The following is a 71553-nucleotide window of genomic DNA, read 5'->3' on the forward strand; positions in this document are numbered from 1 at the left end:
AGCAACACAACAACACTGCGCCACAGCCACTTCAAGCTCGGCATAAGGGGTTAAAGAAAACTCCGCCAGGCAAGCGAGGGCCACTTTCCACAGGACCCAAATGTTGCTGCGCCTCCACAACCGTAAACACTGGTTTGGTGTAATTGGTGCCGCGAGCGCGAGTGCGCGTCTGAAGTGTGAGGCAAACCACACTTATTAAAGACTAAACACGCCCTGGGGGCCATTTTCCTCACAGCGAGCAGTCAGTCACACACACACACACACACACACACACGCACACACGCAAACACGCACACACACGCACACACACAGGCAGGCGTCAGACAAAATGCAAACAAGTACACACACGTCACCCAGCGCACAACAATTTTTTTTTTTTAACAGCAACTTGGTTGACCTTGAAACACCGATGGCAGTCGTGTGAGTTCTGCCCCCTAGCGACACAACACGCTTCCTCCACCGTCTGAAACGCTCCTCGCTCCCGAGAGGCGAAGCCTTCCTGGCGAGGCAGAAATGTTTGGTGTTTCCAGTATGTATTGATCCCGAAGGTATTGAACCCGTGCGTGTGCGTGCGTGTGTGTGCGTGCGTGCGTGTGTGCGTGTGTACTGAACCCCACACAGCCCCTGGTCTCGGTGGACGGAGCCGGTCTGCCGAGTCCCCTGACGGACGGGTTGCGGGTTTTCATTCCTGGGACGTCAGGATGTCTCCTGTGAGTGTTCCTCCACCGGGGTCCAGTTTAGACCCCCCCCCTCGCCCCCACGCCCCACCCCACCCCCGCTTAATGAGTTTCTGTTCAACGTTTCTGCCCCCTCCTCCCTACTTACCGCTGAATCGGCCCCTGAAGTGGCTGCGGCTCAGGCTGTGTGTGTGTGTTGGGGGGCGGGGGGTGCGGGTGCGGCGCGCGGCCAGCCATCAGAACATCCTCCAGCTCGCGCGGACAGAAAGGATGAATGCCCTGCACGTGTTCAAGGCCAGCGAGAGCGCGGGCAGAAATCTGTTGATTTGCTAATGGAAAAGACATGGCGGAGAATACGCTACACCACTTATGCGAGCGCTCAGTCGCTGATCCCCCCCCTCCCCCTCCCCTCATCACCGCTGCAGCCCCCCCCCCTCCCTCAACGCCTGGCCTGCGTAACCTCCCTTCTTCTTAATTTGCCCCCCCTCCCCCTCCCCCTCCCCGTCCTTCATTGTGCTTGCATACGTAAATATTCCAGTCAGTTTGGGTTTTATGGTGATATTTTTGTCAAGGCTTCAGCTTTCACTTCTCCCCCCCCCCCCGCTGCTGCTGATGGACACGTGCAGGGACACGCAGCACGAGGAGCGACGGCACCTCGCCTTTTGACGACCCCCCCCCCATACAAATACATATTCACATACAAACACACCTTACCACGCTCTCTCTCTCTCTCTCTCCCCCTCTCTCTCTCTCTCACACACACACACACACACACACACACACACGGGGACATGCAGTTTCAAAAGCTTGCAAATTCCATCACATTGTACAACTCCACACAAAGATTTGGGTTAATTTAGTAAACACGGGGTCAGGGCTGCCATGACAGCAAGTGTGCAGTGTGTGTGTGCGCGCGCGTGTCCATGTTTGTCCACATGCGTGTGTGTGCGTGTGTGTGTGTGTGTGTGTGTGCGCGAGCGCGTTCAACGTTTGTCCACTTATGTGTGTGTTTGTGTGTGCGCGCGCGTGTCCATGTTTGTCCACATGCGCGTGTGCGTGAGCGCGTTCAATGTTTGTCCACTTACGCGTGTGTGCGTGCGTGTGCAGTGCGTGTGACATGCACACGTGCATCTCAATGCATGTGTGTATTTATGCTCGGCACGAGCACGTGGCTGTGGGTTCTATGTATGTATGTGTTCATATATGTATATGTGTGTGTGTGTGTGCGCGTTCGTGCGCGTGTGTGAGAGAGCGAGAGAGAGAGCGCGCGCGCGAGAGCGAGAGAAACGCTGACTGTGTGAAGCGGAGAGTCCTGGCGGCGGCAGCAGCAGCAGCAGCAGCAGCAGTCTAAACCCAGCCAGCCTCTCCAGAGATAGCGCTTCTTTCTCATTTGCTCTGGCCCTATTTTAATAATAGCTGTGCATAAGTAATTTCTAGAAGGCCGGGCGGGCGGGCGGGCAGGCACGCGGGCGCGGGTGGGGGGGAAATTAAACTCATTTTATCTGTGAGCAGGTGGATTCCTATTTATCATTAACATGCATAGAATTTGCACAATGTTATTTCTCGCCGCTGCTACAGATGGAGCGTCATCCAAATAATGTTGGAGGAGGGTCTGCCTTCCCCCCCCCCCCCTGCTTGTGCCGGAGTGAAATTCATAGATAAAAGTACTAGGGTTTTTTTTTCTCTCTCTCTCACAATTTTCTGCAAACGAAAACTAATTCTGGGAAGCTTCTTATTACAGTGCGGGCTCATTTGGTTTGCATTAAAAGGGAACAGGGGCGACATTAGGATTTCTGCCAGATTTCCAGGAGATGCTCCAACATTCCCTCTTATATCATTAGTAACGCCCCACCCCCCCCTACTCACAGCGACCCCTTTCCCTTTTTAACTGGCATTAAACAATCTCTGCTCATTACTGGCCCAATAATAAAACTGGAATATATTTGACTTCCTGATTTAGATCATATCAAAATATTGGAATAGAAACGTGCCATTTTTAATGCATCATATTAAGGTTAATAATCGCTGGATATTCCGTATGTTATTTTAGCATAATTCAGCGGTGGGATTATTTTCAAGGGTTTTTTTTAATTAGAATTGTACATTTTAATATATTATGGATTGCCAGGCATTCCTTGTTTCATTTAACTTCATTTATCTTGGAGGGCTTTTTGCGTTGACTAATTTGTAGCTGCTCAAATCAAATAAGAATTAAAATTCTAAATGCAACTAAATTGCAATTGTAATTCCACGAGACACCTCTCCCTTCTGGTCTGCCATCTCTCTTGTCACTGTAACGTGTGTGTGTGTGTGTGTGTGTGCGTGCAAATGTGTGAGCAGCCATGTTTGTGTATGTGTGCGCACGCATGTGTGTGTGTGCACGGTATGTGTGTGTGTCTGTGCATGCATGTGTGTGCATGCATGTTTGTTTGTGTGTGCGCATGCACGTATGTGTGTGTGCATGTACATGCACACGCCTGTGTGTGTGCATGCATTTTTGTTTGTGTGTGTGTGTGTGTGTGTGCACGGTATGTGTATGTGTGCATGCATGTGTGTGCATGCATGTTTGTTTGTGTGTGCGCATGCACGTATGTGTGCGTGCATGTACATGCACACGCCTGTGGGTGTGTGCATGCATGTGTGTTTGTGTGTGTGTGTGTGTGTGTGTGCACGTATGTGTGTGTGCATGTGCATGCACACGCCCGTGTGTGTGTGTGTGTGTGTGTTTGTGCATATCGAGGGGGCCATGTTGTTGTCATGCAGTGGAACAGCATCACATGCCATGCTTCCAGAGGAGGGGATCATGGGAGATAGGGCTGTGGGAGATTAGACTCTGTGTGACCAGTCATTCACACCAGTGTTTACGGCGATGAGGAGAGATGATGATGATGTGTGTCTCTGTCTCCTTTTCTCTCCGCTGACAAATAACAGCATCACAGCGGCGGCCCGCAGCTCTGACAGCCAGCCAAGCAGGCAGGCAGGCAGGCAGTCAGCCATTGTTTTGTAATGTGTTTCACTCTGCCAGCACTGATCCTTGCTAAGGTACTTACCACGCCATTGTTGTCTAAGTATGCTATTTTCTGGCTGGGCACCTCCACTATAGAATAGAGAGGGGGGTTTTTTTTCTCTTTTTTTTTTTTTTTCAAAAGAGAGGTTTGTTACAGTCAATGTCATGCTAATCCTGGTGTGTGATATGTATACGTGTCAACACAGACAGAGAGAGAGAGAGAGAGAGAGAGAGAGAGGGCGAGAGAAAGTGAAGAGTCTTAGGCGAGCTAACCTAACAGAGAATGGTATGAATGGCAGACCCACGGATAGACAGGCAGCTCCTATTCATCCCTCGCCGTCCTCCATGACACCACATTACTGTTTATCAAAATAAGACCGGCGATAACAGTGACGCTGCGTTAGGGGTGCGCCGTCTTAATACCACGCGGGTGTGTCGCCGGATGTGAGGTTCCCGTAAGGCCCCGCCGTGAGGCCTGCACAGAACACGCGGCCGCCCCGTGGGATTAACAGGACGGCACGGCGGCAGAACTTTTCACGGGGGGCGATAATTGATAATTAATTCAAGGGCCGGAAAACAGTGAGGCCAAGGGAAGGCCTTTCGTGTAACTGACTCGTCGCGGATGTAATGTGGGGGTTTCAAAGTTTGTCATCTTTTTCTCCCGTACAGCCACGGCGGCTCAGTACACAGTCTTCTGCGTCATTGCCCCGGTTTTAATTGCTGGTTGCACCGAGGCCTTTGTTTATCCACGCCCGTGACGGAGCGCGGCCGGTCCGCTCGCTCGTCCCGGAGGCCGGAACAGTTGCTTCGAAATCTGCGGCAGCATTAATAAGCCTAATATAGAAACATATTTGAACCCTGGTCCCCCCCCCCCAGTAAGTAGATTATAAACATTTGTTATAGCATGTTATCATAATATCCTGCACAGCATATTGCAAAAACTTCTGTGGGCCGTTTTTTTTCACCCCCCCCCCACCTCCCCTTCTTCTCCTGGTGCAGTGGAAGATCATAGTTAATTCAGCAGAGTTATGGTAATGTAGAGGCTCCTATCGGTCCTGGCATCACACATACTAACAAGCTTAGGATAAGCCCAGCCTGGAATGGTATGAGGTTTGAATTTCTGGAACCGGCACAGTCTCCGCAGCCAAATCTCGCTTCAGCAGAAACCAGCAGGGTGATTCCTCCGCTTAAAAATTAGTGCTAGTGCATATATATTTTTTTTTTTTTGCAAGGGAAGGGGGTTTGGCACCTTGTGAGGGAAAAAAAAATGCAGCGTATGTAGAAAAAAAATTATATATATATATATATATATATATATCTATATAAATATATATTTATTTTAAGGGGAGGCAGAAATCGTCTTGAGGAGGGCTAATCAGCCGGCGAACTCTGAAAAGCTGGTAATGTGCATTAAGAGATTTAGACGCGGCGCGGCGGCAAAAGCCTCGTGACATTGTTGACTCATTTCAAGATGGCAGCATCCTCAACTTTGTGCACTGTTAACAAATGCACACGTGTTCAGTTGGTGTACTCTGCACTTCTCCCGTCTAAATCGCGGTGTATCTGCCATAAGCATGTTAGGCCTTAAGGCTCGTCGGGCCAATGTGATCCCGGGCAGGGCTGCCGCTGTGTGACAACATGCTAAATCCTGTTTGTGAGTCTCGGCGGCTCTCGGCTCGCCGACTAATCTAGGCATCCTCGGCCCCGCGCGTAGGAAATAGTGCATCTGTTGATCGGAGAGGAGAGGAGGAAGAGGATGAAGAGGATGAACCTGGCTTCACAGTGCCGTGTCAGGTCATATGGGTAGATTTACATACAGGCCATTGCAGGAAGTGCTCCCCTCCACCCTGCACAGGCCGTCTAGTTCGCCCCGAAATGTGGTGAAGGAGTCTTGATGCGTGCTCAGTAATCCAGGTGAGGAGATCAGAGAAGGTGGAATCAGCTCATCTGGATACAATGTTTACTGACAGATACATTTCAGCCAAGTGACCTCTTCAGTCTAAACTGACCGCAGGTGTCCCCCACCCCGTATAAACAACACAGCACAATACAGGGCCTGACGACCGAAACCAGCCACCACTCTCATATGTGCCCATGTGTGCTATTCACAGAGGGTTGGGGAATAGCTGCAACCACAGCATTGTAAGACGGCGACACATGTACTCTTACCCCGCCCCCCCCCATATGCAAATATGGGTGTGCCCATATTTGCATATGGGGGGGTTTGGTCGTTAGGCAGCTATATTGCTTATAAGGGGTGGGGGATACCCGCAGTCAGTTTAGACTGAAGAGGTCACTTAGCTGAGTGATGAGACGTGTCAGTCAGTAAACATTGTATCCAGACGAACCGATTCCACCTTCTGTGACGTCATGAAGGAGTTCAAACGAAAACATACTTGGATTTTTTTTTTTTCTCAAAAATGTTCTCAACTCCAACCTGACTGGAAATGAACCCCGCATGTGTGTTCACCCCGCATGTGTGTTCACCCTGCATGTGTGTTCACCCTGCATGTGTGTTAACTCTGCATGTTTGTTCACCCTGCATGTGTGTTCCCCCTGCATGTGTGTTCACCCCTGCATGTGTGTTCACCCCGCATGTGTGTCCACCCTGCATGTGTGTCAACCCCGCATGTGTGTTCACCCTGCATGTGTGTCCACCCTGCATGTGTGTTAACCCTACATGTGTGTCCACCCTGCATGTGTGTTCACCCTGCATGTGTGTTCACCCCGCATGTGTGTTCACCCTGCATGTGTGTTCACCCCGCATGTGTGTTAACCCTGCATGTGTGTTCACCCTGCATGTGTGTCCACCCTGCATGTGTGTTAACCCTGCATGTGTGTCCACCCTGCATGTGTGTTCACCCCACATGTGTGTCAACCCTGCATGTGTGTTCACCCTGCATGTGTGTCCACCCTGCATGTGTGTTCACCCTGCATGTGTGTTCACCCCGCATGTGTGTTCACCCTGCATGTGTGTTCACCCCGCATGTGTGTTCACCCCGCATGTGTGTCAACCCTGCATGTGTGTTCACCCTGCATGTGTGTCCACCCTGCATGTGTGTTCACCCTGCATGTGTGTTCACCCCGCATGTGTGTCCACCCTGCATGTGTGTCCACCCCGCATGTGTGTCCACCCCGCATGTGTGTTCACCCCGCATGTGTGTTCACCCTGCATGTGTGTTCACCCTGCATGTGTGTTCACCCTGCATGTGTGTCAACCCTGCATGTGTGTTCACCCTGCATGTGTGTCCACCCTGCATGTGTGTTCACCCTGCATGTGTGTTCACCCCGCATGTGTGTCCACCCTGCATGTGTGTTCACCCTGCATGTGTGTTCACCCTGCATGTGTGTCCACCCTGCATGTGTGTTCACCCTGCATGTGTGTCCACCCTGCATGTGTGTTCACCCCGCATGTGTGTTCACCCCGCATGTGTGTCCACCCTGCATGTGTGTCCACCCTGCATGTGTGTCAACCCTGCATGTGTGTTCACCCCGCATGTGTGTTCACCCTGCATGTGTGTTCACCCCGCATGTGTGCTCACCCTGCATGTGTGTCCACCCTGCATGTGTGTTCACCCTGCATGTGTGTTCACCCTGCATGTGTGTCCACCCTGCATGTGTGTTCACCCTGCATGTGTGTCCACCCTGCATGTGTGTTCACCCCGCATGTGTGTTCACCCCGCATGTGTGTCCACCCTGCATGTGTGTCCACCCCGCATGTGTGTCCACCCCGCATGTGTGTTCACCCTGCATGTGTGTTCACCCTGCATGTGTGTTCACCCTGCATGTGTGTTCACCCCGCATGTGTGTCCACCCTGCATGTGTGTCCACCCTGCATGTGTGTTCCCCCTGCATGTGTGTTCACCCCGCATGTGTGTTCACCCCGCATGTGTGTTCACCCTGCATGTGTGTTCACCCTGCATGTGTGTTCACCCTGCATGTGTGTCAACCCTGCATGTGTGTTCACCCTGCATGTGTGTCAACCCTGCATGTGTGTTCACCCCGCATGTGTGTTCACCCTGCATGTGTGTTCACCCCGCATGTGTGTTCCCCCCGCATGTGTGTTCCCCCTGCATGTGTGTTCACCCTGCATGTGTGTCAACCCTGCATGTGTGTTCACCCTGCATGTGTGTCCACCCTGCATGTGTGTTCACCCTGCATGTGTGTTCACCCTGCATGTGTGTTCACCCTGCATGTGTGTCCACCCCGCATGTGTGTCCACCCTGCATGTGTGTCCACCCTGCATGTGTGTTAACCCTGCATGTGTGTTCACCCTGCATGTGTGTTCACCCTGCATGTGTGTTCACCCTGCATGTGTGTCCACCCCGCATGTGTGTCCACCCTGCATGTGTGTCCACCCTGCATGTGTGTTCACCCTGCATGTGTGTTCACCCTGCATGTGTGTTCACCCCGCATGTGTGTCCACCCTGCATGTGTGTCCACCCCGCATGTGTGTCCACCCCGCATGTGTGTTCACCCCGCATGTGTGTTCACCCTGCATGTGTGTTCACCCTGCATGTGTGTTCACCCTGCATGTGTGTCAACCCTGCATGTGTGTTCACCCTGCATGTGTGTTCACCCTGCATGTGTGTTCACCCCGCATGTGTGTCCACCCTGCATGTGTGTCCACCCTGCATGTGTGTTCCCCCTGCATGTGTGTTCACCCCGCATGTGTGTTCACCCTGCATGTGTGTCCACCCCGCTTGTGTGTTCACCCCGCATGTGTGTTCACCCCGCATGTGTGTTAACTCTGCATGTTTGTTCACCCCACATGTGTGTTCACCCTGCATGTGTGTCCACACTGCATGTGTGTTCACCCTGCATGTGTGTTCACCCTGCATGTGTGTCCACCCTGCATGTGTGTCAACCCCGCATGTGTGTTCACCCTGCATGTGTGTTCACCCCGCATGTGTGTTAACCCCGCATGTGTGTTGACCCCGCATGTGTGTTCACCCCGCATGTGTGTCCACCCCGCATGTGTGTTCACCCCGCATGTGTGTTCACCCTGCATGTGTGTTCACCCCGCATGTGTGTTAACCCCGCATGTGTGTTCACCCCGCATGTGTGTTCACCCTGCATGTGTGTTCACCCTGCATGTGTGTCCACCCTGCATGTGTGTTCACCCTGCATGTGTGTCAACCCAGCATGTGTGTTCCCCCTGCATGTGTGTTAACCCAGCATGTGTGTTCACCCCGCATGTGTGTCCACCCCGCATGTGTGTTCACCCCGCATGTGTGTTAACCCCGCATGTGTGTTCACCCCGCATGTGTGTTCACCCTGCATGTGTTTTCACCCTGCATGTGTGTTAACCCCGCATGTGTGTTCACCCCGCATGTGTGTTCACCCCGCATGTGTGTTCACCCTGCATGTGTGTTCACCCCGCATGTGTGTTCCCCCTGCATGAAACGAGAAAAAAGGCTCACAAAGTGACGAGTGGAAGAAGGGAGAGTTGCTGTTTTGTTTGTGTTGACATGAAGAGATTAGTGATGAGAAGTGACGGAAAGCATTCCGCCGTGTGATACGATGATGAGTCACGTGTCCCGATGCATCTTTGATGAAGGTTTAAGGGCCAGGTGCAAAAAAAAAAGAACATCATCCTTTTGCTTTGATGTTTTCATCCCACAATTCAATGCACCCGGTGTATTAAGATGCAGGGAGCGTGTTGCACCGTGAAATAAACCCGCACGACAGAACCACGTCAGTCCTTTCTTATACACCTGCTCTATTTTGTGGAGATGGGATTTGAATCGATGCAATTAATAGTAAAGGGGCAGAGCTGAAAACAGCCCGTACACCTTGTGGTCTAATACCAGTAAAATTATGTGTCTAATGGTCAGTTACAAGCCAACCCCCACCCGGCCCGACAGAGGACCTGGACCACCCTGCATGTGGGAGTGTGTAGTTGGAAGAGATGCATCACTTGCCGGTTGCTTTATGGACAAGATCCTCAGAAGACCGCTGGGGACGGGTTTGCATGGCTGCACTCTTTGTTTGGGAATGTTTGTGTGCAAGTCCCAGTTTTCCAAAACATCATCTCTTGAGGAACGATGTTTGGTGCCGTTTGAGGGTTGAGTGCCCGTTTGCTGTTTACGGGGAAGGAGTTTCAAGGAAAAGAGGACAAAGTAAATGAAGCGATCAGAATTCTTGTTTTTTGTACATCTGAAAATATCCATAATACACAACTCTGTCCCCCGTGCTCTTTTCTCATGGTGTCTGGCTATGTCTGTCTGTCTGTCTGTCTGTCTGTCTTTCTACCTGTCTGTCTGTCTACCCATTTCTCTGTCTGTCTGTCTGTCTGTCCATCTGTCATGCTGTCTATTTGTCTGTCTGTCTGTCTATTTGTCTCTTTGCCTGTCTGTCTGTCTGTCTGTGTGTCTGGCTGTCTATCCATTTCGTTGTCTGTCTTTCTGTCTGTCCATCTGTCACTTTGTCTATTTGTCTGTCTGTCCGTCTGTCCGTCTGTCCGTCTGTCCGTCTGTCTGTCTGTCTGTCTGTCTGTCTGTCTGTCTGTCTGTCTGTCTGTCTTTCTACCCATTTCTCTGTCTGTCTGTCTGTCTGTCTGTCTGTCTGTCTGTCTGTCTGTCTGTCTGTCTGTCTGTCTGTCTGTCTGTCTGTCTGTCCATCTGTCATGCTGTCTATTTGTCTGTCTGTCTGTCTATTTGTCTCTTTGCCTGTCTGTCTGTCTGTGTGTGTGTCTGTCTGTCTATCCATTTCTCTGTCTGTCTCTCTGTCTGAATGTCTGTCCATCTGTCATGCTGTCTATTTGTCTGTCTGTCTGTCTATTTGTCTCTTTGCCTGTCTGTCTGTCTGTGTGTGTGTCTGTCTGTCTATCCATTTCTCTGTCTGTCTCTCTGTCTGAATGTCTGTCCATCTGTCATGCTGTCTATTTGTCTGTCTGTCTGTCTTTCTGTCTGTCTGTCTATTTGTCTCTGTCTGTCTGTCTGTCCGTCTGTCATGCTGTCTATGTGTCTGTCTGTCTGTCTGTCTGTCTGTCTGTCTGTGTGTGTGTGTGTCTGTCTGTCTATTTGTCTCTCTGTCTGTCTGTGTGTCTGTGTGTCTATTTGTCTGTGTGTCCATCTGTCACTCTATTTGTCTGTCTGTCTGTCTGTCTGTCTGTCTGTCTGTCTGTCTGTCTGTCTGTCTGTCTATTTGTTTGTCTGCCTGCCTGTCTGCCTGCCTGCCTGCCTGCCTGCCTGTCTGCCTGCCTGCCTGCCTGTCTGTCTTTCTGTCTGTCTGGCTGTCTGTCATTATGTCTGTCTCTCTGTCTGTCTGTCTGTCTGTCTGTCTGTCTGTCTGTCTGCCCGCCTGTCTGCCTGTCTGTCATTATGTCTGTCTGTCATTATGTCTGTCTCTCTGTCTCTCTACCTGCCTGCCTGCCTGCCTGCTTGCCTGCCTGCCTGTCTGTCTGCCTGTCTGCCTGCCTGCCTGCCTGCCTGTCTTTCTGTCTGTCTGGCTGTCTGTCATGTCTGTCTCTCTGCCTGCCTGTCTGCCTGTCTGTCTGTCTGTCTGTCTGTCCTTATGTCTGTCTCCCATCTCTCTAAATGTTAATTTAGAACATCACAGATTCGGTGCTTGCAGGTCTTTTAGAAAAAATAATTAATTCAAACCCCAAGTACTTTCAAAATGATACATTTGGAGTGCATGCATACTGAAAGAAAGAGAGAGAAGGAGAATGGGGGGAGAGAGAGAGAGAGAGAGAGAGAGAGAGAGAGAGAGAGAGAGAGAGAGAGAGAGAGAGAGAGAGAGAGAGAGAGAGAGAGAGAGAGAGAGAGAGAGAGAGAGAGAGAGAGCGAGCGAGCGAGCGACGAGGATGTTCTGGTCTCATTAAGAGAGCAAGCAGAGTGGAATTAGTTTGAATATAATGACAGGCCGCACTATTTCATGTAAAAACAGCCCTGCTTTCCCCCTCTCATTCATTGGCACTAGTAATTAGTTTTGGCCCTAAAACTGCCACCCTTTACTCTAGAAAAGGCAGATGTGATTAGAGGTGCAATCTAATCTTGCTTTAATGAAGAACTAATGGACGTATTGCAAATTACCCCACCACACACACACACACACACACACACACACAGAGAGACACACACCGCAGCACACCGACCCCTTCGGTGACAGAACAGGGTCTGGGGGGGGGCGGGGGGGGGAAATCTATTTCCTGCTTTTGAAAAGATCAAGAGTACCTTTGATAATGGCGAGAGCAGCTCCACCGCATCGAGCCAACAAGCTCTTTTACCCGACTCACAATTCAGTGGAGAGGAGGCCACAATTAGTGACAAAGCAGGCAGGGCGCCGCGGGGCCCGGGCCGGCAGCAAACCTCTCAGCGCTGCAGCCTCCTTGTTAGGAACGGGCCCTGGAGATGTCACACGGCAACAAAGAGGCCTGATAAATTACCCCCGGCAAAAAAGATGTACTACTAATTTTCAATTATACCTAAAATGCATTCCTGATTGGAGGGAGAAATTGGACATGTGGGGAGAGGAATAAACAGCCATGGATTTAATGCACCTCTCTCTCCCCCTCTCTCTCCCTCTCTCTCTCTCCCTCTCTCTCGCTCTCTTTGTGAAACAAGAGCTCACTAAGAGCCTTTGATATCCGAGTGTATTAGCAATAAATGATGTTTAATATAGCAGCCCGCTGGTGAGTTCAATGCTGGAGGGGGGGGGGTGAACGGAGACGCTGTGCCGTCGTCACGTTCGAGTTGTTGTCGGAGGATAATCGCCGCTGAAAGACCCAAATAGCGTATTTATCTAATTTAGCCTATTTACAAAGGCGATGTTGTGGCGCGCACGGGAGAACGCCTCCGTTTCGGAGGGAGGTGGAGGTGAGAGACTGGAAGGGAAACAGAGGGAAAGTGAACTGTGCTTGAAGTGTGTGCGTGCGTGCATGCACGTGCGCGCATACATACGTGCATAAACGTGCACGCATATGTGCATGCATACATACATGCGCGTGCACACATATGTGCATGCATATGTGCGTGCGCGCGTGCATACGTGCGTGCACGCATGCATGCGTGTGTGTCTGAGAAATGGCCGTATGCAGCCCTCTGAAGCGCTCGGGAGCGACGCTGTTTCAAACCGGCGTCACTAACGGATGACGTTTTACAGACTGCATCAAGGCCAAATAACGGTGCCTGAAACGGATGAAAGGGGGGATGTGAGAACTGAGGAGGGTCAGACACGTGGGGGACATGTGTATCCGTCTCCCAAGTGTGCAGCGTGCGTGTGTTCGACTAAACTAGGAGCAGGGCTGAGAGCCTAATGGGAGAGGGCTTAACTCTTGCACACAGCCTCGCTACATATCTGATTACCGGGCCCAGTAATTTCCTTTCCCTTAAATAAGGGAGAAATTGGATAGGATGAATGAAATTTGGCTGTCACATTGCAGTGATGGTATGGCGGGCAGATTATGTATTTCACATAATCGTTCATCACTTCTCGACCACTGTTCAGGCTTAGCATAATGGAATTGGTAAACTGGTTTAAATCAGAAGTGTGTGAGGAGAGACTATCAGGCGGGCTGCGAGGCTCTGTGGTAATGTCTTCAGACCGAGCAGAATATTTCCGCCACAGAGAGCGGCGTGCGCGCACACGCACGCGCGCGCGCGCGCGCAGGGGCTGCATTCCTCGTATGATTTCTTTTTCTCAGCGCCGGAAAACATCCAAACATTTATTTATTTATTTATTTATTTGCAACATTTTCACAAAATCTACTCCCGTATTTTCACAATGTGTGTGTGGTGTGTGGTGTGTGTCTGTGTGTCTGTGTGAGAGTCTATAAACGGCCAAACTAAAGCACTTGGGGCCTCGATTCTTTTTGGAGGTTATTGGGGATGATCAGGGGCACCTATAAAAAATAGCAGAAAATTAAAATTATGCATAAATATGCAAAATATGCATTTTTCTAAAAATGGCTAAAAACCACTTTTCTTGGCATTTCAGGTGATTCTGAGCATCTTTGATTTTTTTCACCTATATAAAAAAAATTTTTCTGGGACTTAGAAATGTTTTGGCATTATGCAAAATAAATGCATTTTTGCAAAAATGCACTTATGATCCTCATTTTTTTGGAGGTGGTAGGTATTGTTCCAGAGAGGACCAGAAAAATAGCAGAAAATTAAAATAATTATATAATAATTATGCATAACTATGCAAAATATTATGCATTTTCTAAAATGGCTAAAAACCACTTTTCTCGGCATTTCAGATGATTCTGAGCATTTGGGGGGAGGGAGTGGGGGGGGGTTAGGGGCAGGGGGAAGAGGAGGGAGATTTGGACGGGTGGAGAACCAAACCGCTACATTGTAGCGGGGTTCTTCTGGTGACTTTAATATTTTCATATGTACTTTTTGGGATAGTGTGCACACGTCTCCATTTCACCGTACGAAATGAAGACGTGTGCATTGTGTCAATATATGCATTATATTCAAATCTGAAATAATAATAATAATAGAGGTAAACTCACAACAAACAGATGGGGATTTTTTTAAAATCAGACGCGTATATAAGCATCTTTAAAACAAAAGCATCTGCTGTTGGTTTATATTCAGCCCCATTTAATACGCCTCTGAACCGTGTGGCCACAACACCTTGTCCTTAAACGACCAAAACTGGGATTTGTTGTCCTTGAGGTAAAAGGCACGAGTCCAAAAAAACAAAAAGGGCTCTACAAAATGCTTATGAATTCCCCTCCGGAGGTAAATCCAGATATAATGTCTTTATCGTTTCTCTGTGCACACATCACGCTGAGCCGTGTCCCTTATGGCTTCTCTAGCCGCTTCGTTTGGCAGCAACGAGCAGCTATTAACGAGCAAAAAAAACACAAATACTGCATGAAAATAGTTGTTGTCGGGCTGAGGTGCACACGTAAGGGGATGGGTGTGAGGTGCCCTCCACGTACACTGAAAGGCGAAAGAGGAGCCCTCCGCCACTGCCCCAGCTGGGAGTTTAGTAAGCCGGCCCGTCTGAAGGGAGGCCACGGACTGACTTCAGCTGCGTGAGAGACAAACCACACGTCTGAGGGAGATATTTGCTGCAGGCTCCTGCGCTTCAGGCCCGGCGTGGTTAGCGCGCCGAGTCCAAATATGCGATTAGACAAGTCTCGGCGAGGCGTGTACACAGCCCGACACGACAACGGGCCCTGGAGTCCTTGGTCTCAGCTCACCCTAGCCGGGCCCGAAAAACACCTTGTGACGGCTGATACCTTCGCCGTGCCGCGGGTCTAACAAACAGCATTTGAGAAACCACTTTCTAAACCGCAGGTTGATTAAAGCCCGCACACAGAAACTGAGGGAATTACTCCCATCGCCGTGTCAGCGAATCTCCTCGATTCGGGACACAAGCGGGGTGTGAAACGAGGAGCGGTGTTGCACGTGCACCTCATGTGTGATGCTGCACCAGGATGTACGTATTGTTATGTGGCAGCCTTCACGTCCAAGGGCCAATTCTCCTCGGGGCTAATAAGGGGATCGAGGAATTCAGCTTTTGCTCCTGCCGAGTTGCGTTTTGGCTCGAATGCGGAGGTGTGCAGTGTGTCGCTGGTCCAGCGGCACTGCTGGGTCTCTGCACAGCGTGGCAGGGGCAGCCCCCCCCAGGAGGGGGGGGGGCCGGTGGCCACTAGGTGTCACAGTGACTGTTTGTAAAAGAGGCCGAGTCCCACATCCACACTGTGCTGCTGTCCCCAGGCCAACCTAACATGGTATTGCCTGACAATGTAATTGGGGGGGGGGAAGGGGGGGTCCCTGTCTTATCCCTGACTTAAAGTAGGAGCGGCTGAATGAATGAACGACGGGACAAACAATGCTTATTAACCGGCTGATGAATTTGTGGATTTGTGGGATGTTCACACAACGACAGCGAGGACACGGTACAGCCACAGTAGAATATTTAACAGCAGACATTTCCAAGCTGAATAGCTCAGGATACATGGGTGCAGTAGGCGGTGAAAATGGATATAGGGAAGATGCATCTCTTGTGCAGCGTTCAAAGAACAAGACTTTGCTTGAACCGGCGTCTGTTTTGTCGAGAATGCAAAATGAGCTGTAAATATGTGGCGGCCATAGAGGTCCTGGAGCCGGGGCGGTTTCCCCCTCTCGGTTCGTTGTCGTCCCCTGACGACTTGAAAACCCAAGCTCCGTGCTGTTCCAACTGCCCCGGGGAGCCAGCTGCTTGACCTGCAGCCTGTGTACCGTAACGTATGTGTGGATATGTTGGAGGCCCGTCCCCAGGCCCGAACCACGGGATTTACTGTTGTCCACCAATAAATCTAAAGATTAAAAACAAATAATCTGACAGATTTATTTTTTTTTAATGAGATAAATATATATGCTGCCCCTTTATTTCCCTCGTAATTAGCTTGCAGTTGTGAGGGTTTGCTTGTTAACGGGAAGTTGTCAAAAGTGGTTTAGATGCCAACAGCCTACGAACCCCCTCTGCAGCCCTGCTGGATAGATGCAGGTCACCGTTGGCCTCACAGACTGTGCACAGTTTTCAGCTCTATGAAAAAAGGGCATTAGTCAGTAGACAATAGTACACGGCAGCTATTCTCATATTCTACAGCAGGGGGACCTGCAGCACTTCCCTGCATAAATTAGGCAAAACCCAGATGGAGCTTTAGTGAGAGTTCAGTCAGGGAGACGTATCTTTTGCCTGCATAGGCCTGTAGTTATATTTCTTATTCTATCCTGCCATTCTCGTCTCTCATCTCCCTTCGCTGTCATTGTCTGGGAGTGTTAATCGATCCACCGGCTGATCACGTCGCCTGCTCTCATCTATCCAATAGCACGGCGACACACCTGGGTGGTTAGCCTATCGTCTCGCCGTTGTCCTTTTCAGATATGTTTCTCTCTCGCCTCCAGCCACTCTTGCCGCTGTTACATGCACCCCCGTCACCTCCCTATCGCCGCCTAGTCCTCATACATGTCACCTTATCATCAGCGTCATCAGCTTTGCGGGGCAGCGTGGTGGCCCAGCGGTAACCGCTGTTGCCTCACAGCGAGAGGGTCCCGGGTTTGAATCCCAGGTCCTTTCTGTGTGGAGTTTGCACGCTCTCCCTGTTTCCGTGTGGGTTTCCTACGGGCGCTCCGGTTTCCTCCCACCATCAAAAAGACATGCACGTTAGGGTTCATACTCCTGACCAAGGCAATGGACATTCTCAGATGGAGGTGAACTTTACCATGTATGGTGAGGTGGTGGGGGGGGGGGGTTCATAGTAACAGCAATATGTCACCTAGCCATGTATAAGCGTTTAAGTTCACCCACCTAACAATGACCTGAGCCCACCTTGGCCTTAAGAATGGCTTTAATCTCCCTTGGAATGCAATCACTCAAGTTCTGAAGTGTGGGAGGTGGCGTATGAGACCATTGTCCAGGAGGGAAAGCCTCCCGCCGTTTGAGGGATAAAGGAGGTGGAAATCTGCTTCGCACTCTGAACTCCAGAACCCATAAAGATTCAATCGGGTTTAGCACTGAGGATTGGGTGGCCATGGAAGGTGTTTGCCTTAATCCTGGCCCGAAGCCACCGTTACATTTGTTTAGCAGCGAACTTCTCGAGCGGCGTCAACATCATCGCCTTTGAATAAGGGGGATGCGGTGAAGGAACGCGAACTGCACCATGGTGCGTACAAAGTCCTGCAGGATATGAACGGTTTCCCTGGCTGTCGTTTAATCACATTTCGCAATAGCTGGATCAACATTTCTCCATCCCATACAATGACACCGCACCAGCACGGTGAACAGTGGGCAACACGTTTGGAGTCGACAGGATTATCTGTCTTTCTCCAAATGGAAATCCAACTGGGTGTAGGCAAAGGGATGAATGAAGACTCGGTGGGATATGCTACTTTGACCTTTACTCAGAAATGAGTTTTTCCCCCTCCTTACACCAGCCTGTGTGGGTGCGCTGGACACGAATAAAGGCAGACAATTGTCCCACAAGTGTTGAGCCAGTGCTGAGGCCATCTTCCGGTCTGTAGTCTTGTGGTGTTTATCAGCCATCTTTAACAAGATGGCTGATAAACACCGCAAGACCACAACCACAGCTGCTGATAACATGTGTCTACCCATCTTTAACAAGATGGGTAGACACATGTTACGAAGTCTCTCGGGAGCTTTATTAATGCAACTGTGTCCAAATGCAGGCATATCCCATTCGATGTTCAAATCTATACATTCCTTTATTTTTTTATGATTCAATAAAAAAATACAAATACAAATTTAAAAAAAAAAAAAAAAGGTGACTCAGGGTGTCTCCCCCACCAGTGACTGCTGGCATGGGCTCCAGCATCCCGTGGCCCCAGCTGGGCCTGGATACCGGATGGACGGATGGATGTTTGGGGGGGGGGGGGGGTCCGTGCACGCCGCATCAACGAGCGCGCGGATTCAGGTGTCCATTGTTCAGACACCAGTTGCCTTCAAAGTTCACGCTTCAGCAAGCACCTGTTCTCCCACCATCCTTTGCGCGTCCAATATGGAGGAACTGGCGGTGGAGGTCCGTGGCTCCAACGGGGCTTACTACAAGGTAAATATCGCCTCCTTTGCGCGCCGGCAAACGCTCGGCGGACCCTCAAACCCAGACGTGTGCTTAAATCTCAACGGGACGACGAGGAGGAGGGGGGGGGAGGCGCACCTGCCTGCGGCGGGGGCAGATTTAAACGCCGCTCGACGGCAAGCCGCAGCTAGCCGGCTAAGCTAAGCTAGCGTAGCATCGCTCGGGCGAGGAACGAGCCGAGCTAGCCTAGCCGGCTAGCTCCCCCCCCCCCCCCGGGGTGGGAAGTCGGCGACGGCCGTCCGTGAGCTGCGGCTCCGGCGAGAGTGGAGTGGAAGAAAGGCGGCGTTATGTGCGCAAGTCGGAGGCGCGTAGCCCGGCGGCGGCGGCGGCCGCTTTCTCGGCGTTTTGACTCGGCCGTTTTTGAGGCTAAAGTTCGCCGGCTGTTAGCGGTTGTCCCGTCAGCTAGCTTAATTCGGCTGTTGGGCTAGCTAGCCCCCAGGTATAACGATCCGCGGACGCCTGAGATCGTGGAGGTGTCGCAGACGCCGTCGAACAAGTTTGAAGCCTGTGGTAACTGACTGCGAAGCTTTCATTTGGTTGTCGTTATTCGACAGGAGTTTCGGTTAAAAGGAAATGTCCCAATCGCCGACCGTGGTGTTAATTAGGTTGCGTTATGTTATGCGAGTAATGTTGGGGAAACGTCAGTAGTTTGGGGGAAAGTAGAGAGGCTTGCGGTTGGCTATCCCTGTCTATTATTTGATACTACATCACTCCCCAGTTATGTGTGTGTGTGTGTGTGTGTGTGTGTGTGTGTGTGTGTGTGTGTGTATCAGCTGTTCCTTGTCACTCTGGACCAGTTGTCATGTTAGGATGGTCACTGATACTCTGGACTCGAAGGCTATTTCCAGACCCGCTGCTTGCCCGGATAAATGTTTCACTCCTCTTCTCTCCTCCTGTATTCCTTATTCCCTCTGTTGTTAACTCCTCTTTTTTTTTGGGGGGGGGGGTCATTCTGCCACTCCTCTTCCACAGTCCCATCCCTCAATTTCTCCTCCCTTTCCTTTTTCTCTTCCCTCAGTGGCATACCACTCCCCTCTGCCCTTGTAACCCAGATTTCATGAGTTGCAGAGTCCCTCTTTTCACTCCCTTGCCAGTTGGTGAAGCTGAGTCCCTGTGCTCCTGGGACTCGGGAGCACCGTGTGATAGGATGTCTCCCTTCACATAGCACTGATGCCGCTCAAGCTTCCATCACACACAATTGAATGGGTGGCTTGAATTTTTGTCGGCCTTAGTCTAACCAGAATATAGTGAACAGAGCAGTGTGTTCTGTGATGATCAGTACACCCGCTTTCCACCCCCAGTTGCTGATCTAGCTTGTGTTAGTGGGGCTCTTGATACCATTTTTCATAACCAAACTATTTTGTAAGAGTTAACTTCAAGCACCACTTTTATCTACTTTTTTTCCAGAACCATCTAGGCCTTTAGTAAGGGGCCATTGGACAGTTGTGGTTGAGATCATCTCTTTTACAGCAAATGATATTTCTTCACCATGATTTATGACGTGCAGCGCATGTACGGTTTTTGATATGAAAAGTGTTTTTAGGGAAAAATCCAATACTTTTAATCAGATCCACATTTTGCTTGTTGTGAGCCCGATCTAGAACCTCTGTCTGTATTTGTATTGACAGCAACCAAATCAGGACTTACTTTCCTTTACCAGTTGCCGTGTGTTTCGGCATTTATGAGCACGGTGAACAAAATTGTCAACAGGACTCATTGGTATACCAAATATGATATTGTAGTTTTAGTACTGATCGATTCAGAAATGTGAATTCATCTAGCGCTTTTCAAATAAAGGCACATGGTACAATTGAAGTTTTGTGAAGTATTGATGTGCAGACTGACTTATTTTATTTAACTGTTCCGTTGACACAAGCGTACTACTGAGGATTTTCCTTGAAAAATAAATTAAGATTAATTTTTAAATAGACATGACTGATTTTTAAAAATTATTTTTGCACTTTTTGAAGTTGAGTTTATGCTTTTGTTAAACTTTCATATCTGTTGGCAGTCCTTCGTTCCTTGAATAAGGTGTATGTGTGAGGTTCAAGGATGAAATGGCACTCTATCTAGTTTAGGCTATATATGTATATATTGGAATAATTGTGATATATCTAGTGAAACCAATTTTCTTGCTATTTTGGAAATGGAAAAAAAAATCCCAGGTCATTTCCTGCAGTATGCTTTGTTAGTTGCAAAAAAGTATTTTGGTGAAGAATTTGGCTTTAAGTGGCCATAAAGCTACACAAAACCCTAGATGCTGTAATGTCTCCTATTTCCTAACTTTTTTCTATACCACTATCAACTATGAATGTACATAATGGACCAAAATGAAGTCTTCATATGCACTTCACTAACATTTTGTATTAGAGTTACGAATTGTTACTAAAAACTATTAAACTAACCACCACACTAAGGCTAGTAACTTAGAATATGAATTTCTATTTTGCTTTCTGCTATTGCGAAACGATAAAGCCTTTTTTAATGGGTAGTTAATTTACTTTGACATAATTGCTATGTCTTCCTGTCTGTCCTCTAGGGCTTTGTCCGAGATGTCCACGATGACTCCCTCACCATTGCCTTTGAGAACAAGTGAGTCTCTGTCCAGCCACATGTATTCCAGCTGCGTTAAGTAAAGTCTGATATGTTTTAAACTCTCTATGATTTTATGGGCAGAACAGAAACTTCAGCTAGATGGTGTGAGCCTAAATTTTGGTTATGTCCCTTGCCTGATTTACTATCCACTATTTGAAAGCTCTTCTCTATCTCAGGTTAGATGGTATAATCATCAGATTAGATGAGAAGTGCTTGAATAAACAGGGGATTTCCTGACCCCGATTGTTATTTTTGCTGAATAGAGGATCAGCTTGGAAGCTTTAAAAAGAAAAGAGTGCTTGATAGTTGGCGCACAATTATTACTCTGATTCTAAAAACGTTTTAATGATTAATTAGGTTAATTTTCAAACTCAATGCACTGCTCAGCACATTATGTGCAAAGGTACACTTTATGCTCTTAAACTTGATGCAGCCTCTTGCTCCTAGGTATGTTAAGGCTGATTACCACCTAATTCTGTGAAGGCGTGAGGGTATCCTCCCATTTTAGCCGAGTGGTAGCTGTTTTCCGTGTGGTTGTTGTAATGTCATTATTACTTCCAGCTGGCAGCCAGAACGCCAGGTACCCTTCAGTGATGTCAGGATGCCACCTCCACCTGATGGCAAGAAGGAGATCAAAGAGGGGGAGGAGGTAGAGGTGAGAAGAACATGCAGACACACTTACACTTATACTGTTCCTTTTCCTTTACCCCTTATTCTCTTGCTCACTTTCAATGGGTGTCTCTCTCTTTCTCCCTTTGTTTTTATTTTTTTGTTAGATCTTCTCTCGGGCCAATGACCAGGAGCCTTGTGGTTGGTGGCTGGCTAAAGTCCGCATGATGAAGGGAGATGTGAGTGTAGTTTTAAATAAATATCTATCCTATACATTTTTGTGGCGATAATGTTTCCTTACAATTTAGTGTAGGATAATATTACATTTAGGGGTGGGGGATATATCGAATATACTCGGATGTATTGCAGGTTGTTCTACGTGGGATGTAGTAAATGACTATATTGCCAACATCGAGTACAAATTGTCACAGTTTTTTAACACTAGAACGACCGGGATTTCACTCCTACCTGAAACGACCACGGCGGTCAAAATGACCGCCGGTTTTTAAACTCTATATTCTGTCAAGATAAATACCCAATTGCGATATTAATGCATTGCATATATTAGTATGCCTGTTAGGAAACGACTGACCGCCAAATTAACATTTTAACAACTATAATACTACTTTTAAACAATTTAAACTTTAGAGAGACATGGTCGAACTTGAATAGCAAAATTGAAAAAGTGAAAATATTACCTGAAAAGCAAAATGGAAAACACACAACTGAAAATAAATATTGAAACAGTCCCAAACAGCGACCGGAGCTTTAAAACTACTAGAACAACTGGTTTGTCAAGATCACGGTTGTCAAGATAAATACCCAGTTGAGATATTAATGCATTGCATAGTATGTTAGTATGTCTGTTAAGAAACGACTGACACCAAAATGATCATTTTAACTTTAATACTATTTTTCAAACAATTTAAAATCACCGCTGTCCAACGCCTGTAAATACTGCAACGCCTCGGTGGTAGTCATGGTGCGTCTGAGACGGCGTCTGTAACCAGACATGTTGGCAATAATCAGAAATCAAGTTTAGACTATTTCTCTGCACTGGAGGATGCTAGTGTGTTTCTAGGACAGAGCAATGAGCTTGGCGAAGGAAATGATGCGACAACACACGTCATAAATAGTGGCATGACGTGCATGATCATGCACAAATTACGGGCTGTCATTTTATTTTTTTCGGGGGGGGACTCCCCCCCCCCCCCTTTTCTCCCCAATTGTATCCGGCCAATTGCCCATTCTTCCGAGCCGTCCCGCTCGCTGCTCCATCCCCTCTGCCAAGCCGGGGAGGGCTGCAGACTACCGCATGCTTCCTCCAATACATGTGGAGTCGCCAGCCGCTTCTTTTCACCTGACAGTGAAGAGTTTCACCAGGGGATGTAGCACGTGGGAGGATCACACTTTTCCCCCCAGTTCCCCCTCCCCCCGAACAGGCGCCCTGACCGACCAGAGGAGGTGCTAGTGCAGCGACCAGGACACATACCCACATCCTGCTCCCCATCCGCAGACACAGCCAATTGTGTCTGTAGGTACGCCCGACCAAGTCGGCGGTAACACGGGGATTTGATCCGGCGATCCCCATGTTGGTAGGCAACGGAATAGACCGCTATGCTACCTGGACGCCTGCGAGCCGTCATTTTCACCGCTCGTGGTTGTTTTTGGTAGATCTTATCGTAACTTTTTTTTTTGTGCAATTGATCTAAAACTAATTTTAAGGCAAATATATGCAATTTAAGGAGCATTCGCGGAGTGTCAGGTTTGTTTCTTTTTCCCCCCGCGAAGTTATTAAACTTCGAAAATCCAAAACCATCAAAATGATGGCCGTGGTCATTCTAGTGTTAAGGCATGAGACTCGCTTTGGCGTTTCGCTTCTCTCGCTTGCTGCTATGTCTCTCTTCCTCTCGCAGTCACAAAAAGAAAAAAACTTAGACTACTCTCCTGGGCCAGTTTGTGTGGTGTATATATAGGTGAGGCATGTGTTTTTGTATCTGGAGGGAACAGGGAAAGAGCCTGGATAGAGTGACAGAAGTGAAGCCCCAAAACGGGCTTATATGTGTTGAGTCCGGAAACAGTAATAGAAGGTGGAGGTGGACGAATTGATTCCAAAACGAAACGGCAGTGGGTTTGTTGCTTTGAGCTGTTTTTCCCACGGCACGTGGCACAACTGCCACCTTGGGCTGTGTCTCGCAAATTCTGGTCACTCACTAAGTCATGTTTGACCCGAGAGCCACATTTAGTAGGGATGCTCCCAACTGATGCATGGACACACGGAGGACAACAAATAATGAGAACAAATAGCGCTGAGGGTCTGAACGGTTTTGTGCGTGTTGTTAAGGGTCTTTGTTGAGCTTGGGTTCAATAGAACTAGGCTACATACAGTATGTAATAATAATAATTAATAATAACTATTTATATAGCACGTAGGCCTATATCATGCCATTATGTATTTTCATTTAACAGCTGTTAAAAGCCCATGTGGTGCCTGGTTTGAGTAAATGCTGTTTTTGTTAAATGTAACTTGGTTGTGATTTCCCTCTTTTTGCATGCAAGTTTAAAATTGTTCCAATAGAAGCCACTAATGAATAAAAAAAAGAATTTGTAGTGCATACATAAGTTGCAGGGACTACGAGAATCATCATACTGATGTGAATGTGTGCATCAAAGGGTTATATTGAGCCTTTATGAAGTGCTTTAGAGGAGACTTCAAAATATCGAGCTATATATCGTGCATCGTGATACAGCCTAAATGTATTGCAATAGGGCTGGACTCGAATATTCGGCTATCTGGATATTCGTTTGTTGGGTAGGTATTTGGTTTTAAATTTTGGGATTCGGATATTCTTTTTTTTTTTTTTTTAGTTAAATGTAGGCTATCAATAAAGATGAACTGCCAACATACATTTTGTTGGCACATTCTTGTACTTTTTAATCGCGCTGTTAAAATGTGGAAATATATACCGTCTCAGCTTGGGCGTGTGACATCCCTCTCACAGCAGTGACGTCACACTTCAGTTCACCTTGGCCATTTTTTTTTTCACTTACCTTTATTTAACCAGGTTAGTCCCATTGACATTACAATCTCTTTTACAAGAGAGACCTGGCCAAGAATGGCAGCAGTACATCGGTTTCAGCACACACTCACATGAAGACAACGGAGTGGCTCAAAGTGCAAAATAGCATAAAAATGAAGGGAAAAGATGCAAACCTGTTATCAATTGAAACATTATAATTTCCAATAGACTCAGATTCCATAGACTTAACCATACCTTTAAATTCGGATAGAGTAACCAGGTCCTGGAGTTTAAGTGTATTCTGCAGGCTGTTCCAGGCAGATGGTGCAGAAAACATAAAGGACTTCTTGCCCAGCTCATTCCGAACTTTAGGAACAGTCATTTGCAAGGTGTCCTGAGACTGTAACCCTTAAGTGCCAAGATAGATAAACAACAGTTGAGGGTACCCAGAATGGCCTTATAGATAAAAAAACATACCAGTGACTAAGTTGTCATGTTGATAGAGCAGGCCAATTGACTTTGGAGTAAAGGACACAGTAATGAGTGAGGGCTGTACAGTTTGTAACAAACCGTAATAACAACCGTCATAAATGCTCAAACAGAGGACAAAACGCTGAAGACCTCAGCTGTGCCGCTTTTGTTGTAATTGCGCTACTTTGTTCTATTTATTACAGTTCGTTCCTTTACTTTGCATTATTTCCTGTGTCGGTAATTGGTAAGAATAATAATTGTGATTTGGTCAGAAAAATGGCAGAGTATTACACCGTTAAGTTTGCTGTTACAGCTATCATTAAAAGTGTTGTTATGACAGAAATAAGCGTGTTTTGTATCTCTGACTCTTGTTGGGTTCAGCTTGTAAAATGTTATAGATGTAGGCTAATGGCTGACAGAATGGCGTTGGCCCCGCCCACTGCTCTCAGTGTCTAGGAAGGGTTCAACACAGAGGACAGATTTCGTCTCCATGTACGTGAGTACTGAGACATGACAATAAAGAAACTATAAATAAATATAAATCTTATGAATATAAATCCTAAACTTGTCGGAACTAGTATGGATGCTGTTTCTGCGCTTCTGTTTCACAGCACTTTGTCGGGCGTGGTCTCGAATTTTGAGTCTATTATAATGAGCATTTATGTAGATCTAGAATTTATCCATGATGGGAAAAATAGTCACAAGCTGTTATGTCACAGAAAGTGCATAGATAGGACCTCGTTCAACCAAATTCCTTGGGATTACAAAATGTGCATAAAACACACCAAACCTTTAGGAAACTGTTTTTTTATTAACAAATAACAATACAAACAACAATACTGTAACAGAATCCTTAACAAGTAATGCCTTTAATTAAACCGAAAGACACGTGTTGCAGCGCTATGCCGTCCATCTCAGTCGAGAGTGGAGAAATGTCTGGCTGAGTCCTTCCCGAATCATGTTCAAACCCCCCCACACACACACACAACCCCCGGCCAAAGGTCCAAATATTCGCTGTTGATTACTACCGAAGCTCTGGAGCACAAAAAATGGTATTCAGGATAGCCTTAAATATTATTTATAGGCCATATTACACAACCCTAATTACGTTTATATTAAAACTTAATAAAAACAAGAACTCTATTATTGAAACCAGTAAATTCTCATTTCAGTCCAATACCAGTGAAAATTAAAAGGCACTGTAAATGTTATTTGTGCACACACACACACACACACACACACACACACACACACATACATACACACAACTCCAAATTCTATATCAGAACTTGGATTGGTGCTGACATTACCATTATGGTCACTGTCAGCCATGTCATTTTAGGGAACTGTCTACCCGGCACCTTTCCTAGACTGCTCACTGAGATCCATGAAACAATTGCAATTTTGAGTTCTACTTAAGTTTTTTTTATGACCAGTCATAGCCCTTAAACTGGCTGATTGACGAACTTTAGTGAAACAGAGGGGGATGGCTAGCAGCAAACCGAACTGTAGTAGTTTCAGCTCAGCATCGCTTTTTTTGTTCCAAGTGGTGAGTCAGAAAGTGCTTTGATACTGTTGTTAACTTTTTTCTTTATAACATGGAAACCATTTTAATTTCCCTTCGTTGAGTTAGCTAGTAGGCTATATTTACATGGAATCATGGTGTGTGTGTGTGTGTGTGTGTGTGTGTGTGTGTGTGTGTGTGTGTGTGTGTGTGTGTGTGTGTGTGTGTGTGTGTGTGTGTGTGTGTGTGTGTGTGTGTGTGTGTTGGTGGGCACGCACATATGCGACTTTGCAGTTCTATGTGATTGAATACGCAGCCTGTGACGCCACCTACAATGAGATCGTGACCTTTGAGCGACTGCGTCCAGTCAACACCAACAAGCCCGCCACCAAGAACTCCTTCTACAAGTGCACTGTCCCTGTCCCTCAGGATCTACAAGAGGCGTACGTACAGTACTACTACAACAGCAGCAACCACATCATCAACTGCCGCCATTCCCATGTATAAGAGTACCTTATAAATGAACTAACTACCAAGCAAAAGGCTCACTTCTAGCCTTTGTCACCAATGATTTTGTATATGCAGCCATGGAAGTTGACCATGTACAGTCACCATGCACTAACTTCTGCAGAAAAAACTTCAGCAAGTACTGACTCTTTCTAATGGGAGCCTTTGTTGTGTGTATAGGAATTAATGTTATAGGTATACATATACATGACACATAGGACGACAAAATGCTGTAACTGTAGTGTACCATCTGAAGTGAAGTAATGTACACCCAACTCTATTTATACATTGGCGCTCCTAATTTAAGTTTGCAATTTCTGCCCCATGTGCACTACAGGAGTTGTATGCACAGTGTGGCCTTATAAACAGGCCTCCATGATATTTGAAAAGATTAATATTGCAAAGCACTTAAAAGGACAACCATAGTCATAGTTCAGTCCTTTAGGCCGTCATGGATAATGTTCACTTCTAAGATGTGTCTGATTTGTGACTTCAAATCATATGGTGGGTATAGAATAGAAAACTGGGTCCATGGATCTTGAAGGTATGACTTACAATATTTCAGTCTTTATAGGCAGGGCTTTGTCAGTGCTTTGGTTTTACAGAAGAGAATGCTTTAGCTTTCTGTGATGGGGCTACCCCTTTTCTTTAACTGTTTAGCTTGTGGTAAGGCTTTTAAAGGTGTTCATTTATTTTGTATTTCAGGTGCCAGAATGATCTTGCCCACAAAGACTTCAAGAAGGCCGTGGGAGCGTGTCACATCTCTTACTGCCCTGAGACTAGTCAGCTAGTCATTATGGTGTGTTCTGTTCGTTTGGCTTCGATATATTCTTGCACTCTAATGCTATGGTACAAACAGTTTGATTGTAGGAGAGTGATGTAGCTACAGTAGTTATGTATTGCCGGCAGCCATACCAACATGTACCCTGGCTCTGCCAAATGACGGAAGCTAAGCAGGTATGGGCTTGGATGGGAGACCTCCCGGGAAAACTGAGTTGCCGTGGTGGTGTCGGTGGGCAAGTAGGAGGCAGTCTTCCCTCTGCTCCTAATAAAAAAATAGCAAATATCAAGTCACAATGCCCCAGTGCAGTGATAGCGACACTGTGCTGTAGGAGATGCCATCCTTCGGATGAGATGTTAAACTGAGGTCCTGACTCACTGCGCTCATTAAAGATCCCATGGCACTTATCGCAAAATCCCATGGCACTTACCGCAAAGAGTAGGGGGTTCCCCGGTGTCCTGGCAAAATTCCCAACCTGGCTCTCTCCATCTGGCCACCTAATCATCCCCCCCATGTAATTGGCTCAATGATTCCTCCCTCTCCACCTCAAGCTGATGTGTGGTGAGGGTTCTGGAGTGAAATGGCTGCCGTGCATCACCCAGGTGGGTGCTACACATTGGTGGTGGTTAAAGTGAGTTACCCTCTTCAGTGGGAAGCACTTCGCGTGTCTAGAAAAGCTCTCTATAAATGTAATTGTTATTATTATTACTACAGTTGTGTATGTTGTAAGAAATCTATAGTTACATTTCTAGTTATCAGTAAAACATCAGTTAAGTTCTGATTCCTATTGTGTGTGTGTGTGTGTGTGTGTGTGTGTGTGTGCGCGCACGTGCACATTTTGGGTGGTGGTGATTGTGTGTAGTCTACCAATGAAGCAACAGTAAAGCGCGTCTCCTTGCTGAGTGACATGCACCTGCGAAGCATCAGGACCAAGTTGATGCTGATGTCACGCAACCAGGAAGCCACAAAACACCTTGAGGTCAGTTAATAACCATAACAACCCGACTGTTGGTCACAGTGGCCACTAGGCGATCAGGTTTGTGACATACTAACTTAAAGGCCATGTCTCGATCACCAGTTGGTCAGTATTTTCTGAGCAAGCTGTTGACAGGATCAACTTGGGGAAATGACCAAATGTTTGAATAAGATCTCAAAAAGTAATGTCAATAGAGGGTTGCAACAGGTGTAACTTGTGTTTTTGTGTTTATCTCCATCCAGAGCTCCAAGCAGCTGGCGTCATCCTTTCAGGAAGAGTTTACTGTGCGACCCGACCTGATGGGGCTGGCCATTGGTAGCCATGGCAGCAACATCCAGCAGGCACGGAAAGTTTCAGGTGTCACCGCAATTGAGCTGGATGAGGAGACAGGCACCTTCAGGATTTATGGGGAGGTATGTGTGAGAGAGCTTAAGAGCGGAGATGGGATGGATTTTTTTTTTCTGTGTAAACACAGCGATGGGAACTCTGAACTATAGAGTGTGATATTGTAATTGTGTCCTGTATGAAAATGAGCTAAATTCACGCCCTGTTGTCTTTTAGACTGAAGAGGCAGTGAAGAAGGCCAGGAGCTTTCTGGAGTTTCTTGAAGACTCTGTTCAGGTGCCTAGGCATCTGGTTGGTAAGTAGACGCTGACATTCCTGCTTGATATGATTGTTAATCAAGCCTGGGCAAAATTTTGCCCCAAAATCTACCGATGAAACTGACGAAACGCATGCCAAACCCATGGGGTATAGCTTCTTTTTTTTTTAAAGCTTATTTCTAACTAGCAAAATATCAGTCTATATCAGAAAGGAGATCAGTTTTCTGGCACTGGCACATTTAGTTCAGCACAGTGCAAAACAACAAATGGAATTAACTTGCACCACTTTTGACTGTTTATCCATAAGGAACGATGTCTGGTCTTTATAATAAACACTCTTGATTTTTCATTGCTGTAACGGTAAGAAACGGTTCACATCCGACTGCCTTTTCAGGCTTCTGGGAATGCAGTCTTTTATGTATTTCACAGGCTTCTCTTTCACACCTTCTGACACGTGTGAGCTGTTCCTCAAACTCAACAAAGAATCCAAAGCATCTTTATAGCATAGTTCCCGGTAATTTACTGGGATATCCTTTATTCGCTGCTAATGATTTTCTCTATTCACACATGCAGCTAGATCCAGGAACAACTCAGTCTCGTGCCTTTTCACACATGCCATAGCAATGCCGGAGTAGATTGGGCAATTTTCAATTATCAATTCATCCTTTGTGCGGACTGGGAGGAACTCTCTTATTGCTGAATCTGTCCAGTTTCCAGCCATTCTTGGAAAAAAAAAACTTATATTGCTGTTATCAAATCACCCGTGAGGCAAGCTAAGAAGAGAAAGCCACTTTATTTTGTCATTGTACAGTTGTTGACAGGACGCGGAAGTGGGGCAGGCTAAGCTAACTGCTAGCCCATGCAGACCACCAGTTCTGACGGTCATCCTGGCTGGCTTTCATTGTCCTGGACAGTGATTTTTTTAATTTTTTTTAGTTTAGATATATGTGTTAGTTTGGATATATGTGTTCTTGTAGTTCTTGGATGTGTTTTTGTTCTTGTGTTGCACTGCTCTTGGCTGGGGGAAACGATGTGAAATGAAATGGCGAAGTGTTTCTGATTCTGATTGTTCAGTTACAGTGAAATTTGTTTTCTGCATTTAAACTGTCCTGTTGTATAGGAGCAGTGGGCAGCTGTGGTGAAGCGCCCAGAGACCAATTCCAGTTCTTTTTCCTATTGCCTCGGTCAGGGGCTCAGGCAGGAGTATGAACCCTAACATGCATGTCTTTTTGATGGTGGGAGGAAACCGGATCACGCGGACGAAACCCACATAGACACAGGGAGAACATGCAAACTCCACACAGAAAGGACCTGGGTCGGCCTGAGGTTCGAACCCAGAACCTCTTGCTGTGACGCAACAGTGCTAACCACTGGACAACTGTGCCACCCCAAACCATCATGGATTCAGTTATGTTTGTCAGCCGAGTCTTGTGATTGGTTTGCTTGCTCCACGTGAAAGCGTCTTTCATTAGACAGATGTAATCTTTTACGTGTGCTTACCTGCAATGTTACTGCTTTCATTCACAACACATCCTTACTGGCATTTTCCCTGAAATTTTACATGGTCTTGAAGTGGGAAATTGGCAGTGCAGATTTCCCTGAATATCGATTCCTGCTCCCTTTCACACATGACTCCATGCAGGAAGCGTCCCTGAACATTTCAGGGAAAGTCTGCATGTGTGAAAGGCATACAAGTTGATTCCTCTCTGCTGTTGGAGAACCTCTCGCCTATGTTTCCTTGAGAGGAAGGAACTTCTTACCTACAAGAGCCCAGATATCCCAGCTGAAAACATTTTAGGTGCACTGTGTGCTTACTGTTCGCTTGATCCCAAAAGATACTCAGGCATTTATTTTTTCCAGCAGTTTCATAACAGTTGACGGCCTCTGGGATCTGTATTAGCCCTCCATCATTGACGTTCATTTGTCTGGGATGCATACTTTAGGTGTTAAATATTGGATCCAATTTGTCATGCAAGAACACAAGAATGGACAAGACCATCTACTAAGAGGGATACATTGAGGAGAGGTCAGGTGTGCCATGTTGGCGGCAAAGAAAAGCCTGAAATTGTTTACCGATGAGTGTAATCCTATAAGAAATTCAGACTATGTAAGCCCAGTCCATCATATTCATTCGTGTGATAGGTTTAGGTCTGGCAGTGAGGCTTGTGATGTAGGTTTAGGTCTAGCTGTGAGGCCTTGTGATGTAGGTTTAGGTCTAGCTGTGAGGCCTTGTGATGTACTTTGCAGATGGTGACACGTGGCTTGTGTTTGAGCCATAAGGGGTTTTTATGTGTTTTTACTGCAGTTGAAGGTTTGGTGTCTGTGTTGCTCAAGGTACGAGTGCAGCCCTACTGAGCAGTCAATTACAATAAAAAATCAATGCTTATTTCTGCTGCTATAGTTTGGACTGCAGGGTTGCTGACTGCGTTGAAAAAACATTTTGTGTCTGTAAAAACAGTTTGTGATGCAGCTTTACATATAAAAGTGGGGGGGGGGATGACAAGAGGCTGGAGAGAATAGAAATCTTAGAAAAAGCTGCATCACAAATATCACAAATCAAGGTGTGATTTAAAAGATGAGTGTATAGGTAAAACCATTTTTTAAACTAGTTTTCTTGTAAATCGCATTCCATATTTTTTGTACAAAATGCGTCAAGCTTAATTGATTGTTTTCCATGCTGTCTTGTCTGTGCACAGGTAAGGTGATTGGTAAAAATGGCAAGGTGATCCAGGAAATAGTGGACAAGTCTGGCGTGGTAAGAGTCAGGATAGAAGGAGATAATGACTCCAAGCAGCCACGACAAGAAGTAAGCATAACTGTACTGCTGCTTCTTCTACTACTACTACTAATACTTCTTTAGCTACTTACTACCATTCCTACTACTACTACTACCACTACAGCGTATACTGTTTACACTTCTATTGCCACTGCCTCTAATATCTCATTACAACTACTGCTACCGAATACTCCTTCATGTGTGTAAAGCTACTTGTGAAACATGGGGGTTATCTCTAGGGGTGATGGGTGTCTCCAGTTTTAATACTTGACAGCTGATGCACATGCTTTGCTTCCACTAAGCTTCATGAATGTTTTTCTATAACTTTAGTTGATATTTTGTATTATGTGTGCGTGTTGTTGACACAGGGAATGGTCCCTTTCACCTTTGTGGGCACCAAGGAGAGCATCGGCAACGTGCAGGTCTTACTGGAGTATCACATCTCTTACCTAAATGTAAGGACCATATGTGTGTGTTTGCTGTTTTGCAATACGTGGGTGCCTTAGGGTTCTGCGAGGCTCACACTTCCATCTCTGGCCAGTTTGTGACAGCTTTCTAATGTTCCTTCTTGCAGCCAGTCATTTAAATGTGAATTCATAATAGCAATTTTCAGTAAAAAGTTGTGTATCCTTCTACCATGAGTGTTAACTTGACATTTGCTAAGGCCAACAGCATTTTAACAACAATGCTTTGTAAAGGGCCTTTGCGTTGTAGTTTGCCAGTTACAACTGAGTGATTAAGAAATTAGTAAAGTTGATTTCTTTCACAGAAACTACATCTTAAATGTTTGTAAACTCAATGAATAATATTTATCGCAGTTATTAATTATCATTTCATTAACTTGCTTTTTGCTCTGGCTTCTGCTAAATAACAAACACACCGCCTCATCCAATATAAACACATTAACTTCATAAACTGTGTACTAAACATGTAAATATTGTTTTCATTTGATCTCAAAGTAAATTAAACACAGTCACAATACAGAGTATACAAGTAAATCATATTGGTTTGTTGGATGTGAATGCTATGGTAATGCATGCCCAGCCCTGTATTGTTTTGTGTGTGTTTGTTGTCTGCTTTTTGCATGCATGTTTGCATATTTGTGTGTTGTTATTTGTGCTGTGCTGATTTGGCGCTTTTGTGTATAGGATTTGTGGAAGCTTCATTTGGAAGGCCAGCAGCTAGATGATGAGCTGAGAAAATTTGCATGGAGAAACAGAATGAGCAACACAAGGCATAGTGGATATGACGTAGATGTGTGTATGACGAATATGTGCATGTGTCCAAAGATGACTCTTAACAAGATGAAAATACATAATTTCCTTGATGCAGAAAAACAGATATATCACAGAATGGAGACATTGATTTCAGATATAAACATGGACTTTGGAGATTTGTGGGAGATTATAACAGTTGTGACATTAGCAATTTAAAATAATTTGTCTTAAGTATACCGTTTGCTTTCCCTTGCTGAAACCCTGTTGCGCTTTTGTGCCTTTGTACATGTGAGTGTGTGCATCACAGTGGGCAAATGTCAGTAAATGGTTTGTTTTATGGGGTAGAGTAAAAAACATTTTACCAACCATCATCACAGAAAATAACAATATCAAGACTAAAAAACAGCCATTTTGAGTATTGTAGCTGATTACACAGTAAAAAGTCAAATTTGAATTTAAAGTGAACAAAATTAAGAGTACACAAACTGAAAGGGGGAAAAGATAAAATGGAATTCGGGGAAAAATGAAACAGGTTTCACAGGGCCCTATGTGTCCTAGAGAATGGCACGACTTGCTGGAAGCCTCTGTGAGTTTCTTGAACACCGGTTTGTATTCTTCTGGTCTTTTTGTCCCCTTTCCATCCAGGAGGTTGAGCAGCTGCGTTTGGAAAGGCTGCAAATTGATGAGCAGTTGAGGCAGATTACTCAGGGCCACCGACCCACCGACAGAGAGAGGGAGAGAGGAGAGAGAGGGGACAGGGCAGAGAGGGGCGGAGGCTTCAACCCAGATGGCAGTGCCCCCGCTTCCTCCACCTCCCTGCACACCAGTCGTTCCTACACTGGCCGGGGTCGCGGGCGCAGAGGGCACAACCACAACTCTGGATATGGTAGGCATGCCATCAAAAATCAAAGCTTGTGGCTGCAAACCCCACCTCCTTCAGTAGGCAGCAGAAGGAAGCAGTCCTGTCATCCATTCTCTGCTTACCCATCTGTGTGGCCCACTGTTTCGCTGTGTTTCTTTGCATGTTTCCTCCAGGCACCAACTCTGAGCAGTCCAATGCCTCAGAGACAGACTCAGAGCGCAGAGATGAGCTGAGTGACTGGTCCCTGGCTGGAGAGGACCAGGACAGGTGGGTGTGTAGTTAGAATCCAACCCAGTGATCTGCAAGAGATTTGGCTGTGGCAGTTTCCATCAGTAGCCATTAAATTCTGTCTCACTAAGAAAGCATGATTGAGTGGCTTCTTTCATTTGGATCCTCAGTCTTGACCTGATCTTTTTAGGATGGTAATTACCTATGTAAGGTGTATAATCTCCCTGCCTCCCATTCACCCATGTGTTTTTTAAAAATTCTATTGTTCCCCTAGTTTAGTGTTCTTCATTAATTCACTTTGCTTTTCTTTTTGTTTCTCAGTCTGCTTTTAATGTTGAGCTATTGATTTGACATTTTCTTTTGCTGATTGACAGAGAGAGGGGCTCACGGCCCCAAAGAGACAGTCATAGGAGGCCCGGGGCCAGCAGGGGCCGAGGTGGGAGGGGAAGAGGAGGAAGAGGAGGCTACAACAACAGTTCTGGTGAAATGCACTATTGGAGAATCCACAGCAACACAGAGTCACATACACTGACACCTAATAAGTCTTGTCCTGCAACAGCTCTTGATGAAACAGATGTGTCCAAATGCTAACTGCCTGTTGTGTCTTTTCTCTAGCTGGCTCTCGGGACTATGAGGGTAACCATGGTTACGGAGCCTTGGAGACAAACACAGAGACAGACCAGACAGCTGATACAGATGCAAGCGAGTCCAACATGCCTGCCAACCGCCGCCGCCGTTCCCGCCGACGCAGGACTGATGAAGACACCACTCTCATAGATGGCATGAGCGAGTCGGACAATGCCTCTGTGAGCGAGAATGGAATAGGTAGGGGAACCACAAGTTCTGAGTATCTGTTCACGGCGACGTTAGCAGAAAGAGAAATAAGATCCAAAGTGAATGCTTTATAAGACGGCGAGTGGTGTGAGGGCATCATTGTTCACAAACACATTGACATGAAAGTCAAAGCGCAGGCAGTACATTTGACATTATATTGTACGCAGGTTTGATAAAAGTCATATACTAATCAAACTGAAGATTTGAAACTAATCAACATATCATAGTAAGAAAATAGCCCACTAAGTATGCCTATAAAGAACCTCTGTAGTTTGCAGTACCCAACAGACGCTTGAGGGAGAGTAATAATAATAATAATAATTTTATTTATATAGCACTTTTCTAAAACAATGTTACAAAGTGCTTTACAAAAAAAAAAACAGACAAGGAAAAACTAAGAGTAAGACCAAATAAATAAGAGTAAAAATAAAAACCATATAAATAAAAACAAATATAAAACATTAGTAAAAGCTTTCATAAAAAGAAAAGTTTTAAGACAAGATTTAAAAGAAGGTAGAGACTTGGTTTGTCTTAGTTCAGCAGGAAGCGAGATCCAAAGTGTGGGGGCTCTAAAGGCAAAAGTCCGGCGATCACCCTTTGTAACAAACCGAGACCTGGGAATAACCAGCAGGGCTCCATCTGCAGATCTTAATGGTCAAGGGGCATACACAGTGCCTTGCAAAAGTATTCAACCCCCTTGACAGTCATCACTAATTTCTGGATTATAAAAGATACTCACACATCTGTCCCTGAACAATATTTTTGTGAACCCATAAGCTCTAACAGCCTGTTCCCAAAGCCAAAATAAGTTGTGTTTCACTGACTTTTTATTAATAAAAAACTAAAATATAGTGCTTGCATAAGTATTCAAAGCTCCCAAGTTTACACAAATGACAAATTATTCCTGCAACAAACTCAGGTAAACACAATTGGACATCATTAGTGTGCACCTGTAAGATATTAAAGTAATGGTCTCGTTTATGGGTTTAAAAAGCACTCTTGTGTAAAGTTCATTAGCCGGGCATGAACCCCATCAGAAAATGAAGACTCAGGAATCAGGAACACTCATTTCACTTCATGCACTTGCGTACATGAAATGAAACGAAATGCCATTTCCCCAGCCCACAGCAGTACAACACAAAGACAAAACACATCCAAAGACTACAAGAACACACATCCAAACTAACACATATATTCAAACTAAACAAAAAATTACTGTCCAATGGAACAAACCCCAGCCAGGATGACTGTCGGAACCACCGGTCTGCATGGGCTAAAATTTAGCTTAGCCTGCCCCGCTTCCGCGTCCTGTCAGACCGCCCTTGGTGTTTCCTCTTCGGGTGCAGCTCCAGGCAGGGGCCATGGTCCCCGGACCCATCGGACGAAGCAGACCAAGCTCTCCCAGCCGATCCAGCGCCAGCTCTCCCAGCCAGACACTGTCGACATACCTCCCCGCACTCCTCACGACGACATCAAAAACACCACAGTCAATGTCAGGTGAGCCCGCCGCCAGACTGCCCTTGGTGTTATTGGAACTGCTGGTCTGCATGGGCTAGCAGTTAGCTTAGCCTGCCCCGCTCTCCCAGCTGATCCAGCGCCAGCTCTCCCAGCCATCAAACGAAGACAAAACTTAGACGTGGACAAAGACACTGCATGGACGGTACTGGGTGAGGCCACCGCAAATGTGAATTTGCGCTGTCATCTTCTGACACAGGCACTAGGTGGGATAAGGAGCATAATACTGAAGTAAGAGACAAAGTGATTAAAATGCAGAAGGCGGGAAAGGGATACAAAACAATATCCCAGTGTTTGGATGTCCCACAGAACACTGTTGGATCCATTGTCAGAAAGTGGAAGCTGTATCACACCACCCAGACGCTTTGTAGGACAGGCCGTCCCTCAAAGCTAAGTGTCCAAGCAAGACGTGGGCTGGTGAGGAAAGCCACAGATGATCCTGCAATCACTTTGAAGGCGCTCCAGAGGACAAATGTGCATGAGTTAACCATATCACGGGCTCTCCATAAATCTGGCCTGTATGGGAGGGTGGCAAGAAAGAAGCCATTGCTCAAAACTGTGCATATAAAAGCACATTTGGAGTTTGCTACCAAGCATGAGAGAGACCCAGTTAGGATGTGGGTAAAGGTTTTGTGGTCATGAGACGAAAAGTTGCTCATTTTGGCCAAAACTCAAAGCATTGTGTGTGGTGCAAATCTAACACTGTTCACGCCCTAAAAAACACCCTCCCTACAGTGAAGCATGGCGGCGGCAGCATAAAGCTATAGGGTTGCTTTTCATCTGCAGGCGCTGGGAACCTTGTTCAAATTGAGGGAAGAATGGATGGAGCTAAATACAGGGAAATACTGGGAAAAAAAACCTGTTGCAGTCTGCCATAAATCTGAAGCTTGGGATAAGGTTCACCTTCTAGCAGGACATTGATCCTAAGCACAAGGCTAAAGCAACAACGGCATGGCTGAGCAACAAAAAGGTGAACGTTTTGGAGTGGCCAAGTCAAAGTCTGGACCTCAGCCCCATTGAAAATCTGTGGCACAGACTGAAAATCGCAGTCTAGAGGCGTCATCCCACCAACCTGCAAGACCTGTACAAATTCTGCCCAGAAGAATGGGCAAAAATTACTCCAGAAGAATGCAAAGCTTGTACATACTTACCCCAAGAGAATAATGGGTGTTATTGCAGCAAAAGGGTACTCTACAAAGTATTGATATGTGGGGGTTGAATACGTTTGCAAGCACTATATTTTAGTTTTTAATTTATTTTATTTAAAAAATCAATGAAAAATAACTTATTTTGGCTTTGGGAACGTGCCGTTGGAGCTTATGGATTCACAAAAATAATATTGTTCAGGAAAAGATGTGGGTATCTTTTATAATCCAGAAATTAGTGATAACTGTCAAGAGTGTTGAATGCTTTTGCACGACACTGTACCAAGTCGATAAATCACAAATGTATGAAGGAGCAAGACCATTTAAAGCCTTAAAAGTGTGCAGTAAAATTTTAAAATCAATTCGAAATGTAACAGGGAAGCCAGTGTAGGGAGGCAAGCACAGGAGTGATCTGGTCATGCCTCCTTGTCCCGGTAATGAGCCGAGCAGCGGCGTTTCGTACCAAATGCAGACGGTAGAGGGAGCCCTTGCGGATACCAGAATAAAGTGCATTACAATAGTCAAGCCGAGAATAGATAAAAGCATGTACAACTTTTTGCAGATCAGCAATTGATAAAAGTGACCTAATTTTGGAGTTTAGCTTGTGCTGGAAAAAGCATGACTGAACAACACATTTGATTTGATTGTCAAAACTGAGGTTAGCATCGATTATTACAAGATTCCAAGCAGCCTGCTTAAGACTACCTGACAGACCACCAAGATTAGTTTACAAAGGGGCTGATGGAATTTTCGGGACTGAACGGAATACAGAGTACTGCCCACAATGTGCACCAGTGGTTCTTGTCCATTGTGAGAGAGGATAAAACAAGACAGTACTCCACACAGATTGGTCTATGATGAACATGCAGTCTTAAGTCCCCAATGTCTATCTCTCTGGTGACCTTACTTAGATGACCCAGAGGCTAAACCTCAGCGCCGTAATCGTAGTCGCCGCCGCCGCAGCCGCCTGCCTGAAGAGAGGCAGCCAGGTAACCACGGCAACCACCTGGTATCCACTGGCAACTGCTCCTAACAGCTTGTTGTAACAGTTGTGCACCAGGCCTGATGTGTTTGTTTGTTTGTTTGTTTGTTGTGTACTGCCAGCAAAAAACACCACACTTACCCCCTTATGTACCATCAGATCTGTTTGATTATTAATTGTTTCTTGTCCTGCTGACTTGAGCCAAGTGCTCATAGGGAATGGCTGGTTCATAATGAGCATCATGATCACCTGCATAATGCTGAATGAATGAGTTGCTGTGGAGTTTATTTTTTAAGGGACTGCTACATGATGTGCCTGCACTGGTTTGTATATGTTAGAGAGTGTGTTTATTTTTTAGTATTTCTCACTTACATTTTCTTTCACAGGTGTAGTTCTTATTCACTAACAACTAGGCTACTACCTAAGGTTTTTACAAAGTTGCTGGGCTGTCTTAAGATCCAGTATTGCACTGCTCAGCCTGACCGGGTTTTCAACATGGGTTGTTTCCTAGCTGATGGTCAGGTGTTACAGGGCTTCCCAGGTTTGTGTGTTTCACCCTGGGAAGGATTGTGAAGACCCGTTTTTGGCTTCAGTTTTTAAGGAAAGCAGATATTATCATGACCAGATGTTTTTGTTTCTCCGCTGTCGATTTTGTATTGTCCAGTGACCGTGGCTGACTACATATCCAGGGCTGAGTCTCAGAGTCGACAGAAGACTGCCAAGGAACCCAAGAAGAACAAAAAGGACATGGTTAGTGAATGGATTGATACTACAAGCATGGTTTTCCGGCACCACGCCGGAATTCTGGCGTACATGGGTTTTAGTAACGTTTTGATAAAGCAGAAACAACCACTGGACATGGCTTTTTTTCAATGCGTTTTAACCAGTCGTGTTCAGCCGTGCAATGGGATATCTCACAATTATGTGTGCAGGGTAGTCTGTTATCCAGTTAGCAAGCTGTATTGTGAGTTTCCGTGTGCATGCTTTGCGCGTGTAATTCAAAGTCTCTGCATAAATTGGAATCTAAATGTATGAATCTAAATGTAAGGCATCATGGAGCGTGGAAAAAAAGAATAAATGGCAATGGCCTTTGGTCCAATGTAATAATAATAATAATTTTATTTATATAGCACTTTTCTAAAACAATGCCACAAAGTGCTTCACAAAAATAAATCAATAAAACTAGACAAGGCAAAAACGAGTAAGACCAAACAAGGGAGAACAAAAACAAAAACAGCATGAAGGGTGGGGACGGAATGATGCTAGGTACTTGTCCTAAACTAAAATAAACTGGTGCATTTTTTTTTCACCGTGTGTGACATGTATTATGGCATGAGTAGAAAGAAGGTGCTGCTTCAACACAACGCTGATCCAGTTCGGGTCTTTTTATTTTTGATGTTGCACTAGCTGACTATTCATTTTAACAGATCTCTGACTTCATTACAGTACATAGCAGTGAAGAAGAAAGAAGAACTCTAAAAGTTCATTGTTTACAAATTTGTGTTGCACAAATTCCTTAAATGAAGACTGCTAAAAGCTGTGCCTGTCTGTCCTGCCGTCCTCCTCAGGGTCATGTCGATGCCATTGCTGAGCACAGCCTGCAGTCTGACCCAGCAACCGTAAACGGCCCCAGCAACGAGGCTGCTGGCGGCAACGGCAGCAATGAGGCTGCTGGCGGCAACGGCAGCAATGAGGCTGCTGGCGGCAACGGCAGCAACGAGGCTGCTGGCGGCAACGGCAGCAACGAGGCTGCTGGCGGCAACGGCAGCAACGAGGCTGCTGGCGGCAACGGCAGCAACGAGGCTGCTGGCGGCAACGGCAGCAACGAGGCTGCTGGCGGCGACGGCAGCAACGACAGCGATCCCAAGTCTTCCACAGAGGTGCCCGCCAAAGTCCCCCCGCAGGAGGATTCAAATCCACAAGCTGTTGTCAATGGACTTTCCTAATTGGATCTGGTCAAAAAAAAAGAAAGGAAAAAAAAACGGTTTCAAATATTTGAACTACTATGGGTGCGCTTTATTAGAACTCCCAATCTCTTTAAAGGCCTCAGAAGTGGAACTTTACATTAAAATACACCAAGCACTGTTTTTGTTTGTTTTCAAATATTTGAAACCTTTATAATTACAGATTTTGCTTAGGTCTGCACCTAACCCCCACCAACCTCTGACTGGCTTTTTCCAACTTTATTCGTTTTAATACTGTTTTTACATTAGTTCTTGTATGAGCTTGCCAAAGATAGTCAAACAAACACAGAGTTGCAGATATCTCTACTTACTGCACTTTTCAGTCCCTCTTCACGGAGCAGTCAGGGAGGGGTTGGACTGAGAACTTCTAAAATGCAGACAGGGATTCCAATCTAACGCATACGGTGGTATTACTGCAGTCGGTATTTTTCATACACTAAAGGAATATCGTACCTGGGCTTTAGAAATGAATGCTTCCACTTTTTTCCAGAATAAGATGAGATTTTGTTAGGGCATCAAACGTTCTTTGTAAATGCAATCTTTATGGACAGTACCACAGAGTAGCAAGGTTAGCTGGAATCCCAGTCAGAGTATGTTTAACATACATGTGATCAGCTGTTGTGCCTTGAGAGTAGATTCAACATGTCGTTGCCTGGCTCACACCGTCTGAAATCCTTTCACTTCTTTGTTACTTGGATTGGCCTTGCCTGCCGCAGCTGAGTGAGCTTAAGAGGCCCCCTTGTCAGGCCCGCCCTCCTTATTGGGCAAAGCAAGCAGACTCGAGCAAGTGCTACAAGAAACTGAAAGAATTCCAGTGGCATATCTTTCAAAAATCAGGTTTGTCAGTTCTCGTTATTCATGGGGAAAGTTGAGTCCAGTTATCCCGTATCTATCTGTTGAGGAGTGTTTCGTTAGCTGCTTTTCCATTGACTTGTTTTTCAGTTTGCAACCACTTATGTCATAGGATGATATTACAGTGTGTTTGGAAAAGAAACAATACAAGATCACTTTTCTTTGCACTGAATTGTAACTTTTTTCTGTTATATTCATTATAGTTAATTCTGGAAAATGGCCTGTTGCTGTACAGAGATGTAGCCGTCAGTGCTGGGTTTCCTGAAATCATTTTAATGCTAAGCAGTGGGCAGTTCAGGTCGTCAGGTTTAACAAGGAGGACAATGTGGATGCTAAGGGCTGTTTCTTCCTCATTTATCCATGAAGTCCATTCTTATTAAGGAGGCATGTATGTTAATTAACACGGGAGTACCACGTTTCCCTTTCCTCCTTTACGTACTTTCGAAATAATCTTTGTTCAACTGAAAGCCAAAACTGTCATCCCTAGTGTTAAGATGTTACAGGGAAGCTGAGCCCAAGTCACAATGATGTCATTTTAATGGTTCTTCCACAGACTGGCTGGCTGGAGACGGTCACGACTGTTTAACTAAGGAAGGAGATTTATTTGGTTTATTTATTTTTAAAAAAATGTACAGTATTTAAAAAAAATAAACAAAAGAGGCTGTCTTCTTCTTGACACTAAAAACTGGTGTTAGTAAGGTTCTTTATGAGGCAGGTGACAATTTGGACTACTGAGTTTTGACTCCCTAAGTGTTTTTGTTGGGTCATATATAGTATGTTTTTTTAAAGGATCATTCTGGTTGGTTGATGTGCAATATGTTTTGTATGCAGGTAGTTCTTAAATAAACATGATCTTCCATCTAGATCTAAAATCAAGCTGTCTTTCATTCAGTTATTGAGAACATTTGTGCTGTAGAAACGTACGTGGAGAGGTTCTGCTGTTCCAGAGGAAACCTTTTCTTGGCATTTCCTTGTATATGTATATTAATATCCTTTTCCTCAGTTCATGAAAACCTGTTAAATTCAGTTTCAGCCAAACTTGTAAAGGAGTAGTTGGAAAAACTGGAGATGCAAGTGGTTGTAAGGACACTGGTAACAATATAAATATTTTTTGGAATGATTTAACATTCTGGCTTTTATCAAGGAAAGCTGAGAGCTAGGTGATAAGTTAAGCTCTTTCTCTTTTGGCTGGAGGACCCTGGTTACCCCCCATAAGAGCCACTAAGATGGGAGTAATTGTAACACAGTGGCTCTTGTATACAAAGATGGTAGCATCCTGGATTGATATCCAATTGCTATATATCAATATATTTACACTCCTTAACCTTCTTGTTATTGTCATGTCATAGCCATTGAGTGACAATAGACCAAGAATTAGAAAAGCTCTTGTCGATTACAAAACTTACTCTGTATGACAAAATATAAGTAAAGACGGAGAGTCATATTGAAACCATATTTATTTCAACATAATCTAAACTTCTACTTCTTAATCTGGCCGTCCATCAGGTCCTTTGCTTCGTTTATCTTCGCCGCCAAGTAGGGAGATCCACCTGTGACATTACACACACAAACACAAACGGTCATTATGTTGTGCAGTTTCCTTTTTACTGCACTTCAGTCCTCCTGTCCCTGTATCAGGAGCTACGGTAAAGGTCACTTGTGTCACGGTCCTTTGACACCGTATCCACTTGACTCCTGACATTCCTTTATGATTAAAGTGATTTTGTGTAAATGAGAGTAAAAAATAAGACAGCAAATAAGTGCAAAGTATAATGGATATAATACAGATTGTATGGTGGCTGCCTCTGAATTTTGTATATGAAGCTTGAGAGATTCAAGGATCTAGAACAATCTGAAGACTCCAGATAACAAGTTGATTCTTCTTTGGAACTAGATGTTGCTGCACTGGGCAACATCCTTTTGCTAGAATTGAAAGGTTTCCAAGAAAAACTGATCTATAGGACATTCAGGAAGCATTGAAAACTCGAGGTATATCTGAATTAGAGGCCTTAGTTACCTCTGTCCGGGTGGTTTAGGATCATCAGTTTTCTATGGGCTTCTCTAATCTTATTCTTGTTGGCTGTGGGGCTACAAGACAACAAAAAAAAGGACCAAGAGCGAGTTAATGGTAACATATAGGTACATACCTATTATCATTATTATTGATTATTGTATTTTTATTCTTTGATGAACTGTATGTAGAGGCGAGTGAGAGGAAAGGCAGCCAAAGAAAGGGAAGGATGTGCCACATAATGCTTCATAAGAACCACATGGCATGCATTTTATCTCTTTATCTAGGCGGCTTCCCTGAAAGGGATTTTTGGCTGGATAGTATCAGGAGGAAAAATAAAGGTTTGTGTATGTAGAGGAGTCTGCATACCTGACACCTAAAACCAACGCAGCTTCTCGCTTGTTCATCTTTGGTTCAAATCCACCTCTATAGTATCCTCCTCCAAAAGCCTGAAATGACACACTTAAGTATCAACACGCCGCCTTTTAACCAAGGTGATCAAATCCAAGAAGTGGCTGTTAAGTTTGTCCTATCTTCCTGCTTGTTTTACAGTATCGCCGAACATTGTTCAGAAGACTGTTACTCTAGAAATCACGCTGCTCGGCAAAATAAAGTGGGTGATGAATTACTGAAGTGGCCCAACTATGTGGGTGGGAGCTGAACAGTTTGTTCCCTGCTATACCGGCACTTCATCCAGTCAGAACACTGGCCTGCTAGGGGCTCAGACACAAGCAACGAACTAGAGTGGCTTGAATCAGTACTCCTAAAATGCATTTTGGTCTGCATGTTTTTCATTACTTTGGGAAATTAATTTATTTCCTTTAGAATAAGCTTTCCAACTTACTGTCTTAGGGAAGCTCTCCAGAGCTTGTTTCATCTGAGGCTCCATGTGTTTCACAGCCCTCATGGCATAGCGGCCTGAGAGACAGAGAAGTGTCATGCAACCAGGGGCACAGTTTCCCAACCTGAACCCAGTTCACTCTGTTTTATTAGCGAAACAGAGTTTAACTACATTTTCAAATGGATCTTCATAATGTTGTATATGTTAGATCTGGTAGAACCAAAGTGATGCAGGTGCCATGAAAATACTAAGTCACTTTATCAGAAGGGCACTTTATTTTGTCATTGCATTCTTACAATGAATTTGTTCTCCGCGTTTAACCCATCCTATTGTATAGGAGCAGCGGGCAGGGACCAACTCGAGTTTTTCTTTCCATTGCCTTAGTCAGGGGCACAGGCAGGAATATTAACCCTAACATGCATGTCCCCCCCCCCTTTTCTCCCCAATTGTTCCTGGCCAATCACCCCACTCCCCGAGCCATCCCGGTCGCTGCTCCACCTCCTCTGCCGATCCGGGGAGGGCTGCAGAATACCACATGCCTCCTCGATGCATGTGGAGTCGCCAGCCGCTTCTTTTCACCTGACAGTGCGAAGTTTCACTAGGAAACGTAGCATGTGGGAGGATCACGCAATTCTCCCCGGTTCCCCCTCCCCCCCGAACAGGTGCCCCGACCAACCAGAGGAGGCACTAGTGCAGCGACCAGGACACATCCGGTTTCCCACCCGCAGACATGGCCAATTGTGTCTGTAGGGACGTCCGACCAAGCCGGAGGTAACAAGGGGATTCGAACAGGCGATACCCATGTTGGTAGGCAAAGGAATAGACCGCCACACTACCCAGACGCCCCCAACATGCATGTCTTTTTGATGGTGAGGGGAAACCGGAGCACCCGGAGGAAACCCACACAGACACGGGGAGAACATACAAACTCCACACAGAAAGGACCTGGGACGGCCTGGGGTTCGAACCCAGGATGTTCTTGATGTGAGGCAACAGTGCTAACCATTGGGCCACCGTGCCACCAAATAAGCCCCCCCCCCAAGGACTTTCAAACACTTAATGTATTACTTTTGTCTAACAAACTATTGATTCAGCTTTAAATGATAACTGGGAAGACTTCATATATTGTTTTTATTTACTACAACAGAAAATTGTTTGTACTGGAATCACTCAACAGCCTTTTCGGGCTGGTGAGAGTGCTGTCATGAGAATGAAATATGAATGCGGATAAACACTGCCCAAAGCCTCGCTTTCACCCACCCAGCCATCCAGCCATCCATCCATCCACATGGATTATTTACCTGCAAATCCTGCTGCTGCAAGAGCCAATCCAACAGCCACCATGGAACTGGCCTGTGTATGGATATGAGATAGATAGAGATAGAGAGAGAGAGAGAGAGAGAGAGACAGAGAGAGAGAAAGATAGAGAAAGAGAGGGAGAGAGACAGGGATAGAAAGAGAGAGAGAGAGAGAGAGAGAGAGAGAGAGAGAGAGAGAGAGAGAGAGAGAGCATAAGTTTATGGATAACATGTTCTTATCAAGATAACAATACACAGACAGGCTGGCACAGATGCCGGTCCCAACAGGTGTAACAACACGCCACCGGCTTAGATTACGTCAGCGTGGCGAAAGTCAAACTAAGCTAGACGTCGTGGACGCCGTAAGACCCAAGACCGACCGACCGACGGTGCGCAGAACCGCGGGACTTCTCAAACGACACAACCCGTCTCGCCATTGAAGGGCTAACCTGTCTTCACTCGTGTCAGGAGAAGTGGACGGGCTAATCCCCGGTTAGCTAGGTTAACGCTAGCCAGCGGAGTAAGCGGACTCAAATTCGACCAGCCGAACTCACCATGTTTCTGCGTTACGGTCCGTTTATCTTACAGAGCGAAACCGCAACTCTCCATCGCTTCGCGCTGGTCGTGAAAGTCACAAGTGACCTCTCATGTTTTGATCGTGCGCGTTAGACTGCGTCTGCCGTAAAGGAAGCCCGCTGTCGTGAAAAGCGAGTCCCCCGGCAGACCGCCTGACGTAAACAACGCGCTCGCGCGAGAGGTTAATCCGATGACGAATGAGAGACATTTGAGAAGCCCGCTAACAAATACCAGTTTATCTACATGCAGGCGCTTTTATTTAAGCTATATTTTGACGCTAAAAACAGAATAGATTATTTAATTGGGACTCCGGAGGTTCTGTGGGCCACTTTTTTTTAAAACATATCGTGGTGACCCACATCTATATAACGAGAGACATTCACCTAAGAGGACGGTGTACCTTTAAGGGAAGAGGCGGGGGGGGGTCAGACAACGCACTTCCGCTTCCGGTTGAGAGTTCAGTTCAGCGTCGTTGTCGAATGTATGACATGCTAAGTTGGAGCTAGTAAACTACCTCGACTACGTCTACTCTCACGTCTCCTGTCTCGTTGTTTTCTAACTCCACAATATATTCCGGCTTAATTCATGACATTGAGTGGTTTGGTAAAAAGGCTGATGTAGATATAGGTGGCTCAAAGATGAGCTGTTTTAGTCTTCATCGTGATATTTTGATGCCTGAAATTACTGAGAAATAATATTGGGGGTATTTTAGTGGTGATGTTCTTTTTTCTTTCCTCCACTTTAAAATGTTTTGTTCATGCCACTATGAACCTTAACCTTGAGCGTCCCGCCAATGCAAAAGCTGAAACTGTATAACGAACTTCACCTTGAAACTGATCTCCTGTATACTAGAAACCTACACCGGTGCACCTGACCACTGAGAGGCCCCTTCAGCGGCCTGTTCAGTACAGAGGAATCGGTGTCCCCCCTGTTGGAGGCAAATAGCTGGATCCAGGGTGTGTTATCTGGTGAATGAAATTGTAATAGGATTCCCAGTGTTGGTCATAGGGCTGGAAAATGTGTGGCTGTTGTCCCCACATGTCAGCTTTGGATGCTTTTCCTAACCCTAACCCTAAGGCAAAAGGCCACATCAGTTGCAGAACAGAAAGCTCCATTTGGGCAGTGACGCCGCATAACCTGATGGTTTGGCTCCTTCATTGCCCATATTTCTTTTGACGTGGAGTATCTCTGAAATTTAGGATTTGTAAGCCAAGTTGAAAGGCACGTTTCCACAGCTATGTCTTTTGTAGCTCACCTTCATGCGTGCACGTCTCCCTCTGCCATTTAAAGCCGCCAAAATGTTTGGATAAATCAACAGTTACATGCAGTAAAATAGCCATGTTTCATACTTCATCCAAAACTTTGTGAACCCTGATCCAAGTCTATGCAAGAAGGTTTACAACGCTGCCTTTCTTGAGCAGTGATGGTTAATTCCAGGTTGGTTCTTAATACTCACTTCTTAAAGTTACCAAATATTGTTGCCTATACAGTCAGTTGTTGGCAGTCAGGACTGGGGAGTTTGTTCTGGATTAATAAGAATGATGACATACAGTGACATTGTGTTGTGCATTCTGTCATCCTGATATGTCAAATATCGTTTATATTTGCAGCCTCCCATGTTCATCTCTGCTGAAGTGTTGGTCCCTGTATAACTGCAAGCCCCCCCCCCAAAAAAAAACAAAGAGTAGATTTAGGATTGAGTTGCAGAGATACGTATGTGTATTGCACAGGAAAGCCACCTGGCTAGATGACCATCTGCCAGTTCTCGTGTTGTAGTGCACAGATAGATAGGAATTGTAGCTGGAACAGAGTCTGCAGACTGGAGAGGAACGACGTTCCTTGGCAAACTGCTTCTGAAAGGTACAGTGGAGTGTGTAACTGACAGGGTCCTTGGACTAATGGGTAGTTATGGGTAGTTACGGCTAGTTAAGACCGACTGAAACCACTTTTGAACATCTGCAGGCTGTCCATATTGTTGCAGGGAGCAATTTAAAACAGAACAAGCCCTCCTTGAGATCCAGAACAATTTCCACAGGACGTGTCTGTTCCTCTGCCAATGAAACGTAACACTGCGGCAGCCAACACAATGGGGTCTAATTATTGCCCCTATCATTTGCATAATTATAATGTTCTTCCTAAGGCAGGGGGCAGTATAGAAATTATAAATTGTAGTGGACCTGCTGTCCTTCTTTGGTGAGAATCAGGTTTAAATAGTGAGTGTTGGCTCTGCTAGCCAGGCAGCCAGGCACCAAGGCTCGGGCAAGATGCTCCAATCAGACAGTCACACAGACTTCAATATCATTCATTCAATAGGATTTAAAAAGCCAACTGTGTGGAGAAATGAGAGTTTGCCCCCCAAATCATATGGAATTACAGTGCTGGTTGCATGTGGGGGGAACCAGAGGCAGGCACAAAAGCCCACAGGAAGCAGCTATTTCTGTGTGTTTTATTAACCCAACCAAGCAATTTAATTCTTTTGTTCGGGGGAGTTCTACTTCATTGATTAACAAAAGCGAGGATATAATTTTTTCAGCCCCTTTTGAAAAGCCTGAAATGTCAAGCCTTTTAAAGGAGATTATTCTGCCCGTGTGCGATGAATAGAGCCCAGAGTAACCTTTTGTCTACAATTAAATATTCCAGCATAAATATAAAAGAAAATCAGAGATGGGGAAGATTGAGTCAGGAGAGATTGGAGAGGTAGATCCTCAGCTCGATAGTGGCAACAGCCCGGCTCTAATTAGATATGCCAGGCGGTCTCCGAGCAGTCACTCTCTGCAGCACGCAGAGAGAGGAGGCAGCCTGAGAGAAGAAGAAGGAGAGAGAGAGAGGGAGAGAGAGAGAGAGAGATAGAGAGAGAAGAAGGGAAAGGGGGAGAGAGAGAGAGGAACTCTATCTGCTCATCTGTCTGTCCAGCGTCTTCCTCTGGGCACCCACAAGGTATTTCAGGAGACTTTGTTTTGTTTTGCTTTGCATCATTGTTTGTTTTCCTGCAGTCGTGTCAGCGGCGTGGTGGCGGGGAACTGTAAAAGGCAACGTCTTTTGGGAACTGCATGAAGAGAGAGGCTGGATGAAAAAAAAGTTGCGAGATTGTTTATGATTCTGAGGCGTGATTAGGGAGGACAATAGGACACTCGGGGGGGGGGACCGTGTGGTTTCCTTTCGACTCAGGGGGTGGCATGGCAAGCTGTCTGGAGGACATCAGGGGGGGGGGGAGACATTAACTTTTGATCCCTGCGGTGTTGCCTTTTCGGGGCTGTTTGTGGCTCGAGTTCTGCATTTGCATTTGACCGTTCTGTGAGTTACGCCGGAACGTGCATGGGAGAAGAGGACCTGCATACTGCCCCGTGAAACGTGTAGTGATCAAGGCAGTGGTCTTCTATGCTGTGCACTTTATTAAAGGGCACCTGTGAGGAGATAAAAGTTTGGACATTTGTTGACTAGTCAGGACTGATTGGCCAGGGGGGGTGGGGGGCCGGAGGTGTAGGATTTGTGCGGCCGGTGTTAGCACAAGTTATGAGAGGTATTCCACTCAGCTTGCAGCTTTAAGGGAGGGTGATGCAATGCCAAGGTCTTTGCTCTTTCGCTCCCACCAGTTGCACACTAGCAGCAGTCAGGCTGTTGGATGGTGCTGTGACCTCCTAGCTGACCTCTAGGGGATCATCAGAGGTGCACGTTTCTGCCAATGGGAATACCGCTGACGGATTTTTGACGGAAAACTTCCTTCGTTCTGTATCTTCCGTCCCCCCCACTCGCTTTTCATCCCCGCGTTCAAGCTGTCGATTCCACTGAAGGCTCGGTCACCAGTCCACTGGATATGTCATGTATCCTGTTCTTGACACGGTTTTTGCCGCTTCTGGTTTTAGTCAAAGATTTTGTGGCTTTTCCATGTTCACTTTGAGATTGTACAACCCACTTGGATACTTACATGTTCAGCAGTAAGGCCTTTTAGTGACGTTGCCTACCAACACGGGACTCGCCGGTTCGAATCCCCGTGTTACCTCCGGCTTGGTTGGGCGTCCCTACAGACACAACTGGCCGTGTCTGTGGGTGGGAAGCTGGATGTGGGTGTGTGTCCTGGTCGCTGCACTAGCGCCTCCTCTGGTTAGTCGTGGTGCCTGTTCAGGGGAGAGGGGGAACTGGGAGGAATAGCATGGTCCTCCCACGTGCTACATCCCCCTGGTGAAACTCCTCACTGTCAGGGGAAAAGAAGCGGCTGGCGACTCCGCATGTATGGGAGGAGGCATGTGGTAGTCTGCAGCCCTCCGAATATTTCCTGTCAGTCAAGGCCGATGCGAACGCGCAACAACCCTAACCCTAACCCTAACCCTAGCCACGTTTGCTAGCTAACTGTTAGCCATTAGCCACGTTTGCAGCCAAGCTAACCGTGCCAACTTAACAGTGTGTGTACGGTAGGCGAATATTTTTTTTTCCTAGGATGAATCCGGAAAGCTGACTGAGGCAGATCTGGTCAATCCTAGCGCCTGAGGGCGGGAACTTTCCGGATTCATCCTTGGAAAAAAGATATTGGCTCCCCCGGATCGGCAGAGGGGGTGGAGCAACCACCGGGACAGCTCGGAAAATAGGGTAATTAATTAAGGAGAAAAGAGGGGGGGGGACAATAGCATATAAAAAAAACAAAAACTGTCAGGGGTCCTAGAAATCGTGCTCCTCTTAATTCATCACGCGACGTAAGTCGAAAAGCTGCTGTGGTTGGTTTTGATCCTTTTTGGCAACATAACTTCCAGATATCGTTGTGGATGGATACATGCATACAAACCCCTGTGACGTTGGTGCATTGTATGTAAAGACCAGTGTGTGCTACAGCAACCTCATGTGTGGTGTCAGGTTAGCTCTTAGTTCTTGGAGACTTTTGAACAGAAAGTTATGAATACCTATTTTCAGATCGTGGCTTCTTAGTGTACTGTGCAGGCCTACCTCACGAGGATTTTTTTTCTCCGTCCACGTCGTAGAGAGGATTTTTTTCCAAGTTCTGGTGAGAGACAGAGGCAAGAGGGGGAAAGAGCGGGGCGTTATTGATAAGAAAAGATTAAACGAGGTTGAACCGGTTTCCTAATTGTGTATTAAAGCCAAGCGGATCCAGACGTTGCTTCAAGGAGTTGCTTCAGAGGAACCGGTTTAGTCCACCACAACCTTCAGCAGAGCCCACAATGCATGACATCAGCGACAAGTCTTTCGAGGCGCCTCTATGCATTCATCCATCAATACCAGGGTTACTTTCCGCGAAGGACCGACACCCCGCAAATTTGCAACTTAGATCTTAGATCTTTCCCTACGGTTAAAGTCAGAACCCCATATACAGGGAAAAGGTGGAAAAGCCAAGACAACGATTTCATTTTCAGATTATTTAACACATCTGAAAAACAATACATGAATATTTTCATTCTCTAATGACACTGATGTCGTTGTGAAGGTCTGTAAAGTCCACGATAGATCAGATCTGAGCTCGGTGTCAGCAAGCCCTTACAAGTTTTTGTCTTCGCAGTGGGAAAGCTGTGACGCCGGCAGCATTTCTTCTTCCACAGCTGCTATTCAGCCAGTCGGTGGACACCTTTATTGAAAAGCGCATTACAGTAACCGGCGGGTTGTATACTGTATGTATTCAGTATGAATGGCCTGACTGGAGGTCAGAACCATCACTCTGGCTGTGGTGTTGGATGCTGTTTACTGACCACCTGCACCGAGGTGGGTTATTTACCAGCAGACTCACTGTGGGGGATGGAGCCTACATGGGAAAAACAGGCTGCAGTTAACTCCTGGATGGAATGGAAGTAGAATACAGAAAGGTCAACAGGAATCTCCAAGTGAGTCAGAAGAAGATGCTCCATAGTCACAGTATGTACATAGGCTGCATTCTAACCAAAGAGACGTACAATGCTGATATACACAATGGCTTTTTGCAACGGTAAAACCAAGGCTGAATTACGGACCAGGCATGCTGGGCGAGTGCCCCGGGGCCCCGGACCATGGGGGGCCCCAAAAGGTCAGGGGTATTGTGTTTGCGTATTGTAGGGATCCCCAATCATACCCTACAAGGGATGTTTGTGTCAACCCTGCGTCGTGATGCAGGGCCTAAGCTAGTCTCTATTGATGCGGGGGCCCCAAGCTACAATCTCTACTGATGCAGGGCCACAAGCTACAGTCTCTACTGATGCAGGGCCCCAAGCTACAGTCTCTACTGATGCAGGGCCCCAAGCTACAGTCTCTACTGATGCAGGGCCCCAAGCTATAGTCTCTACTGATGCAGGGCCCCAAGCTACAGTCTCTACTGATGCAGGGCCCCAAGCTACAGTCTCTACTGATGCCGGGCCCCAAGCTACAGTCTCTACTGATGCAGGGCCCCAAGCTACAAAGTCTCTATTGATGCAGGGCCGCTAGCTACAATCTCTACTGATGCAGGGCCCCAAGCTACAGTCTCTACTGATGCAGGGCCCCAAGCTACAGTCTCTACTGATGCAGGGCCCCAATCTACAAAGTCTCTATTGATGCAGGGCCCCAAGCTACAAAGTCTCTATTGATGCAGGGCCGCAAGCTACAGTCTCTACTGATGCAGGGCCCCAAGCTACAAAGTCTCTATTGATGCAGGGCCCCAAGCTACAAAGTCTCTATTGATGCAGGGCCCCAAGCTACAAAGTCTCTATTGATGCAGGGCCGCAAGCTACAGTCTCTACTGATGCAGGGCCGCAAGCGACAGTCTCTACTGATGCAGGGCCCCAAGCTACAGTCTCTACTGATGCAGGGCCCCAAGCTACAGTCTCTACTGATGCAGGGCCGCTAGCTACAGTCTCTACTGATGCAGGGCCCCAAGCTACAGTCTCTACTGATGCAGGGCCCCAAGCTACAAAGTCTCTATTGATGCAGGGCCCCAAGCTACAAAGTCTCTATTGATGCAGGGCCGCAAGCTACAGTCTCTACTGATGCAGGGCCCCAAGCTACAGTCTCTACTGATGCAGGGCCCCAAGCTACAGTCTCTACTGATGCAGGGCCCCAAGCTACAAAGTCTCTATTGATGCAGGGCCCCAAGCTACAAAGTCTCTATTGATGCAGGGCCGCAAGCTACAGTCTCTACTGATGCAGGGCCCCAAGCTACAAAGTCTCTATTGATGCAGGGCCCCAAGCTACAAAGTCTCTATTGATGCAGGGCCCCAAGCTATAAAGTCTCTATTGATGCAGGGCCCCAAGCTACAAAGTCTCTATTGATGCAGGGCCCCAAGCTACAGTCTCTACTGATGCAGGGCCCCAAGCTACAAAGTCTCTATTGATGCGGGGCCCCAAGCTACAGTCTCTACTGATGCAGGGCCCCAAGCTACAAAGTCTCTACTGATGCAGGGCCCCAAGCTACAAAGTCTCTATTGATGCAGGGCCCCAAGCTACAAAGTCTCTATTGATGCAGGGCCCCAAGCTACAAAGTCTCTATTGATGCAGGGCCCCAAGCTACAAAGTCTCTATTGATGCAGGGCCCCAAGCTACAGTCTCTACTGATGCAGGGCCCCAAGCTACAGTCTCTACTGATGCGGGGGCCCCAAGCTACAAAGTCTCTATTGATGCGGGGCCCCAAACTACAGTCTCTACTGTTTCTCCATTGATGCAAGTGACCTGAAATAATCGGACTCAAGCAGTTCGCATTATATGAGTGTCTTAACTTTGTGTAGTGTCACCATAACATCATCACACTTTCACAGTCTGCGACATAGACAGTATAAGAAACCTGGAGTCAAAGCGGAAGCCTTTTTCGGTTGCTAGGGACTCGTTTGAAGCAGAACCATAGATATTACCAATATAAATGCACTAACTATGTCGGGGGTGGTTTCTAAACATATGCCGGTTTGAAGAGTTTACGCCTTATGTTTACATTGTAGCAATTAAGAGTGCAACACGTGCCTCATGTTTACATTGTAGCGTTGAGAGTGCAACAAAGTCTGACACAGCGCAAACTCGATGCTTGTCTGTGAATGTTCTCATTCATCCAGGTCATGGTTATCCAAAGGAGTTGAATCAAGTGCAACTGGATATATATATACCAAGTCCAGTTGCACTCGATTCAGCTCCTTTGGAAAACTTGATGCTTATGATCAAATCCATTGTTTCATCGTGTATAGTTAAACAAATGTGCTAGCTAGAATGCCCATGCTGAAAAATAATGAAACAGATAGTTTTACAAAAAATATGCCCATATTTCACTAAATTATTTGCTCTGAACCGAACATGTATTTCCTGCTGGTAGGCCGCTGTAAGTGGGGAGAAGGCTTCGCAATGTGTTTGCGACGCTGTGAGCTGCTATTCTCATTTGTTTGTTTTGTGGTTAAAAAATTGTGTTGTACTTTGTAGTCGGCATCCGAATCCCACGCAGATTGGCATAGCGTCGACTACCATGGTGGGGGGGTTGGGGTGGGGTGGGCAATGGACGTGCGTGCCCCGGGGCCCCCTGGTGGTTTAATCCGGCCATGGGTAAAACCTACAAAAATAAGACCTAGGTTAAAAAAACTGGATTTATCCTTTCAGTCAAACCGTGACAAGAATAACCTTAAGATAACTGGTCTCTTTTGCCACTTCACAATGTGTTAGATGTATTTGAACATGTGCCCCTGAAAATATATTATTTGCTAGCTCATACGAAATGCTAATGTTAACTCTTTTTGTCTGTTCTGCTCTGGAACCCTTTTTTGAAGAGAAACAGTCGTGATTTTCGACGTTGTGTCTGCAGCATTTATGCTGTAGCGATAACAGCTACGTTAGCAGCCACCACCAGTCCGCCAGTGACGTCACCGGCATCCTACGCAACGGCATTCTCTGCAACGTCTGTTCGTAACGATATTATTTGCACTTTCCTACACCGTGTAGCCCGTTTCGAGGAAGTACTGGTTGTAGTTTTTACATTCATAGTGTAGCGTGCATGGATAAAAAGACACGCTGGCCGCTGGCTGAGCGGTTAGCGATGTCTCCTGCGGTGCGGGCGATACGGGTTCGCGTCCCGGCCGCGGCAGTTCCTGTGGTTGCGTTGTCCCCCCCCCCCCCCCCGAATTCGCTACAGTAGGTTGTCCACTAGGGGCGTCGCTGGCGGACACGTTCCCGCTCGTGTTTTCAGAGACATGCAGAAGACTGTTCGGCATCATGGCTGCTAATGGCGTGTTGTCCCCTCCGACCTTGTATCCCAGACCCTAGCTAACGGGTCTGACCCTTTAGCCGAGCGGTTAGTGACGTCGCCTTGTGGTGCAGTACACCCCGTATCGAATCCCGCACCGGGCAACAAAATAACCGGTTGCACAAGTAACGGTATTACATATTCAGAGTACATACATAAAGTATCTGTATTCGGCCCCCGTTACATCTTTAAGCCCCAGTGTTCAGATGAGTTACCCCCCCCCTTTTTTGTTTCTCCTCCCCAATTACCCCACTCTTCCGAGACGTCCCCGTCGCTGCTCCACCCCCTCCGGGGAGGGCTGCAGACTACCACGTGCCTCTTCCGGTACTTGTGGAGTTGCCAGCCGCTTCTTTTCACCTGACAGTGAGGAGTTTCGCCAGGAGGACTAGCGCGTGGGAGGATCACGCTACCCCCCCCAGTTCCCCCTCCAACCTTGAACAGGCGCCCCGACTGACCAGAGGAGGCGGTAGCGCGCAGCGACCAGGACACACATACCCACATCCGGCTTGCCACCCGCAGACTCGGCCAATTGTGTCTGTAGGGTCGCCCGACCAAGCCGGACGCCCCCCCCCCAGATGAGTTACTTGATAACATTTGGAGGAGAATACTTTTATAATGCTTCCGTCGTCATCAACGTCGCCATTACGGGCGGGACTAGGCGTTCACGAGCTCGCACGATGAATGACAACCGAACAAAAAGGAAATTGGCTTTTAACAGGAAGCTGCATTCTGCAATCAAGCGACCATATAAAAACATGCAAAACGTCGAATTTGCTGCAATAGATTTACCCTTTGTATCGTAAATCATGTAGTGTATTTGTGTGTGTCTGTGTGCAGTTCAATCAATCAATCAATCAACCAATCAATCAATCAATCAGTCAATCAATCAATCAATCAATCAAGTTGCGTTTCCACTGTTTAGGCCTACGTTTGCGTCCTTGTGTCTGTCAGCCGACTTCTCCTTCATCCAACAGGATAATAATAATAACAGTAATAATAATAATAATAATAATAGTAATAATAACAATAATAATAATAATAATAATAATAATAGCATAGTTTGGGGAGCAGTGGCGCCCCCAAGGGGTGGCCAGGGGTGGCCACGGCCACCCTGATACTATCCCTGGCCCCCCCCGTTGCCCCCCCAGCCACGAGTCGCATATGCAGAATATGCTTCTGATTATGCATAATAAGCTCCTATCTGATATTTTGCATTAGGTGCTGTTCATTTAAATCAATAATGTATATTTTTCTTAACTCTCATATTGACAGTTTTCCACTAGCCTATACAGTATACTGCAACAGCATCATAGAATTCCCGAAGTTCAGTCATGGCTTTTGGTTTTGGTGTGCCACCCCAAGATTTTCAGTGGCCCCATTTGGCCCCCCCCCCTATGAAAAATGTCTGGGGGCGCCACTGTTGGGGAGGTCGGCTGAAAAGCCCACCCAAAGTGAAACGTGTAGCTACGCCTTGGCACCATGGACGTGGCCAGGTCAGTGTGCAGGGGCCGTTTTGGGCGTAGCCCCGAGTATGATTTTAAACGTAAGCCTGCGTGAAGCCCGACTAGAGACGTAACGTGTGTGAGTGTCCGACATAGGCGTTTCTAGCCCATTTTTGGGGGTGCTGCAGCACCCCTAAATTGAACCCCAGCACCCCTAAAATTGACGAGATTTTTATTATTTATTTTTTACTGTATGTCCATGTTTAATAAGCTGAAGAAATGTCAAAACCATATGCAGTATACGGTTTAAACGTAATATTTTAACAACAAAAATACAGCACCCCCCCATGCTTCGAAAATGGTTTGATCCACCCCCCCCCCCCAAATTTATCTTGCCTGGCCGGCCAGCACTCAGCACCCCTAAAGCTCTGATCCTAGAATCGCCCCTGGATAATCTTCACAGCAGCCCGTCAAAACACACGCAGGTCTCTAAACGAGCTCTCTCCCTGCGCGTGCGCAGAAAAGTGCCATGCCGCGCATGTGTGGGAGGGTCTGATGGGAGGGTCTGATTGGCAGCGCTGAGTCACGTGACGCAAGCCGCGGCAGGAAGAGACGAGTGGAGGAGAAATGGCGGAGCGTGCCGGGAGGAAACAGCCACTCGATGTTTTTGGAGGTTTCCAAACGAGAAGGAAGGGTAAGAGTTAAGCCCGCGCTGTAACTTCTCACTAGCGGTTGAACTTGCCTGTTGATTTATGATGTTGTAACGTGCATGGATAAGTAGACACGTTGGTCCAACGGGACGGCCCCTTTAGTCGACTGCGCTCATGTTGTCGCTTGCGGAGTGGGAGACACGGGTTCGCGTCCCGGCCGCGGCAGTTCTTGTAGTCGCCCCCCCGAATTCGCTACATTGGTGTCGGAAGTGGGAGACACGGGTTCGCGTCCCGGCCGCGGCAGTTCTTGTAGTCGCCCCCCCCGAATTCGCTACATTGGTGTCGGAAGTGGGAGACACGGGTTCGCGTCCCGGCCGCGGCGGTTCCTGTAGTCGCCCCCCCGAATTCGCTGCATTGGTGTCAGAAGTGGGAGACACGGGTTCGCGTCCCGGCCGCGGCAATTCTTGTAGTCGCCCCCCCGAATTCGCTACATTGGTGTCAGAAGTGGGAGACACGGGTTCGCGTCCCGGCCGCGGCAGTTCTTGTAGTCGCCCCCCCGAATTCGCTACATTGGTGTCAGAAGTGGGAGACACGGGTTCGCGTCCCGGCCGCGGCAGTTCCTGTAGTTGCCCCCCCGAATTCGCTGCATTGGTGTCGGAAGTGGGAGACACGGGTTCGCGTCCCGGCCGCGGCGGTTCCTGTAGTCGCCCCCCCGAATTCGCTGCATTGGTGTCAGAAGTGGGAGACACGGGTTCGCGTCCCGGCCGCGGCGGTTCCTGTAGTTGCCCCCCCCCCGAATTCGCTACATTGGTGTCAGAAGTGGGAGACACGGGTTCGCGTCCCGGCTGTGATGACGGTTTCCCGGACTGCCCCCCGAATTCGCTACGATATGAATCGGATTCGGTGCCGTTTAGCCAGCGGGCCGTACTCGTCTGGTCCCACAGCTTACTGTTATTGTCCTTTAGCAGGGTTGTCTCGTAAATAAATCAGATGCCCATGAAACGAACTAAAACGGTAAACTAATTACTAACAGCTACTAATATTTTTGACATCCGTCCATTATCCAAACCCCTGCTCTCAGGGTCGCGGGGGCGCTGGAGTCCATCCCAGCAGTCACTGGGCGGCAGGCGGGGAGACACCCTGGACCCCAATTCATTATTAATCTGGAGAGGAAATACGTTTTTGAGGTACACATTTCAATTTTTCAGTGATTAAGACGTGTACTTTGAATGTAAATAAGGTGCCAGAGTGCATAAAAAAGCATCAAAATAGAACTTGTTTATATATATATATAGATATACTAGAAGAACCCCGCTACAATGTAGCGGTTTGGTTCTCCACCCGTCTAAATCTCCCTCCTCTTCATCCTGCCAGCTAACCGCCTTCCCCCTGCCCCTAACCCCCCCCACTCCAACTCCCTCCCCCCAAATGCTCGGAATCATCTGAAATGCCGAGAAAAGTGGTTTTTAGCCATTTTTAGAAAAATGCATATTTTGCATAATTATGCATAATTATTTTAATGTTGTGCTATTTTTCTGGTCCTCTCTGGAACAATACCTACCACCTCCAAAAAATGAGGACCATAAGTGCATTTTTGCAAAAATGCATATTATTTTGCATAATGCCAAAACATTTGTCCCAGAAAATGTTTTTTATATAGGTGAAAAAATCAAAGATGCTCAGAATCATCTGAAATGCCGAGAAAAGTGGTTTTTAGCCATTTTTAGAAAATGCATATTTTGCATAATTATAATTATTTTAATTTTCTGCTATTTTTCTGGTCCTCTCTGGAACAATAGGTACCACCTCCAAAAAAAATGAGGACCATAAGTGCATATATTTTGCATAATGCCAAAACATTTCTAAGTCCCAGAAAAATATTTTTATATAGGTGAAAAAATCAAAGATGCTCAGAATCATCTGAAATGTCGAGAAAAGTGTTTTTTTAGCCATTTTTAGAAAAATGCATATTTTGCATAATTATGCATAATTTTAATTTTCTGGGATGTTTCCTCTTACTCTCTGAGACAATACCTACCACCTCCAAAAAGAATTAGGATCATAAGTGCTTTAGTTTTCGGTCCCGCTATCTACACTAACTAACACACACACACACTAACTAACACACACACACTAACTAACACACACACACACACACACATTATGAAAATATATGAGTAGATATATGGAAAGGATTCCCCCGGACCCCCCTACAGAAGTCCGGGCTAAGCTCCGAATGTCCTCAAACCCTGGAAACGCCCCTGCTGGGCACCAACCCTGCCCCTGACCAAAAGTAATGATATGGTCTTTAATAAAACATTATGAACTATTTTAAAATCTGCACGCTCACATTTACCCCCGCGGCACCACGCGCGGGTAGAGCTCAGCAGTAATTAGCACACGGTCAACACATTTAGAGATAACGACACGGCGATACCGGTGAAAACAAAGGAATTAAAAAACAGTGTGACATAATTAATACTCACGAGGGAACTCAACTGTTACACACTTCCCTTGTGAAGGTGTGTTCTAAATGTATCCTCATTAAGTTACTCTTTTTGATTATTGTAACTGAACATGTAACTCGTTACTTTTAGTGTAATCAGTAATCAGATCAGGCTCTCAATACTTTTTCAAAGTTTCCTACCTAACCCTGCCTACCCCACGTCCTCATATGGAGAAAATGTGGTAAACTTGTGACTGTTTCCCTTTAATGTGCAGTCGGGGACCTGCACCCTCCCCCAAAACGAACGTGATTTGTTGTCTTGGGTGCTCATCGTCCACTCTTATGATGGCAGGTTGAGGCCTCAGATCGTTTTGCGGTCCAAGCAGACTCCTGGATCAGGGTAAGAGCTCATTATTTCTCTCCTTTAACCGTTATAGTGCAATGAGACCATTAACCACTCTCATCATGTAGTGACCCACAATATTTTGTAGAGGAAAGACTGAGAACCGGTCTTGTATCTCTGTCGTTCGTCAGTGTCTTTTCCTCTGCTAACCCGACCACTACCCCCCCACCCCCACCCACCCACCCACACACACACACATCACCCCCTCACCTCCATCTTTTCATCCCCCTACCCTCTATTCACTTGCTGTACTCCCACCTGCCCTATCTGCTAAATGGACTTGGCGTCTTAACGTACACGCATGCACAAACACACACGCGCAACCGACCACTGGCGCGCACACACACACACACACACACACACTTCCGCTCGCACCATAGATTAATCAAATGTCACCTCCATCCCGCCGGCCTGTGCTGTCCCAGAGGGGTTTATCTGTGTACGGGGGAAGAATAGCGCTGAAGTCTGTGGGCGGATTGAAGGAGACGGCTGTAATGACTGCAGGTCGTGGAGTCGTGACCCTGTTATGATAACTTAACACCGGGGGGTCAAATCCCTAAATGGCCCTCACTCTGTTGTCTCCCGCTGCCCGATAACCGCGGGTGGATGTCACCTGGTTTGTTCAAATGCGGTAAATGGGATGTTCCGCCCACAAAACAGGAAACGCGGTTCGTAGCGAGGTCCATACCACAAACCAGACCGACCGTTCCAGATGTGAAGATGAAACAAACGACCCAAACCCTGCAAAACCTCTGCTGTACAAACTGTGTACTGTTGGGCAACGTGCAGACATAAGCCTTTGCTCGTTAAGCAACGATGAAGTCAGGAAATATTGTCAAATAACATCTTTTTGGTGACACTTTCTATGAAGCTTGCGTCTATAACGCCCTATAAGCGTCTATAATGCCCTATAAGCATATATAACGCCCTATAAGCATCTATAACGCCCTGTAAGTGTAGCTAGAAATCATTGTAAGATTCATTATAACCATGTATACGCCCTCACAACACCTCATAACCACCTTTATGATACACTATGTCAATTTAAAACGGATTTATGCATTATAGATATGTCATCGTTAGCCTGTTTATCTGTCAAATGTCATAATGCATCATAGCCAACTCGTTTTGCTGACGTTTTGTAGAGATGCATAATGAGACTTCAGTGCTATTTCACCGTCTTCAGCCATAGCCGTGAGTCATTGTAATACACATTATAGGAAAGTATGGGTGGTATAGATATCTATAACGCCCTATAAGCATCTATAACGCCCTGTAAGTGTAGCTAGAAATCATTGTAAGATTCATTATAACCATGTATACGCCCTCAAAACACCTCATAACCACCTTTATGATACACTATGTCAATTTAAAACGGATTTATGCATTATAAATATGTCATCATTAGCCTGTTTATCTGTCAAATGTCATAATGCATCATAGCCAACTCGTTTTGCTGACGTTTTGTAGAGACGCATAATGAGACTTCAGTGCTATTTCACAGTCTTCAGCCATAGCCGTGAGTCATTGTAATACACATTATAGGAAAGTATGGGTGGTATAGATATCTATAACGCCCTATAAGCATCTATAACGCCCTGTAAGTGTAGCTAGAAATCATTGTAAGATTCATTATAACCATGTATACGCCCTCACAACACCTCATAACCACCTTTATGATACACTATGTCAATTTAAAACGGATTTCTGCATTATAAATATGTCATCATTAGCCTGTTTATCTGTCAAATGTCATAATGCATCATAGCCAACTTGTTTTGCTGAAGTTTTGTAGAGACGCACAATGAGACTTCAGTGCTATTTCACAGTCTTCAGCCATAGCCGTGAGTCATTGTAATACACATTATAGGAAAGTATGGGTGTTATAGATACAATAGATGCTTATAGGGCATTATAGATGCTTATAGGGCATTATAGATGCTTATAGGGCGTTATAGATGCAAGCTTCATAGAAAGCGTTACCAATTTTTTTTTTTTTGGGGGGATTTTCCCCTCCAGTTATACTTGGCCAATTACACTATTTTCCGAGCTGTTCCAGTCACTGCTCCACCCCCTCTGCCGATCCGGGGAGGGCAGCGGACTACCACATGCCTCCTCCGATACACGTGGAGTCGCCAGCCGCTTCTTTTCACCTGACAGTGAGGAGTTTCGCCAGGGGGACGTAGCACGTGGGAGGATCACACTATTCCCCCCAGTTCCCCCTCTCCCCCCAAACAGGTGCGCCCGACCGACCAGAGCGGGCGACCAGGACACACACCCACATCCGGCGTCCCGCCTGCAGACACGGCCAATTTTGTCTGTAGGGACGCCCGACCAAGCCGGAGGTAACACGGGGATTCGAACGGGCGATCCTCATGTTGGTAGGCAACGGAATAGACCGCCACACCACCCGGACGCCCCTGGTCAAATAAAATCTAAGAACACGTGACAAACAACAAAAACACAACTAACCTGCACTAGTTAAATGTTATTCTGATGATTTCTGACTGATTTTCCGGTTTATCGGTGTTTGTTCCAGTTGGGTATCGTTGGCAGAGGTGGACGACCCGGCTTCAGAAAGTAGAAGGACCAACCATGTATTTGCTCCACCCCATGCAGTAAACCAGCTGATTACTTCTCCTACATGGCTGAAGTGCACGGCTGGAACAAATACATGGTTAGTATTTGTACTTCCTGAAGCCGGGTTGTCCACCTCTGAGTTGGCATTATCATGAGTTTTAAGTTCATTTAGACTGAAACGTTGAAACGAACAATCCGACCTCGTTTGCATTGTTGCAGCTCCATGTTTTGTGGTTTAATTCTTGCAGCTAATTCTGATACTGCAGCTGATGCTGGTTGTTCTCCTGGTGTCCCTGTCTTTGGAGTAATGAAGGATGGTAGGAACAGCGGGCAGATCCTGTTTTAGGGTGGGTTTTCTCTTTGAACTCGAGTGTATTTAGTGAGGTCCCGGTGTAGAGGAGACCTTTGTAATATACGTAAATTCCACAGTCTTAGACAGCAGTTGTGTGGAAACTGACACTGAACATATATGCAGACGGTCGTTATGCAATATCTGTTTTGTTTCTCAAAGAAGCTGCAATTACAGCGGACAGATGCTGTCCGGCATGACTGGAAAGTAAGGCTGCTGCAGAAATGCAGATTTCTCACAGACCGAATGGGGATGTTTCCACAAACTAGACTCGGGGGGGGGGGGGGTCCGCGAACACATCGTGCACACACAAGCACATGTCAGAGTTAAATCTGTTTTTCGGGTGTTAAAAGTGGATCCCCCCCCCCCCATGCGCACACGTACAGGCAGGTAAACAGACAGACGGGCAGGTGGCCAGGCTGGGAAATAGACAGGTCGGCAGACGGAGAGCGCCTGTATAAATCTGGCATAATGCTGATTTTTGAGTTTTCGCAAAGAGGACTGCTAGCCTGGCAGAAAGGAAACAAGAATTATTCAATCAAACAGCTCTCCTTCCATATCCAGATTTTACTCCAGCCGCATAAAGCTGGCTACATAATCCTTTTATCAAACCTGACGATGGAATACTCTTATTGGGGGGAAAAACCCAGAGAGAGGGGGAAAAATATTAAGGTCATTTCTATCTCCAGTTTATTTTCGCCTTTGAAAAAAAAAACCCCCATCCTGCTTTTCTCTTTTTATCTCAAGACAATAATTACTTCTGGTTTGGGGAGGGAGACCTAACCGCTGATTATCTCTGTTCTCTGACCACAGCGGGAATCTCTGCCCTCATCAGTAATAACAGAGTCACATTGTCCTCATTTCTCCACTGGTGTCTCTGGGAACCCGTGCTCGCACTATTTTGCGGGTTTTTTTCCATGGGAAGGCAAGCCAGTTTGAGGGAATACGTAATGCCGACCTGCCGGTGGTGACAGCTAGTGGTAATATCTCTATAGTGGTCAGATACTGAGGCTTTAAGAGCCGGAGTTCTGCCACTGACAGCGTTTTACAGCTGCATAGCCAACTGGGAGAGTCTGGTCATATTGCATCTCTCTCTGAATATGTGTGTGTGTGTGTGTGTGTGTGTGTGTGTGTGTGTGTGTGTGTGTGTGTGTACACAGGTGTAATGAGTCAGCGCCAGGCCTCAATGCAAGATGGTGAAAACGGGCCCCGGCCTGCTCATCACAATCACACATAACGTAACGTCACGTCAGTAGCAAATGAAAGAAGTGAAAGCGTGCAGCTTTAAAACGACCAGCAACAGCAAAACGCACAACGCAGTTGATGCCTAGAAGAAATTCTTACTAAGAGACTCCCGTGCTATTGAAGAGGTGTCATAACAGTGAGCCGAGATAGTGGTAGACTACCCTACTTAACGAAAATCTGGTGTCAAAGCGCCATAACAGATGAAAACATAATCGTGATGGCACACCTTGACACAGATGAAAACAATCAGTGACAGTGCACCTTTACACAGATTAAAAAATTTATACAGATGAAAACATAGTCGGTGACGGTGTACCTTTACATAGATGAAAACATAACCCGTGACAGTGCACCTTGACACAGATGAAAACATAATCAGTGACGGTGCACCTTGACACAGATGAAAACAATCAGTGACAGTGCACCTTCATACAGATGAAAACATTTATACAGATGAAAACATAGTCGGTGACGGTGCACCTTTACAAAGATGAACACAAAATCCATGACTGCACCTTGACATAGATGAAAACATAACCCGTGACAGTGCACCTTGACATAGATGAAAACATAACCCATGGCAGTGCACCTTGACATAGATGAAAACATAACCCGTGACAGTGCACCTTGACATAGATGAAAACATAACCCATGGCAGTGCACCTTGACATAGATGAAAACATAACACAAGTTTTGGCCCCACTGGTCTTGAGTTGGACTTGCCACCTTACAGTGTTGGACTTGACTCGGAATCGATAAGCTTCAGTCTCCAACTTGACTCCGGCTCGGTTTGGACTTGGTCTCACCTTGGGTAGTCTTGACCACAAGGCTTCTGGTCATATTGGAGATGCGAGATTGTTTTTTTCAGTTTGCCTATTTAGCTTTGCCTCACATCCAGAAGTAAGGGAGACATGGTCTGCTGTGACTGCCATGGTGGCACAGTGGGGTGCAGTGGTTATCGCAGTCGCCTCACAGCAAGAAGGTCCTGGGTTTGAACCCCGGGTAGTCCAACCTTGGGGGTCATCCCGGGTCGTCCACTGTGTGGAGTTTGCATGTTCTCCCCGTGTCTGCGTGGGTTTCCTCCGGGTGTACCGGTTTCCTCCCACAGTCCAAAGACATGTAGGTCAGGTGAATCAGCCATCCATTTTCCGAACCGCTTATCCTGCTGTCAGGGTGGCGGGGATGCTGGAGCCTAACCCAGCGGTCATTGGGCGGCAGGCGGGGAGACACCCTGGACAGGCCGCCAGACTCACACAGAGCTGACATACACACACACACACACACACACACATTCATACCTAGGGACAATTTAGTACGGCCGATTCACCTGACCTACATGTCTTTGGACTGTGGGAGGAAACCGGAGCCCCCAGAGGAAACCCACACAGACACGGGGAGAAAATGCAAACTCCACACAGAGGACGACCCAGGACGACCCACCAAGGTTGGACTACCCCGGGGCTCGAACCCAGGACCTTCTTGCTGTGAGGCGACCACGCTAACCACTGCGACACCGTGCCACCGGGTCAGGTGAATCAGCCATACTAAATTGTCCCTAGGTGTGAATGTGTTGGCCCTGTGATGGACTGGCGGCCTGTCCAGGGTGTTTCCCAGCCTGCCGCCCAGTGACTACTGGGATAGGCTCCAGTATCCCGCGACCCAAATTCGGATAAGCGGCTTGGATACAGGACGGATGGATGACTGCCATACTATATGAACAAAGGCAAGATGTTGGCTAGTATGTATGGTGTAGTAGGATAGTATGTATACTATAATGGAGGGTCCGGTGATGGTCACTAATGTACATGATTGAAGCTGCAAGCTGATCATCCTACGAGGTGCGGTAACGTTGACATTGCCTCACGTGTTGCCTGCTGGCCTTAAAGCTACGCTGCATTGCTAGTGTTGTGTCATCCCAGTGGAGTTCTGACGTCTGACTCTTCTGGTAGACGGGTAGTCATCAGATCCAGGAGTTCACTGACCCACGTCCATTAGTCTTAGTGGTGCAGCATGTTGGTTCAGGGTCACTACCAGCCAGGTCCTTGCTCAACAAGCAGGCAGACAGCAGCAGTCTGGTAATGGACCACATGTCAGAATTCACTCTGCACACCCAACGCTTTCCACGATGTTGTGTTTGTACTTGTGCGAAAGAGAGACGAAGCGGGAGAACTGTTTGCATGTGTCCCTTCTTGTGTTCATGTTTGTGTGCATGTGTGTCTATGTGTGTGTGTGTGTGTGTGTGTGTGTGTGTGTGTGTGTGTGTGTACCATGATTTTTTATCCTAATGGGGAACAAATGTCCCCATTAGGATAGAAAAACCAGAAACCACCTACCTTGTGGGGCCATTTTATGGGGCCCCCACAATTAAAAGGGTTTATTTTAGGGTTAGGACTTGGTTTTAGGGTTAAGGTTAGAATTAGGGTCAGGTTAAGGTTAGGGTAAGGGTTAGGACTTGGTTTTAGGGTTAAGGTTAGAATTAGGGTCAGGTTAAGGTTAGGGTAAGGGTTAGGACTTGGTTTTAGGGTTAAGGTTAGAATTAGGGTAAGGGTTAGGACTTGGTTTTAGGGTTAAGGTTAGAATTAGGGTTAGGGGAAGGGTTAGGGTTAGGACTTGGTTTTAGGGTTAAGGTTAGAACTAGGGTCAGGTTAAGGTTAGGGTTAGGGTTAGGACTTGGTTTTAGGGTTAAGGTTAGAATTAGGGTCAGGTTAAGGTTAGGGTAAGGGTTAGGACTTGGTTTTAGGGTTAAGATTAGAATTAGGGTAAGGGTTAGGACTTGGTTTTAGGGTTAAGGTTAGAATTAGGGTTAGGTTAGGGGAAGGGTTAGGGTTAGGACTTGGTTTTAGGGTTAAGGTTAGAACTAGGGTCAGGTTAAGGTTAGGGTTAGGGTTAGGACTTGGTTTTAGGGTTAAGGTTAGAATTAGGGTCAGGTTAAGGTTAGGGTAAGGGTTAGGACTTGGTTTTAGGGTTAAGGTTAGAATTAGGGTCAGGTTAAGGTTAGGGTAAGGGTTAGGACTTGGTTTTAGGGTTAAGGTTAGAACTAGGGTCAGGTTAAGGTTAGGGTTAGGGTTAGGGTTAGGACTTGGTTTTAGGGTTAAGGTTAGAATTAGGGTCAGGTTAAGGTTAGGGTAAGGGTTAGGACTTGGTTTTAGGGTTAAGGTTAGAATTAGGGTCAGGTTAAGGTTAGGGTAAGGGTTAGGGTTAGGACTTGGTTTTAGGGTTAAGGTTAGAATTAGGGTAAGGGTTAGGACTTGGTTTTAGGGTTAAGGTTAGAATTAGGGTTAGGTTAGGGGAAGGGTTAGGGTTAGGACTTGGTTTTAGGGTTAAGGTTAGAATTAGGGTAAGGGTTAGGACTTGGTTTTAGGGTTAAGGTTAGAATTAGGGTTAGGTTAGGGGAAGGGTTAGAGTTAGGACTTGGTTTTAGGGTTAAGGTTAGAATTAGGGTTAGGTTAAGGTTAGGGTTAGGACTTGGTTTTAGGGTTAAGGTTAGAATTAGGGTAAGGGTTAGGACTTGGTTTTAGGGTTAAGGTTAGAATTAGGGTTAGGTTAGGGGAAGGGTTAGAGTTAGGACTTGGTTTTAGGGTTAAGGTTAGAATTAGGGTTAGGTTAAGGTTAGGGTAAGGGTTAGGACTTGGTTTTAGGGTTAAGGTTAGGGTAAGGGTTAGGGTTAGGACTTGGTTTTAGGGTTAAGGTTAGAATTAGGGTTAGGTTAGGTTAAGGGTTAGGGTTAGGGTTAGGACTTGGTTTTAGGGTTAAGGTTAGAATTAGGGTTAGGTTAGGTTAAGGGTTAGGGTTAGGCATGTAGTTTGCGTGGATCAAGGTTAGGGTTAAGAGCTAGGAAATGAATGTAGTCAGTGAGGGGGCCCCACAAGTATAGCTTTGCGAGTATGTGTGTGTGTGTGTGTGTTGTCAAGGCGGCGGTGATAGCGTGTCTTCTTTCATCAGTATCCCTCCTGTCCACCTTTCATATAGTGATACTCTGCTGTCGTGGCGTGTGTGGCCTTTGGCTGTTTGCTATCAATATGGCAACCCATGCCACGATGAACACACACACACACACACACACACACACACACACACACAACTGCACACTGTGCACACCTCCTCCTTCTCTCTTTATCTCACAATCAAACATCTCATCTCGTTTTTTTTTGGGGTTTTTTTTTTTTGGATCAAGACGGGCAACCCAGAGAAAGCGAGGTGGAGAGACGAGGGAAGTGGAAGAAAGAGAGCGAGAGAGAGAGAGAGAGAGAGAGAGAGAGAGAGAGAGAGAGAGAGAGAGAGAGAGAGGGGGGAGGCTTTTCTTCCACCGAGTTCCCCGTGTCAGTTGTGCAAGAAAAAAGCCGCCAAACCAATAATTTTGTCGCGTCCTTTTTTTAGCGGCGCGTCTGAGGCGGCCGTGGATTGCCACGTGTATAAAGGCGGCCCAGATAAAGCCATTCACGGCGCTGAATGAGCACGCCATCTGTGGGGCTTTTCTTATTTCCTCCTCTCTTTTCTTCCCATTCTTTTTCAAGGCTTGTAATCAAATTTGAGCAAAATCAAATGGCGGGAGGGAGTCGGGGGCGGTGGGGGTGGGGGGGTGGGAGGGGGGGGGTTCAATGAAAGTACCTTTTGTTGGTCTGAAACGAGCAAGTAATTTACAAAATGCCCTCCCTTTGTGCGGGGGGCTAAGGGAAGAAAGAAATCAGTAGCTTTTAGAATCTAGGCCTTGCGCTGCGACGGGCAAGATAATGAAAGCCGTCTTGTGTTTGTGGGCTGGAGAGCATCTCAAAGGCAGACCGGGCCCCGACTCAGGGTTAGCTCGGCTGCTGAAAACACACAACGCTCTCCTGTGTGTGTGTGTGTGTCTGTGTGTGTGTCTGTCTGTGTGTGTGTTTGGCGAGGAGCGGCAAAATAGGACCGCTGTGCCCGGCTACTGTTGGCAGAGAGACTTGGAAAGAGGAGAGAGACTTCTCGGTGCTGAGGAGAGAGGAGACGAGGAGACGCGGGGATGGATGAGCGCCTCGCTGATTGTTTGCCGCGGTCCACCTCCACCTGTTCTCCGCTCGCAGGTCGGCCGGCGGCTCGCGCTCCTGGTACCCGGAGACGGTTTCCACGGAGGAGCACGGCAACGGAGGAGAGGAGGAAGAAGAAGAGGAGGAGATGGATCATTGTGGAGGGATCATGTCTGGTGGATGAGGCTGTCCCCCCCCCCCCCCCACTACCTGCATGTCTTGAAGTGGAGCCCCAACTTGGAAGTTGAAGGACACACAGCGTTTACCTGGAGGGGGGGCGACCTACCCAAACCTGTCCAGCCTGAGTCAAACCAAGTCCCTCCTGCTGTGGACTACGCCAAGGTCAGTCCATTTGGAGCAAGTCCCACCTGCTAAACTGTTTGTTGGAAAAAAAAAGGAAAACCCGAGGGCGGGTCACTCGAGGGTGGTGACGGTGTTTAAGCGAGGTAGTTTCATTTTGGTTATTTGTCCGACTCGGTTTAAAAGCCGCCACACAAGTGGATTAATTGCCTCGAAGTAACGGACCCTCACCTGTAGCTCCATCAGATCGGGGCCGGTTGGACGACCGTTGAGCCGTTGTCGACGGTTGGTCCCCCGTCGTCACGGACGCGTCTCGACAACGTTTCACCGGTCTGCATTTGCATGCGTCGTGTGTCGGGACGATTGCGCGTCCGGGGTTTTGGCCTACAAACAGGTGGATTAGCACCCGGATTACTGCTGAGAGGCTGCTAATTGGAGACTGTGGGGGAGGTTTAATGTAGAGCGGTGCTGCAGGGACAGGAACTAGTCGGTTGTGTGACAGTTGATACCTCATGCTGTCTTTTTTCCTGCTCTCTAATACAATATGTTGGCGTGGTCTCTCTGTCCACATGACGCGTGATCTGGACATGCAGTTTCTGCTCAAAGCGATGTGTAGGACCGCTTTATCGGTTACAATCGTAGACGACGTTTCATTTTTCAAACCTCGTGTGGTTACGGTCTGGCCCGGGTTTGCTGCTGCGCTTGCGTGTCTGTGTGAAGTCGTTGTGATGCCTTTCTGTCTCTCGTCCCCTCGGGACAGCATCATTTATAACCGGTCTCTGTATTGATGTGGTTTCTTCTCGTTTCCAGTTGGATGAAAGTTCTGTTCCTTGTTCGTTTGTGCTGAAAATTTCGTGCCCCTCTTGACCTTATAAGGCTTGACGTTCAGCTTCGTGTTGACCTGTCTTTCTCTCTGTCTGTCTGTCTGACTGACTGACTGACTGACTGACTGACTGACTGGCTGTCTGTCTGACTGTCTGCCTGTCCACCTGTCCGATTGACTGACTGTCTGTGTCTGATTGCTGACTGTCAGTCTGTCTGACTGTCTTTCTGACTGTCTGTCTGTCTGTCTGTCTGTCTGTCTGTCTGTCTGTCTGTCTGTCTGTCTGTCTGTATGTGTCTGATTGACTGACTGTCTGACTGTCTGACTGTCTGTCTATCTGACTGTCTTTCTGATTGACTGACTGTCTGTCTATATGACTGTCTGACTGATTGACAGATGGATGGACTGTCTGTCCATCTGTCTGACTGACTGTCCATCTGTCTTCTGTCTCACTCACTGACTGTGTCTATCTGACTGATGGACTGTCTGTCAGTTTGTCTGTCTGTCTGTCAGACTGACTGACTGACTGTCTATCTGATTGTCTGACTGACTGGCTGTCTGTCTGACTGTCTGCCTGTCCGCCTGTCTGATTGACTGACTGTCTGTCTTTCTGTCTGTGTCTGATTGACTGACTGTCTGTCTATCTGACTGTCTTTCTGATTGACTGACTGTCTGACTGATTGACAGACGGACGGATTGTCTGTCCATCTGTCTGACTGACTGTCCATCTGTCTTCTGTCTCCCTCACTGACTGTGTCTATCT

At 46.6% G+C, this 71553-nt stretch overlaps 2 protein-coding genes across 6 annotated transcripts; one reads left to right on the forward strand and one right to left on the reverse strand.

Moving 5' to 3' along the window:
* The first annotated feature begins 18151 nt into the window (after positions 1–18151).
* On the forward strand, positions 18152–42548 carry fxr1 (FMR1 autosomal homolog 1). Of its 5 annotated transcripts, none has more exons than XM_056275732.1 (18): positions 18152–18202; positions 20772–20824; positions 21389–21482; positions 21604–21675; positions 26726–26874; positions 27644–27737; positions 28582–28698; positions 28938–29108; positions 29257–29335; positions 31994–32103; positions 32433–32528; positions 33936–34176; positions 34326–34419; positions 34755–34861; positions 34996–35205; positions 38786–38863; positions 39521–39606; positions 40425–42548. In XM_056275732.1, the coding sequence occupies exons 1-18, from the start codon at positions 18152–18154 to the stop codon at positions 40800–40802; spliced, it is 2280 nt and encodes a 759-aa protein (XP_056131707.1). In that variant the 3' UTR covers positions 40803–42548. The 5 variants fall into 5 exon arrangements, with proteins under 5 accessions (XP_056131707.1, XP_056131708.1, XP_056131709.1 ...); XM_056275733.1 differs by having other exon boundaries at positions 32436–32528; XM_056275734.1 differs by having other exon boundaries at positions 32442–32528.
* A 568-nt stretch (positions 42549–43116) lies between these two features.
* dnajc19 (DnaJ (Hsp40) homolog, subfamily C, member 19) lies at positions 43117–46533 on the reverse strand. Its single transcript, XM_056277708.1, has 6 exons — positions 46377–46533; positions 45826–45877; positions 44528–44601; positions 44053–44132; positions 43690–43760; positions 43117–43222 (listed from the first exon to the last, which is right to left on the reverse strand). Exons 1-6 carry the CDS (start codon positions 46377–46379, stop codon positions 43152–43154), a joined length of 351 nt encoding a protein of 116 aa, XP_056133683.1. The 5' UTR covers positions 46380–46533; the 3' UTR covers positions 43117–43151.
* Between the last annotated feature and the right edge of the window lie 25020 nt (positions 46534–71553).

This window comes from Lampris incognitus, chromosome 3, assembly GCF_029633865.1.
Source record: "Lampris incognitus isolate fLamInc1 chromosome 3, fLamInc1.hap2, whole genome shotgun sequence".
NCBI lineage: Eukaryota > Metazoa > Chordata > Actinopteri > Lampriformes > Lampridae > Lampris > Lampris incognitus.

Coding starts and splice junctions, on each gene's coding strand:
- fxr1 (XM_056275732.1), top strand. CDS start 18,152: ATGGAGGAACTGGCGGTGGAGGTCCGTGGCTCCAACGGGGCTTACTAC. Junction 21,483..21,603: donor AAGAGGGGGAGGAGGTAGAG/GTGAGAAGAACA, acceptor TTTTTTTGTTAG/ATCTTCTCTCGGGCCAATGA. Junction 35,206..38,785: donor TGTGAGCGAGAATGGAATAG/GTAGGGGAACCA, acceptor GACCTTACTTAG/ATGACCCAGAGGCTAAACCT.
- dnajc19 (XM_056277708.1), bottom strand. Junction 43,761..44,052: donor GCGTTGGTTTTAGGTGTCAG/GTATGCAGACTC, acceptor GTTGTCTTGTAG/CCCCACAGCCAACAAGAATA. Junction 43,223..43,689: donor CCTAAACCACCCGGACAGAG/GTAACTAAGGCC, acceptor GTAATGTCACAG/GTGGATCTCCCTACTTGGCG.